Here is a 72,089-nt window from a genome sequence, read left to right on the forward strand (position 1 = left end):
TATCATGTATGTGTGTGTCTCCTCACTCTCCATAGAGGACAATGAGACGGAGGGTGAGTACCCCCATTTCAGTATTGTAGGGTGATATCATGTATTGTGTGTCCTCCTCACTCTCCATAGAGGACATTGAGATGGAGGGTGAGTACCCCCATTTCAGTATTGTAGGGGGATATCATGTATTGTGTGTCCTCCTCACTCTCCATAGAGGACAATGAGATGGAGGGTGAGTACCCCCAATTTCAGTATTGTAGGGTGATACCATGTATCGTGTGTCCACCTCACTCTCCATAGAGGACCATGAGATGGAGGGGAGTACCCCCATTTCAGTATTGTAGGGTGATATCATGTATTGTGTGTCCTCCTCACTCTCCATAGAGGACAATGAGATGGAGTGGGGAGTACCCCCATTTCAGTATTGTAGGGTGATATTGTGTATTGTGTGTCCTCCTCACTCTCCATAGAGGACAATGAGACGGAGGGTGAGTACCCCCATTTCAGTATTGTAGGGTGATGTCATGTATTGTGTGTGTCCTCCTCACTCTCCATAGAGGACAATGAGATGGAGGGTGAGTACCCCCATTTCAGTATTGTAGGGTGATATCATGTATTGTGTGTGTCCTCCTCACTCTCCATAGAGGACAATGAGATGGGGAGGGGGAGTACCCCCATTTCAGTATTGTAGGGTGATATCATGTATTGTGTGTGTTCTCCTCACTCTCCATAGAGGACAATGAGATGGAGGTGAGTACCCCCATTTCAGTATTGTAGGGTGATATCATGTATTGTGTGTGTCCTCCTCACTCTCCATAGAGGACAATGAGATGGAGGGTGAGTACCCCCATTTCAGTATTGTAGGGTGATATCATGTATGTGTTGTCCTCCTCACTCTCCATAGAGGACATTGAGATGGAGGGTGAGTACCCCCATTTCAGTATTGTAGGGGGATATCATGTATTGTGTGTCCTCCTCACTCTCCATAGAGGACAATGAGACGGAGGGTGAGTACCCCCATTTCAGTATTGTAGGGTGATATCATGTATTGTGTGTCCTCCTCACTCTCCATAGAGGACATTGAGATGGAGGGTGAGTACCCCCATTTCAGTATTGTAGGGTGATACCATGTATCGTGTGTCCACCTCACTCTCCATAGAGGACCATGAGATGGAGGGGGAGTACCCCCATTTCAGTATTGTAGGGTGATATCATGTATTGTGTGTCCTCCTCACTCTCCATAGAGGACAATGAGATGGAGTGGGAGTACCCCCATTTCAGTATTGTAGGGTGATATTGTGTATTGTGTGTCCTCCTCACTCTCCATAGAGGACAATGAGACGGAGGGTGAGTACCCCCATTTCAGTATTGTAGGGTGATGTCATGTATTGTGTGTGTCCTCCTCACTCTCCATAGAGGACAATGAGATGGAGGGTGAGTACCCCCATTTCAGTATTGTAGGGTGATATCATGTATTGTGTGTGTCCTCCTCACTCTCCATAGAGGACAATGAGATGGGGAGGGGGAGTACCCCCATTTCAGTATTGTAGGGTGATATCATGTATTGTGTGTGTCCTCCTCACTCTCCATAGAGGACAATGAGATGGGGGGTGAGTACCCCCATTTCAGTATTGTAGGGTGATATCATGTATTGTGTGTCCTCCTCACTCTCCATAGAGGACAATGAGATGGAGGGTGAGTACCCCCATTTCAGTATTGTAGGGTGATATCATGTATTGTGTGTGTCCTCCTCACTCTCCATAGAGGACAATGAGATGGAGGGTGAGTACCCCCATTTCAGTATTGTAGGGTGATATCATGTATTGTGTGTCCTCCTTACTCTCCATAGAGGACAATAAGATGGAGGGTGAGTACCTCCATTTCAGTATTGTAGGGTGATATCATGTATTGTGTGTGTCCTCCTCACTATCCATAGAGGACAATGAGATGGAGGGTGAGTACCCCCATTTCAGTATTGTAGGGTGATATCATGTATTGTGTGTGTCCTCCTCACTCTCCATAGAGGACAATGAGATGGAGGGTGAGTACCCCCATTTCAGTATTGTAGGGTGATATCATGTATTGTGTGTCCTCCTCACTCTCCATAGAGGACAATGTGATGGAGGGTGAGTACCCCCATTTCAGTATTGTAGGGTGATATCATGTATTGTGTGTCCTCCTCACCCTCCATAGAGGACAATGAGATGGAGGGGGAGTACCCCCATTTCAGTATTGTAGGGTGATATCATGTATTGTGTGTCCTCCTCACTCTCCATAGAGGACAATGAGACGGAGGGTGAGTACCCCCATTTCAGTATTGTAGGGTGATATCATGTATTGTGTGTCCTCCTCACTCTCCATAGAGGACAATGATATGGAGGGTGAGTACCCCCATTTCAGTATTGTAGGGTGATATCATGTATTGTGTGTGTCCTCCTCACTCTCCATAGAGGACAAAGAGACGGAGGGTGAGTACCCCCATTTCAGTATTGTAGGGGGATATCATGTATTGTGTGTCCTCCTCACTCTCCATAGAGGACAATGAGATGGAGGGTGAGTACCCCCATTTCAGTATTGTAGGGTGATATCATGTATTGTGTGTGTCCTCCTCACTCTCCATAGAGGACAATGAGATGGAGGGTGAGTACCCCCATTTCAGTATTGTAGGGTGATATCATGTATTGTGTGTCCTCCTCACTCTCCATAGAGGACAATGAGATGGAGGGGGAGTACCCCCATTTCAGTATTGTAGGGTGATATCGTGTATTGTGTGTGTCCTCCTCACTCTCCATAGAGGACAATGAGATGAAGGGTGAGTACCCCCATTTCAGTATTGTAGGGTGATATCATGTATTGTGTGTCCTCCTCACTCTCCATAGAGGACAATGAGATGGGGGGTGAGTACCCCCATTTCAGTATTGTAGGGTGATATCGTGTATTGTGTGTCCTCCTCACTCTCCATAGAGGACAATGAGATGGAGGGTGAGTACCCCCATTTCAGTATTGTAGGGTGATATCATGTATTGTGTGTCCTCCTCACTCTCCATAGAGGACAGTGAGATGGAGGGTGAGTACCCCCATTTCAGTATTGTAGGGTGATATCATGTATTGTGTGTCCTCCTCACTCTCCATAGAGGACAATGAGAAGGAGGGTGAGTACCCCCATTCCAGTATTGTAGGGTGATATCATGTATTGTGTGTGTCCTCCTCACTCTCCATAGAGGACAATGAGACGGAGGGTGAGTACCCCCATTTCAGTATTGTAGGGTGATATCATGTATTGTGTGTGTGTCCTCACTCTCCATAGAGGACAATGAGATGGAGGGTGAGTACCCCCATTTCAGTATTGTAGGGTGATATCATGTATTGTGTGTCCTCCTCACTCTCCATAGAGAACAATGAGATGGAGGGTGAGTACCCCCATTTCAGTATTGTAGGGTGATATCATGTATTGTGTGTCCTCCTCACTCTCCATAGAGGACAATGAGATGGAGGGTGAGTACCCCCATTTCAGTATTGTAGGGGGATATCATGTATTGTGTGTCCTCCTCACTCTCCATAGAGGACAATGAGATGGAGGGTGAGTACCCCCATTTCAGTATTGTAGGGTGATATCGTGTATTGTGTGTGTCCTCCTCACTCTCCATAGAGGACAATGAGATGGAGGGTGAGTACCCCCATTTCAGTATTGTAGGGTGATATCATGTATTGTGTGTCCTCTGCACTCTCCATAGAGGACAATGAGATGGGGGGTGAGTACCCCCATTTCAGTATTGTAGGGTGATATCGTGTATTGTGTGTCCTCCTCACTCTCCATAGAGGACAATGAGATGGGGGGTGAGTACCCCCATTTCAGTATTGTAGGGTGATATCGTGTATTGTGTGTCCTCCTCACTCTCCATAGAGGACAATGAGATGGGGGGTGAGTACCCCCATTTCAGTATTGTAGGGTGATATCATGTATTGTCTGTCCTCCTCACTCTCCATAGAGGACAATGAGATGGGGGGTGAGTACCCCCATTTCAGTATTGTAGGGTGATATCGTGTATTGTGTGTCCTCCTCACTCTCCATAGAGGACAATGAGATGGGGGGTGAGTACCCCCATTTCAGTATTGTAGGGTGATATCATGTATTGTCTGTCCTCCTCACTCTCCATAGAGGACAATGAGATGGGGGGTGAGTACCCCCATTTCAGTATTGTAGGGGGATATCATGTATTGTGTGTCCTCCTCACTCTCCATAGAGGACAATGAGATGGAGGGGGAGTACCCCCATTTCAGTATTGTAGGGTGATATCATGTATTGTGTGTCCTCCTCACTCTCCATAGAGGACAATGAGATGGAGGGTGAGTACCCCCATTTCAGTATTGTAGGGTGATATCATGTATTGTGTTTGTCCTCCTTACTCTCCATAGAGGACAATAAGATGGAGGGGGAGTACCCCCATTTCAGTATTGTAGGGTGATATCATGTATTGTGTTTGTCCTCCTTACTCTCCATAGAGGACAATGAGATGGAAGGTGAGTACCCCCATTTCAGTATTGTAGGGTGATATCATATATTGTGTGTGTCCTCCTCACTCTCCATAGAGGACAGTGAGATGGAGGGTGAGTACCCCCATTTCAGTATTGTAGGGTGATATCATGTATTGTGTGTCCTCCTCACTCTCCATAGAGGACAATGAGATGGAGGGTGAGTACCCCCATTTCAGTATTGTAGGGTGATATCATGTATTGTTTGTGTCCTCCTCATTCTCCATAGAGGACAATGAGATGGAGGATGAGTACCCCCATTTCAGTATTGTAGGGTGATATCATGTATTGTGTGTTCTCCTCACTCTCCATAGAGGACAATGAAATGGAGGGTGAGTACCCCCATTTCAGTATTGTAGGGTGATATCATGTATTGTGTGTCCTCCTCACTCTCCATAGAGGACAATGAGATGGAGGGGGAGTACCCCCATTTCAGTATTATAGGGTGATATCATGTATTGTGTGTCCTCCTCACTCTCCATAGAGGACAATGAGACGGAGGGTGAGTACCCCCATTTCAGTATTGTAGGGTGATATCATGTATTGTGTGTCCTCCTCACTCTCCATAGAGGACAATGAGATGGAGGGTGAGTACCCCCATTTCAGTATTGTAGGGTGATATCATGTATTGTGTGTCCTCCTCACTCTCCATAGAGGACAATGATATGGGGGGTGAGTACCCCCATTTCAGTATTGTAGGGTGATATCATGTATTGTGTGTCCTCCTCACTCTCCATAGAGGACAATGAGATGGAGGGGGAGTACCCCCATTTCAGTATTGTAGGGTGATATCATGTATTGTGTGTGTCCTCCTCACTCTCCATAGAGGACAGTGAGATGGAGGGTGAGTACCCCCATTTCAGTATTGTAGGGTGATATCATGTATTGTGTGTCCTCCTCACTCTCCATAGAGGACAATGAGATGGAGGGTGAGTACCCCCATTTCAGTATTGTAGGGTGATATCATGTATTGTGTGTGTCCTCCTCATTCTCCATAGAGGACAATGAGATGGAGGATGAGTACCCCCATTTCAGTATTGTAGGGTGATATCATGTATTGTGTGTCCTCCTCACTCTCCATAGAGGACAATGAGATGGGGGGTGAGTACCCCCATTTCAGTATTGTAGGGTGATATCATATATTGTGTGTGTCCTCCTCACTCTCCATAGAGGACAATGAGATGGAGGGTGAGTACCCCCATTTCAGTATTGTAGGGTGATATCATGTATTGTGTGTCCTCCTCACTCTCCATAGAGGACAATGAGATGGAGGGTGAGTACCCCCATTTCAGTATTGTAGGGTGATATCATGTATTGTGTGTGTCCTCCTCATTCTCCATAGAGGACAATGAGATGGAGGATGAGTACCCCCATTTCAGTATTGTAGGGTGATATCATGTATTGTGTGTCCTCCTCACTCTCCATAGAGGACAATGAGATGGGGGGTGAGTACCCCCATTTCAGTATTGTAGGGTGATATCATATATTGTGTGTGTCCTCCTCACTCTCCATAGAGGACAGTGAGATGGAGGGTGAGTACCCCCATTTCAGTATTGTAGGGTGATATCATGTATTGTGTGTCCTCCTCACTCTCCATAGAGGACAATGAGATGGAGGGTGAGTACCCCCATTTCAGTATTGTAGGGTGATATCATGTATTGTGAGTGTCCTCCTCATTCTCCATAGAGGACAATGAGATGGAGGATGAGTACCCCCATTTCAGTATTGTAGGGTGATATCATGTATTGTGTGTGTCCTCCTCACTCTCCATAGAGGACAATGAGATGGGGGGTGAGTACCCCCATTTCAGTATTGTAGGGTGATATCATGTATTGTGTGTCCTCCTCACTCTCCATAGAGGACAATGAGATGGAGGGTGAGTACCCCCATTTCAGTATTGTAGGGTGATATCATGTATTGTGTGTCCTCCTCACTCTCCATAGAGGACAATGAGATGGGGGGTGAGTACCCCCATTTCAGTATTGTAGGGTGATATCATGTATTGTGTGTCCTCCTCACTCTCCATAGAGGACAATGAGATGGAGGGTGAGTACCCCCATTTCAGTATTGTAGGGTGATATCATGTATTGTGTGTTCTCCTCACTCTCCATAGAGGACAATGAAATGGAGGGTGAGTACCCCCATTTCAGTATTGTAGGGTGATATCATGTATTGTGTGTCCTCCTCACTCTCCATAGAGGACAATGAGATGGAGGGGGAGTACCCCCATTTCAGTATTATAGGGTGATATCATGTATTGTGTGTCCTCCTCACTCTCCATAGAGGACAATGAGACGGAGGGTGAGTACCCCCATTTCAGTATTGTAGGGTGATATCATGTATTGTGTGTCCTCCTCACTCTCCATAGAGGACAATGATATGGAGGGTGAGTACCCCCATTTCAGTATTGTAGGGTGATATCATGTATTGTGTGTCCTCCTCACTCTCCATAGAGGACAATGATATGGGGGGTGAGTACCCCCATTTCAGTATTGTAGGGTGATATCATGTATTGTGTGTCCTCCTCACTCTCCATAGAGGACAATGAGATGGAGGGGGAGTACCCCCATTTCAGTATTGTAGGGTGATATCATGTATTGTGTGTGTCCTCCTCACTCTCCATAGAGGACAATGAGATGGGGAGGGTGAGTACCCCCATTTCAGTATTGTAGGGTGATATCATGTATTGTGTGTCCTCCTCACTCTCCATAGAGGACAATGAGATGGAGGGTGAGTACCCCCATTTCAGTATTGTAGGGTGATATCATGTATTGTGTGTCCTCCTCACTCTCCATAGAGGACAATGAGATGGAGGGTGAGTACCCCCATTTCAGTATTGTAGGGTGATATCATGTATTGTGTGTCCTCCTCACTCTCCATAGAGGACAATGAGATGGAGGGTGAGTACCCCCATTTCAGTATTGTAGGGTGATATCATGTATTGTGTGTGTCCTCCTCACTCTCCATAGAGGACAATGAGATGGAGGGTGAGTACCCCCATTTCAGTATTGTAGGGTGATATCATGTATTGTGAGTGTCCTCCTCGCTCTCCATAGAGGACAATGAGATGGAGGGTGAGTACCCCCATTTCAGTATTGTAGGGTGATATCATGTATTGTGTGTCCTCCTCACTCTCCATAGAGGACAATGAGATGGAGGGTGACTACCCCCATTTCAGTATTGTAGGGGGATATCATGTATTGTGTGTCCTCCTCACTCTCCATAGAGGACAATGAGATGGAGGGTGAGTACCCCCATTTCAGTATTGTAGGGTGATATCATGTATTGTGTGTCCTCCTCACTCTCCATAGAGGACAATGAGATGGAGGGTGAGTATCCCCATTTCAGTATTGTAGGGTGATATCATGTATTGTGTGTGTCCTCCTCACTCTCAATAGAGGACAATGAGATGGAGGGTGAGTACCCCCATTTCAGTATTGTAGGGTGATATCATGTATTGTGTGTGTCCTCCTCACTCTCCATAGAGGACAATGAGATGGAAGGTGAGTACCCCCATTTCAGTATTGTAGGGTGATGTCATGTATTGTGTGTGTCCTCCTCACTCTCCATAGAGGACAATGAGATGGAGGGTGAGTACCCCCATTTCAGTATTGTAGGGTGATATCATGTATTGTGTGTCCTCCTTACTCTCCATAGAGGACAATAAGATGGAGGGTGAGTACCCCCATTTCAGTATTGTAGGGTGATATCATGTATTGTGTGTCCTCCTCACTCTCCATAGAGGACAATGAGATGGAGGGTGAGTACCCCCATTTCAGTATTGTAGGGGGATATCATGTATTGTGTGTCCTCCTCACTCTCCATAGAGGACAATGAGATGGAGGGTGAGTACCCCCATTTCAGTATTGTAGGGTGATATCATGTATTGTGTGTTCTCCTCACTCTCCATAGAGGACAATGAGATGGAGGGTGAGTACCCCCATTTCAGTATTGTAGGGTGATATCATGTATTGTGTGTCCTCCTCACTCTCCATAGAGGACAATGAGATGGAGGGTGAGTACCCCCATTTCAGTATTGTAGGGGGATATCATGTATTGTGTGTGTCCTCCTCACTCTCCATAGAGGACAATGAGATGGAGGGTGAGTACCCCATTTCAGTATTGTAGGGTGATATCATGTATTGTGTGTCCTCCTCACTCTCCATAGAGGACAATGAGATGGAGGGTGAGTACCCCCATTTCAGTATTGTAGGGTGATATCATGTATTGTGTGTCCTCACACTCCATAGAGGACAATGAGATGGGGAGGGGAAGTACCCCCATTTCAGTATTGTAGGGTGATATCATGTATTGTGTGTGTCCTTCTCACTCTCCATAGAGGACAATGAGATGGAGGGTGAGTACCCCCATATCAGTATTGTAGGGTGATATCATGTATTGTGTGTCCTCCTCACTCTCCATAGAGGACAATGAGATGGAGGGTGAGTACCCCCATTTCAATATTGTAGGGTGATATCATGTATTGTGTGTGTCCTCCTCACTCTCCATAGAGGACAATGAGATGGAGGGTGAGTACCCCCATTTCAGTATTGTAGGGTGATATCATGTATTGTGTGTGTCCTCCTCACTCTCCATAGAGGACAATGAGATGGAGGGTGAGTACCCCCATTTCAGTATTGTAGGGTGATATCATGTATTGTGTGTCCTCCTCACTCTCCATAGAGGACAATGAGATGGAGGGTGAGTACCCCCATTTCAGTATTGTAGGGGGATATCATGTATTGTGTGTGTCCTCCTCACTCTCCATAGAGGACAATGAGATGGAGGGTGAGTACCCCATTTCAGTATTGTAGGGTGATATCATGTATTGTGTGTCCTCCTCACTCTCCATAGAGGACAATGAGATGGAGGGTGAGTACCCCCATTTCAGTATTGTAGGGTGATATCATGTATTGTGTGTGTCCTCCTCACTCTCCATAGAGGACAATGAGATGGAGGGGGAGTACCCCCATTTCAGTATTGTAGGGTGATATCATGTATTGTGTGTCCTCCTCACTCTCCATAGAGGACAATGAGATGGAGGGTGAGTACCCCCATTTCAGTATTGTAGGGTGATATCATGTATTGTGTGTCCTCCTCACTCTCCATAGAGGACAATGAGACGGAGGGTGAGTACCCCCATTTCAGTATTGTAGGGTGATATCATGTATTGTGTGTCCTCCTCACTCTCCATAGAGGACAATGAGATGGAGGGTGAGTACCCCCATTTCAGTATTGTAGGGTGATATCATGTATTGTGTGTGTCCTCCTCACTCTCCATAGAGGACAATGAGATGGAGGGTGAGTACCCCCATTTCAGTATTGTAGGGTGATATCATGTATTGTGTGTCCTCCTCACTCTCCATAGAGGACAATGAGATGGAGGGTGAGTACCCCCATTTCAGTATTGTAGGGTGATATCATGTATTGTGTGTGTCCTCCTCACTCTCCATAGAGGACAATGAGATGGAGGGTGAGTACCCCCATTTCAGTATTGTAGGGTGATATCATGTATTGTGTGTGTCCTCCTCACTCTCCATAGAGGACAATGAGATGGAGGGTGAGTACCCCCATTTCTGTATTGTAGGGTGATATCATGTATTGTGTGTGTCCTCCTCACTCTCCATAGAGGACAATGAGATGGAGGGTGAGTACCCCCATTTCAGTATTGTAGGGTGATATCATGTATTGTGTGTCCTCCTCACTCTCCATAGAGGACAATGAGATGGAGGGTGAGTACCCCCATTTCAGTATTGTAGGGTGATATCATGTATTGTGTGTCCTCCTCACTCTCCATAGAGGACAATGAGATGGAGGGTGAGTACCCCCATTTCTGTATTGTAGGGTGATATCATGTATTGTGTGTGTCCTCCTCACTCTCCATAGAGGACAATGAGATGGAGGGTGAGTACCCCCATTTCAGTATTGTAGGGTGATATCATGTATTGTGTGTCCTCACTCTCCATAGAGGACAATGAGATGGGGAGGGGAAGTACCCCCATTTCAGTATTGTAGGGTGATATCAGGTATTGTGTGTGTCCTCCTCACTCTCCATAGAGGACAATGAGATGGAGGGGGAGTACCCCCATTTCAGTATTGTAGGGTGATATCATGTATTGTGTGTCCTCCTCACTCTCCATAGAGGACAATGAGATGGAGGGTGAGTACCCCCATTTCAGTATTGTAGGGTGATATCATGTATTGTGTGTCCTCCTCACTCTCCATAGAGGACAATGAGATGTAGGGTGAGTACCCCCATTTCAGTATTGTAGGGTGATATCATGTATTGTGTGTCCTCCTCACTCTCCATAGAGGACAAAGAGATGGAGGGTGAGTACCCCCATTTCAGTATTGTAGGGTGATATCATGTATTGTGTGTCCTCCTCACTCTCCATAGAGGACAATGAGATGGAGGGTGAGTACCCCCATTTCAGTATTGTAGGGTGATATCATGTATTGTGTGTGTCCTCCTCACTCTCCATAGAGGACAATGAGATGGAGGGTGAGTACCCCCATTTCAGTATTGTAGGGTGATATCATGTATTGTGTGTCCTCCTCACTCTCCATAGAGGACAATGATATGGAGGGTGAGTACCCCCATTTCAGTATTGTAGGGTGATATCATGTATTGTGTGTCCTCCTCACTCTCCATAGAGGACAATGAGATGGAGGGTGAGTACCCCCATTTCAGTATTGTAGGGTGATATCATGTATTGTGTGTCATCCTCACTCTCCATAGAGGACAATGAGACGGAGGGTGAGTACCCCCATTTCAGTATTGTAGGGTGATATCATGTATTGTGTGTCCTCCTCACTCTCCATAGAGGACAATGAGATGGAGGGTGAGTACCCCCATTTCAGTATTGTAGGGTGATATCATGTATTGTGTGTGTCCTCCTCACTCTCCATAGAGGACAATGAGATGGAGGGTGAGTACCCCCATTTCAGTATTGTAGGGTGATATCATGTATTGTGTGTCCTCCTCACTCTCCATAGAGGACAATGAGATGGAGGGTGAGTACCCCCATTTCAGTATTGTAGGGTGATATCATGTATTGTGTGTCCTCCTCACTCTCCATAGAGGACAATGAGATGGAGGGTGAGTACCCCCATTTCTGTATTGTAGGGTGATATCATGTATTGTGTGTGTCCTCCTCACTCTCCATAGAGGACAATGAGATGGAGGGTGAGTACCCCCATTTCAGTATTGTAGGGTGATATCATGTATTGTGTGTCCTCCTCACTCTCCATAGAGGACAATGAGATGGAGGGTGAGTACCCCCATTTCTGTATTGTAGGGTGATATCATGTATTGTGTGTGTCCTCCTCACTCTCCATAGAGGACAATGAGATGGAGGGTGAGTACCCCCATTTCAGTATTGTAGGGTGATATCATGTATTGTGAGTGTCCTCCTCGCTCTCCATAGAGGACAATGAGATGGAGGGTGAGTACCCCCATTTCAGTATTGTAGGGTGATATCATGTATTGTGTGTCCTCCTCACTCTCCATAGAGGACAATGAGATGGAGGGTGACTACCCCCATTTCAGTATTGTAGGGGGATATCATGTATTGTGTGTCCTCCTCACTCTCCATAGAGGACAATGAGATGGAGGGTGAGTACCCCCATTTCAGTATTGTAGGGTGATATCATGTATTGTGTGTCCTCCTCACTCTCCATAGAGGACAATGAGATGGAGGGTGAGTACCCCCATTTCAGTATTGTAGGGTGATATCATGTATTGTGTGTCTTCCTCACTCTCCATAGAGGACAATGAGATGAAGGGTGAGTACCCCCATTTCAGTATTGTAGGGTGATATCATGTATTGTGTGTCCTCCTCACTCTCCATAGAGGACAATGAGATGGAGGGTGAGTACCCCATTTCAGTATTGTAGGGTGATATCATGTAATGTGTGTCCTCCTCACTCTCCATAGAGGACAATGAGAGGGAGGGTGAGTATCCCCATTTCAGTATTGTAGGGTGATATCATGTATTGTGTGTGTCCTCCTCACTCTCAATAGAGGACAATGAGATGGAGGGTGAGTACCCCCATTTCAGTATTGTAGGGTGATATCATGTATTGTGTGTGTCCTCCTCACTCTCCATAGAGGACAATGAGATGGAAGGTGAGTACCCCCATTTCAGTATTGTAGGGTGATGTCATGTATTGTGTGTGTCCTCCTCACTCTCCATAGAGGACAATGAGATGGAGGGTGAGTACCCCCATTTCAGTATTGTAGGGTGATGTCATGTATTGTGTGTGTCCTCCTCACTCTCCATAGAGGACAATGAGATGGAGGGTGAGTACCCCCATTTCAGTATTGTAGGGTGATATCATGTATTGTGTGTCCTCCTCACTCTCCATAGAGGACAATGAGACGGAGGGTGAGTACCCCCATTTCAGTATTGTAGGGTGATGTCATGTATTGTGTGTGTCCTCCTCACTCTCCATAGAGGACAATAAGATGGAGGGTGAGTACCCCCATTTCAGTATTGTAGGGTGATATCATGTATTGTGTGTCCTCCTCACTCTCCATAGAGGACAATGAGATGGAGGGTGAGTACCCCCATTTCAGTATTGTAGGGGGATATCATGTATTGTGTGTCCTCCTCACTCTCCATAGAGGACAATGAGATGGAGGGTGAGTACCCCCATTTCAGTATTGTAGGGTGATATCATGTATTGTGTGTCCTCCTCACTCTCCATAGAGGACAATGAGATGGAGGGGGAGTACCCCCATTTCAGTATTGTAGGGTGATATCATGTATTGTGTGTCCTCCTCACTCTCCATAGAGGACAATGAGACGTAGGGTGAGTACCCCCATTTCAGTATTGTAGGGTGATATCATGTATTGTGTGTCCTCACACTCCATAGAGGACAATGAGATGGGGAGGGGAAGTACCCCCATTTCAGTATTGTAGGGTGATATCATGTATTGTGTGTCCTCCTCACTCTCCATAGAGGACAATGAGATGGAGGGTGAGTACCCCCATTTCAATATTGTAGGGTGATATCATGTATTGTGTGTGTCCTCCTCACTCTCCATAGAGGACAATGAGATGGAGGGTGAGTACCCCCATTTCAGTATTGTAGGGTGATATCATGTATTGTGTGTGTCCTCCTCACTCTCCATAGAGGACAATGAGATGGAGGGTGAGTACCCCCATTTCAGTATTGTAGGGTGATATCATGTATTGTGTGTCATCCTCACTCTCCATAGAGGACAATGAGACGGAGGGTGAGTACCCCCATTTCAGTATTGTAGGGTGATATCATGTATTGTGTGTCCTCCTCACTCTCCATAGAGGACAATGAGATGGAGGGTGAGTACCCCCATTTCAGTATTGTAGGGTGATATCATGTATTGTGTGTGTCCTCCTCACTCTCCATAGAGGACAATGAGATGGAGGGTGAGTACCCCCATTTCAGTATTGTAGGGTGATATCATGTATTGTGTGTCCTCCTCACTCTCCATAGAGGACAATGAGATGGAGGGTGAGTACCCCCATTTCAGTATTGTAGGGTGATATCATGTATTGTGTGTGTCCTCCTCACTCTCCATAGAGGACAATGAGATGGAGGGTGAGTACCCCCATTTCAGTATTGTAGGGTGATATCATGTATTGTGTGTGTCCTCCTCACTCTCCATAGAGGACAATGAGATGGAGGGTGAGTACCCCCATTTCAGTATTGTAGGGTGATATCATGTATTGTGTGTCCTCCTCACTCTCCATAGAGGACAATGAGATGGAGGGTGAGTACCCCCATTTCAGTATTGTAGGGTGATATCATGTATTGTGTGTCCTCCTCACTCTCCATAGAGGACAATGAGATGGAGGGTGAGTACCCCCATTTCTGTATTGTAGGGTGATATCATGTATTGTGTGTGTCCTCCTCACTCTCCATAGAGGACAATGAGATGGAGGGTGAGTACCCCCATTTCAGTATTGTAGGGTGATATCATGTATTGTGTGTCCTCCTCACTCTCCATAGAGGACAATGAGATGGAGGGTGAGTACCCCCATTTCTGTATTGTAGGGTGATATCATGTATTGTGTGTGTCCTCCTCACTCTCCATAGAGGACAATGAGATGGAGGGTGAGTACCCCCATTTCAGTATTGTAGGGTGATATCATGTATTGTGAGTGTCCTCCTCGCTCTCCATAGAGGACAATGAGATGGAGGGTGAGTACCCCCATTTCAGTATTGTAGGGTGATATCATGTATTGTGTGTCCTCCTCACTCTCCATAGAGGACAATGAGATGGAGGGTGACTACCCCCATTTCAGTATTGTAGGGGGGTATCATGTATTGTGTGTCCTCCTCACTCTCCATAGAGGACAATGAGATGGAGGGTGAGTACCCCCATTTCAGTATTGTAGGGTGATATCATGTATTGTGTGTCCTCCTCACTCTCCATAGAGGACAATGAGATGGAGGGTGAGTACCCCCATTTCAGTATTGTAGGGTGATATCATGTATTGTGTGTCTTCCTCACTCTCCATAGAGGACAATGAGATGAAGGGTGAGTACCCCCATTTCAGTATTGTAGGGTGATATCATGTATTGTGTGTCCTCCTCACTCTCCATAGAGGACAATGAGATGGAGGGTGAGTACCCCATTTCAGTATTGTAGGGTGATATCATGTAATGTGTGTCCTCCTCACTCTCCATAGAGGACAATGAGAGGGAGGGTGAGTATCCCCATTTCAGTATTGTAGGGTGATATCATGTATTGTGTGTGTCCTCCTCACTCTCAATAGAGGACAATGAGATGGAGGGTGAGTACCCCCATTTCAGTATTGTAGGGTGATATCATGTATTGTGTGTGTCCTCCTCACTCTCCATAGAGGACAATGAGATGGAAGGTGAGTACCCCCATTTCAGTATTGTAGGGTGATGTCATGTATTGTGTGTGTCCTCCTCACTCTCCATAGAGGACAATGAGATGGAGGGTGAGTACCCCCATTTCAGTATTGTAGGGTGATGTCATGTATTGTGTGTGTCCTCCTCACTCTCCATAGAGGACAATGAGATGGAGGGTGAGTACCCCCATTTCAGTATTGTAGGGTGATATCATGTATTGTGTGTCCTCCTCACTCTCCATAGAGGACAATGAGACGGAGGGTGAGTACCCCCATTTCAGTATTGTAGGGTGATGTCATGTATTGTGTGTGTCCTCCTCACTCTCCATAGAGGACAATAAGATGGAGGGTGAGTACCCCCATTTCAGTATTGTAGGGTGATATCATGTATTGTGTGTCCTCCTCACTCTCCATAGAGGACAATGAGATGGAGGGTGAGTACCCCCATTTCAGTATTGTAGGGGGATATCATGTATTGTGTGTCCTCCTCACTCTCCATAGAGGACAATGAGATGGAGGGTGAGTACCCCCATTTCAGTATTGTAGGGTGATATCATGTATTGTGTGTCCTCCTCACTCTCCATAGAGGACAATGAGATGGAGGGGGAGTACCCCCATTTCAGTATTGTAGGGTGATATCATGTATTGTGTGTCCTCCTCACTCTCCATAGAGGACAATGAGACGTAGGGTGAGTACCCCCATTTCAGTATTGTAGGGTGATATCATGTATTGTGTGTCCTCACACTCCATAGAGGACAATGAGATGGGGAGGGGAAGTACCCCCATTTCAGTATTGTAGGGTGATATCATGTATTGTGTGTCCTCCTCACTCTCCATAGAGGACAATGAGATGGAGGGTGAGTACCCCCATTTCAATATTGTAGGGTGATATCATGTATTGTGTGTGTCCTCCTCACTCTCCATAGAGGACAATGAGATGGAGGGTGAGTACCCCCATTTCAGTATTGTAGGGTGATATCATGTATTGTGTGTGTCCTCCTCACTCTCCATAGAGGACAATGAGATGGAGGGTGAGTACCCCCATTTCAGTATTGTAGGGTGATATCATGTATTGTGTGTCCTCCTCACTCTCCATAGAGGACAATGAGATGGAGGGTGAGTACCCCCATTTCAGTATTGTAGGGGGATATCATGTATTGTGTGTGTCCTCCTCACTCTCCATAGAGGACAATGAGATGGAGGGTGAGTACCCCATTTCAGTATTGTAGGGTGATATCATGTATTGTGTGTCCTCCTCACTCTCCATAGAGGACAATGAGATGGAGGGTGAGTACCCCCATTTCAGTATTGTAGGGTGATATCATGTATTGTGTGTGTCCTCCTCACTCTCCATAGAGGACAATGAGATGGAGGGTGAGTACCCCCATTTCAGTATTGTAGGGGGATATCATGTATTGTGTGTGTCCTCCTCACTCTCCATAGAGGACAATGAGATGGAGGGTGAGTACCCCATTTCAGTATTGTAGGGTGATATCATGTATTGTGTGTCCTCCTCACTCTCCATAGAGGACAATGAGATGGAGGGTGAGTACCCCCATTTCAGTATTGTAGGGTGATATCATGTATTGTGTGTGTCCTCCTCACTCTCCATAGAGGACAATGAGATGGAGGATGAGTACCCCCATTTCAGTATTGTAGGGTGATATCATGTATTGTGTGTCCTCCTCACTCTCCATAGAGGACAATGAGACGGAGGGTGAGTACCCCCATTTCAGTATTGTAGGGTGATATCATGTATTGTGTGTCCTCCTCACTCTCCATAGAGGACAATGAGACGGAGGGTGAGTACCCCCATTTCAGTATTGTAGGGTGATATCATGTATTGTGTGTCCTCCTCACTCTCCATAGAGGACAATGAGATGGAGGGTGAGTACCCCCATTTCAGTATTGTAGGGTGATATCATGTATTGTGTGTGTCCTCCTCACTCTCCATAGAGGACAATGAGATGGAGGGTGAGTACCCCCATTTCAGTATTGTAGGGTGATATCATGTATTGTGTGTCCTCCTCACTCTCCATAGAGGACAATGAGATGGAGGGTGAGTACCCCCATTTCAGTATTGTAGGGTGATATCATGTATTGTGTGTGTCCTCCTCACTCTCCATAGAGGACAATGAGATGGAGGGTGAGTACCCCCATTTCAGTATTGTAGGGTGATATCATGTATTGTGTGTGTCCTCCTCACTCTCCATAGAGGACAATGAGATGGAGGGTGAGTACCCCCATTTCAGTATTGTAGGGTGATATCATGTATTGTGTGTCCTCCTCACTCTCCATAGAGGACAATGAGATGGAGGGTGAGTACCCCCATTTCTGTATTGTAGGGTGATATCATGTATTGTGTGTGTCCTCCTCACTCTCCATAGAGGACAATGAGATGGAGGGTGAGTACCCCCATTTCAGTATTGTAGGGTGATATCATGTATTGTGTGTCCTCCTCACTCTCCATAGAGGACAATGAGATGGAGGGTGAGTACCCCCATTTCAGTATTGTAGGGTGATATCATGTATTGTGTGTCCTCCTCACTCTCCATAGAGGACAATGAGATGGAGGGTGAGTACCCCCATTTCTGTATTGTAGGGTGATATCATGTATTGTGTGTGTCCTCCTCACTCTCCATAGAGGACAATGAGATGGAGGGTGAGTACCCCCATTTCAGTATTGTAGGGTGATATCATGTATTGTGTGTCCTCACTCTCCATAGAGGACAATGAGATGGGGAGGGGAAGTACCCCCATTTCAGTATTGTAGGGTGATATCAGGTATTGTGTGTGTCCTCCTCACTCTCCATAGAGGACAATGAGATGGAGGGGGAGTACCCCCATTTCAGTATTGTAGGGTGATATCATGTATTGTGTGTCCTCCTCACTCTCCATAGAGGACAATGAGATGGAGGGTGAGTACCCCCATTTCAGTATTGTAGGGTGATATCATGTATTGTGTGTCCTCCTCACTCTCCATAGAGGACAATGAGATGTAGGGTGAGTACCCCCATTTCAGTATTGTAGGGTGATATCATGTATTGTGTGTCCTCCTCACTCTCCATAGAGGACAAAGAGATGGAGGGTGAGTACCCCCATTTCAGTATTGTAGGGTGATATCATGTATTGTGTGTCCTCCTCACTCTCCATAGAGGACAATGAGATGGAGGGTGAGTACCCCCATTTCAGTATTGTAGGGTGATATCATGTATTGTGTGTGTCCTCCTCACTCTCCATAGAGGACAATGAGATGGAGGGTGAGTACCCCCATTTCAGTATTGTAGGGTGATATCATGTATTGTGTGTCCTCCTCACTCTCCATAGAGGACAATGATATGGAGGGTGAGTACCCCCATTTCAGTATTGTAGGGTGATATCATGTATTGTGTGTCCTCCTCACTCTCCATAGAGGACAATGAGATGGAGGGTGAGTACCCCCATTTCAGTATTGTAGGGTGATATCATGTATTGTGTGTCATCCTCACTCTCCATAGAGGACAATGAGACGGAGGGTGAGTACCCCCATTTCAGTATTGTAGGGTGATATCATGTATTGTGTGTCCTCCTCACTCTCCATAGAGGACAATGAGATGGAGGGTGAGTACCCCCATTTCAGTATTGTAGGGTGATATCATGTATTGTGTGTGTCCTCCTCACTCTCCATAGAGGACAATGAGATGGAGGGTGAGTACCCCCATTTCAGTATTGTAGGGTGATATCATGTATTGTGTGTCCTCCTCACTCTCCATAGAGGACAATGAGATGGAGGGTGAGTACCCCCATTTCAGTATTGTAGGGTGATATCATGTATTGTGTGTGTCCTCCTCACTCTCCATAGAGGACAATGAGATGGAGGGTGAGTACCCCCATTTCAGTATTGTAGGGTGATATCATGTATTGTGTGTGTCCTCCTCACTCTCCATAGAGGACAATGAGATGGAGGGTGAGTACCCCCATTTCAGTATTGTAGGGTGATATCATGTATTGTGTGTCCTCCTCACTCTCCATAGAGGACAATGAGATGGAGGGTGAGTACCCCCATTTCAGTATTGTAGGGTGATATCATGTATTGTGTGTCCTCCTCACTCTCCATAGAGGACAATGAGATGGAGGGTGAGTACCCCCATTTCTGTATTGTAGGGTGATATCATGTATTGTGTGTGTCCTCCTCACTCTCCATAGAGGACAATGAGATGGAGGGTGAGTACCCCCATTTCAGTATTGTAGGGTGATATCATGTATTGTGTGTCCTCCTCACTCTCCATAGAGGACAATGAGATGGAGGGTGAGTACCCCCATTTCTGTATTGTAGGGTGATATCATGTATTGTGTGTGTCCTCCTCACTCTCCATAGAGGACAATGAGATGGAGGGTGAGTACCCCCATTTCAGTATTGTAGGGTGATATCATGTATTGTGTGTCCTCACTCTCCATAGAGGACAATGAGATGGGGAGGGGAAGTACCCCCATTTCAGTATTGTAGGGTGATATCAGGTATTGTGTGTGTCCTCCTCACTCTCCATAGAGGACAATGAGATGGAGGGTGAGTACCCCCATTTCAGTATTGTAGGGTGATATCATGTATTGTGTGTCCTCCTCACTCTCCATAGAGGACAATGAGATGGAGGGTGAGTACCCCCATTTCAGTATTGTAGGGTGATATCATGTATTGTGTGTCCTCCTCACTCTCCATAGAGGACAATGAGATGTAGGGTGAGTACCCCCATTTCAGTATTGTAGGGTGATATCATGTATTGTGTGTCCTCCTCACTCTCCATAGAGGACAAAGAGATGGAGGGTGAGTACCCCCATTTCAGTATTGTAGGGTGATATCATGTATTGTGTGTCCTCCTCACTCTCCATAGAGGACAATGAGATGGAGGGTGAGTACCCCCATTTCAGTATTGTAGGGTGATATCATGTATTGTGTGTGTCCTCCTCACTCTCCATAGAGGACAATGAGATGGAGGGGGAGTACCCCCATTTCAGTATTGTAGGGTGATATCATGTATTGTGTGTGTCCTCCTCACTCTCCATAGAGGACAATGAGATGGAGGGTGAGTACCCCCATTTCAGTATTGTAGGGTGATATCATGTATTGTGTGTCCTCCTCACTCTCCATAGAGGACAATGATATGGAGGGTGAGTACCCCCATTTCAGTATTGTAGGGTGATATCATGTATTGTGTGTCCTCCTCACTCTCCATAGAGGACAATGAGATGGAGGGTGAGTACCCCCATTTCAGTATTGTAGGGTGATATCATGTATTGTGTGTCATCCTCACTCTCCATAGAGGACAATGAGATGTAGGGTGAGTACCCCCATTTCAGTATTGTAGGGTGATATCATGTATTGTGTGTCCTCCTCACTCTCCATAGAGGACAAAGAGATGGAGGGTGAGTACCCCCATTTCAGTATTGTAGGGTGATATCATGTATTGTGTGTCCTCCTCACTCTCCATAGAGGACAATGAGATGGAGGGTGAGTACCCCCATTTCAGTATTGTAGGGTGATATCATGTATTGTGTGTCCTCCTCACTCTCCATAGAGGACAATGAGATGGAGGGGGAGTACCCCCATTTCAGTATTGTAGGGTGATATCATGTATTGTGTGTGTCCTCCTCACTCTCCATAGAGGACAATGAGATGGAGGGTGAGTACCCCCATTTCAGTATTGTAGGGTGATATCATGTATTGTGTGTGTTCTCCTCACTCTCCATAGAGGACAATGAGACGGAGGGTGAGTACCCCCATTTCAGTATTGTAGGGTGATATCATGTATTGTGTGTCCTCCTCACTCTCCATAGAGGACAATGAGATGGAGGGTGAGTACCCCCATTTCAGTATTGTAGGGTGATATCATGTATTGTGTGTCATCCTCACTCTCCATAGAGGACAATGAGATGGAGGGTGAGTAACCCCATTTCAGTATTGTAGGGTGATATCATTTATTGTGTGTGTCCTCCTCACTCTCCATGATAAACTAGATAGTAACTGTTTTAACAGTAATTTGTGATTTACTGATTTCGATATTCATTTTCTGGGTTTTTGTGGATAAATAAACATTCCTTGGTGTAGTAGTGAGTAGGAAGTATAATGACTCTACTTTTAGTGAGGAGTTTTAGGTTTGTCACTTTTATATCCATTTCCAATGGCTAGAAATTTCTCAGATATCAACATCACTTGTTTTCAAGAATACAGAAATGATCTGCCCCTGGAAGGGTTTTGGGTCACCATGAATGGAGTGGTGTCAGGAGGAAGGGGTGACCTTCCATCATGGAGGTTGCAGAGGAATGATCTGCCCCTGGAAGGGTTCTGGGTCATCCTGAGTGGAGTGGTGTCAGGAGGAAGTGGTCACATTCCATCATAGAGATTTAGGATGGGCCGAACACGCCCTTGTTCTTTTCACAGCAGAACTCCCTAACAATGGAAATGTTCTAACCAGAATGAGGAACCCCATATAAAAATGGGGAAGAATCAGTGCCCATTTTGAAGGCTTATATGCAAGTAATTAGCCATAAAATGGGTATGGGTGTCTGGGTACTGCCCTGGGGGACATGTATCAATAAAAAATAAAGTTTTTTCAGGAGCAGGGATCTTAACCACTTGCTTACTGGGCACTTAAACCCCCCTCAGTCCCAGACCAATTTTCAGCTTTCAGTGCTCTCACATTTTGAATGACAATTACTCAGTCATGCAACACTGTAACGAAATGATTTTTTTGTCCTTTTCTTCATACCAATAGAGCTTTCTTTTGGTGGTATTTGATCACCTCTCGGTTTTTTATTTTCTGCGCTATAAATGAAAAAAGACCGAAAATTTTGAAAAAAAATGAATTTTTCTTCGTTTCTGTGACAAAATTTAGCAAATTAGCAATTTTTCTTCATAAATTTTGGCCACAATTTATACTACTACACATCTTTGGTAAAAATAACCCACATTTTTGCATATTATATGATCTGTGTGAAATTTATAGAGTCTACAAGCTATGGTGCAAATCATAAAGATTTGCAAAAAAAGATCACATCTGATGTACTAAGGCCTATCTCCATTCTTGAGACCCTAACAAGCCAGGAAAGTACAAATGCCCCCCAAATGACCCCTTTTTGGAAAGTAGACATTCCAATGTATTTAGTAAGAGGCATGGTTAGTTATTTTAAGTTGTCATTTTTTCCCACAATTCTTTGCAAAATTACGATTTTTTTTTTTCCACAAAATTTTCATTATAATAGCTTATTTCTCCCACACGGAATGTGCATACCACAAATAACACCCCAAAATACATTCTCCTACTCCTCCTGAGTATAACGATACCACATGTGTGAGACTTTCACACAGCCTGACCACATACAGAGGCCAAATTTTGAAGTAGCACCTTCAGGCATTCTAGGAGCATAAACTATACATTTCATTTCTCAACCACCTATTACAGTTTTGAAGGCCCTGGAACACCAGGGCAATGGAAACGTCCAGAAAATGACCCCATTTTGGAAAGCTAACACCCCAACGTATAATCTATGAGGCATAATGAGTCTTTTCAATGGTTCATTTTTTTCCAGAAGTTTTCGGAAAATGTGGAAAAAAATGAAAACGCATTTTTTTTTACACAAAGTTGTCCGTTTATAAGATATTTCCAACGCATAGCATTTACGTAGCAAAAATAACACCCCAAAATACGTTCTACTACTCCTCCTGAGTATAACGATACCACATGTGTGAGACGTTTACACAGCCTGGCCACATACAAAGGCGCAACATGCAAGAAACACCGTCGGCGTTCCAGGGACACATAGCCTGCACATACCAAGAATTACACCCCCAAATACATTATGCTGAGCAAAGGGTAAAGAAAAGATTACCTGTGGTTTTAGAAGTGCAGTTGTCCACAGGAGGATATCACTGGTCCAGGCAGCAGGCAGGGACTTGGTCAGCAACAGCGAACACAGTTTTTCAGGCAGCAGGCAGGGATACTGTCCATATTACAGTCCAGGGTTAGTGCAGAGATGTCAGCAGTGCCAAAAATATTGGTCCTGGTAGTAGGCAGGTCCTTGTGGTGTGGTCAGTGCGGCATGATGGCAGTAAGTCCTACAGGCAGCAGACAGAAGTAGAGCCTCGTTCAGGACAGAATGGGGATAGGGGTAGAGGCTTCTCCCTCCCAAATCTCTTTGAAGCCTCCGAGTCTCCAGACCCTAATCTAGGAATAAGAAAACAAAGAAAATTGTTTTCTTCTTCCAGAAAAAACTATACTGGAGCCCCTCACATATGTGAGACTCCGTGTTGAATCCCACTAGTCCAGTTGCAGAATACAAGATCAGTCCAAGAGGCAGGCAAATATCGTGGTCAAACAGTCCAAGGTCAGTTCCAGATCAGGCAGAGATATGTACAGAATCATTAGACAGAAGCATGGTCGAATAACAGTCCAAGGTCAGTTCCAGATCAGGCAGAGATATGTACAGAATCGTTAGGCAGAAGCATGGTCGAATAACAGTCCAGGGTCAGTTCCAGATCAGGCAGAGGTATGTACAGAATCGTTAGGCAGAAGCGTGGTCGAATAACAGTCCAGGGTCAGTTACAAAGCAGGCAGCGGTATGTACAGAATCGGCAGGCATAAGAGTGGTCAAATAACAAGCCAGGGTCAGTTACAGAGCAGGCAGTGGCATAGGGGGTGTGAAGGTGTATGAAGGCAGGAACTGAGGATTATGTTTACCATACTTCACTAAAAATTTATTGAAGTATGGTAACGCCGAAAACAGTCGCCTATGCAGAGGCCTGGTTGGGAAGGACATTGTGCACAATAATAAGATGTGTCTCTTCTGACTCCTGCTCTTGTACACACCTTACATCTTTTTTGGCGTCTTTGGCCTGTTGGTTTGGGGGGGATTTTATCCGGAAAGTGGCGCTCGGAGAGTCGACTAACAACGTCTGATCTGATATTTTCTGGTGGGCCGTTTGGGAAAATAAGGGCAGTGAAAACTTCCTCCTGGTAGCCAAAGAAACGTTTGGGGTTTTGGGTGGCGTTGCGGTAAATGACATATGAATTATAAATGGCCAATTGAAAAAAATAAATTGCTACTTTTTTGTACCAATGGTATGTCCGTCTTGTGACAAGATATGGTTCCATCATTTGGTCGTTGAAGTCGACTCCTCCCATGAACAATTTATACTCGGAAATGCATTTGGGTTTCTTTACGGGGCCATTCCTTCTGGGGATTTCCACGAAGGTATCGTTGTGGATAGAAGACAACATATACACATCCCTTCTGTCCCTCCACTTCACTGCCAGAACCTCCTTGTTTCTTAGACTTGTGGTTTCTCCTTTCCGCAGCTTCTTGTTCACCAGACTTTGAGGAAAGCCCTTCCGATTCTTTTTTACAGTGCCACATGCTGGCGTCTTCTTCCGGTGAAGGTTGTGGAACAGGGGCAGAGATGTGTAGAAGTTGTCTACATAGAGGTGGTAGCCTTTATCCAGTAGGGGGTATATGAGGTCCCAAACAATTTTTCCGCTGGATCCCAAGTAGTCCGGACAATTAGGGGGCTGTAGCTGGGTGTCCTTCCCTTCGTACACCTTGAAGGAATATGTGTACCCTGTGGCTCGGTCACATAATTTGTAGACCTTCACCCCATAGCGGGCCCTTTTGCTGGGCATAAATTGTTTCATTCTAAGCCTGCCACTAAATTTAATAAGGAACTCATCCACACATATGTGTTGGTCCGGGGTAAACAATTTGAGGAATATTTCTGAAAAATAATTTAGTATTGGTCGAATTTTGTAAAGGCGGTCATAATTTGGATCATTTCATGGAAGGCACTGGGAATTGTCACTGAAATGTAAGAACCTCAGGATCATCTGATATCTGCTTCTGGGCATTACCGCGGAGAAGAGCGGTGAGTGGTGGAGGGGGTGGGTTGACCAGTAGGTACATAATTGATTTTTTTTGTTGAGTCCCATATTAAATGTGAGGCCTAAAAAAAGCTTGAACTCCTCCACCGTTAGGTCTCTCCATTCGTAGGGACGGGCATAATAGGAGGTCGGATTTTGAAAAATAAATTGTTGTGCATACAGGTTGCACTGGGCCACAATTGACGATAACATGTCCTCCGTAAAAATTAAATTTAAAAAATCTATAGGCGTAAAATTCTCCGTGTCCACCTGGACTCCTGGCTGGGCGGTGAAAGTGGGAACATTGGCCTCTCCTGAATTAGGAGGAAGCCACAAGGGGTTCTGAAGGGCACAGGGAAGGCCAGCATGGCTCCTAACCCTTTGGGGCTGAGATGACACCCCACTGGTACTTGGCCTTTCTTGCTGGGACACTGCGGTGCTGGTGGACGGCATTGCGGTGCTGGTGGACGGCATTGCGGTGCTGGTGGAAGGCACTACGGTGCTGGTGGACGGCACTGCGGTGCTGGTGGACGGCACTGCGGTGCTGGTGGATGGCACTTCGGTGCCGGTGGACGGCACTGCCTCACTAGAACGCCTGCGCTTGATGGGCCGGATATCTTCCTCCTCGGATTCATCAGTCAGTGTTTCACTGCTGAGGACTGGCTCATAATTTACGTCGACTTCAGAATCCGAATCCGAAAAGGAATCTGAAGAGGAGAGCTCCCCGTTGCTCTCGTCGGCCGTGGAAATAATTTGGTACGCCTCCTCAGCGGAAAAGACACGTTTAGCCATGGTAGCACTGATGGGCACTGATGAGGTGGCACAGATGGGCGCTTTTGAGGTGGCACAGATGGGCGCTTTTGAGGTGGCACAAATGGGCACTGATGGGTCGGCACAGATGTGCACTGATTTATTGCACAGATGTGCAGATTTATTGCACGGATGTGCACTGATGAGGCGGCAGATGGGCACTGCTGAGGCGGCAGATGGGCACTGCTGAGATGGCACAGATGGGCACTGCTGAGGCGGCACAGATGGGCACTGCTGAGGCGGCAGATGGGCACTGATGGGTCAGCACAGATGTGCACTGATTTATTGCACGGATGTGCACTGATGAGGTGGCAGATGGGCACTGCTGAGGCGGCAGATGGGCACTGCTGAGGCAGCAGATGGGCACTGCTGAGGCGGCAGATGGGCACTGCTGAGTCGGCACAGATGGGCACTGCTGAGTCGGCACAGATGGGCACTGATGGGTCGGCACAGATGTGCACTGATTTATTGCAGGGATGTGCACTGATAAGGCAGCAGATGGGCACAGGTGGGCACTGCTGAGGCGGCACAGATGGGCACTGCTGAGGCACAGATGGGCACCGATTGTTACAGATGGGCACCGATTGGCACTGGCGGGCACTGGTGGTGCACAGATGGGCACTGGCGGGCACTGGTGGTGCACAGATGGAGCACTGGCGGTGCACAGGTGGGCACAGGTGGCCACAGGTGGGCACAGGTGGGGTAGATCTGGACACAGGTGGGGTAGATCTGGGCACAGGTGGGGTATATCTGGGCACTGGGCAGGGTAGATCTGGGCACTGGCAGGTTTTATATTAGGACTGGCACGTTTAGGTTACAACTGGCAGGTAGAGAACACTGACTCACAGTTAGCTGTCTCCTCGCACAGCGATACACATTCAGCAATGGGTGATGATCTCATTTGTTTACATTTGAGATCATCACCCATTGGAGGAGGCGATCGCGCTGTAAACGGCCGCTGTGATTGGCCGTTTACAGCGATCTGTGATTGGCTGTGTCCAGGGGACACGGCCAACACAGATTTTCCCTGATGCGCGCTCCCGGGAGCGCGCGGGGAACTCTTAAAGGGGACGACGTCAATAGACGTAGTCCCGGAAATTGAGATCCGCGCTGTAGCCGTCATTTTACTATAGCGCGGATCTCAAGTGGTTAATAATGCCTAAAGTGCAACAATAAAAATGAAAAATAAATATCGTGCCGGGGGAGGGGGGGGGTCCCCTTAGTCTGCCTGTAAAGTGTCATATCTGTAGCATGCAAAACACATGTAGCAAAACTGACATTTTGAAAGAAAAAAAAGGAGTCCAATCCTATTTAAAATGACTTGCAGTTACAGTTGCACCTGGCTATACGATCGCCTATTAGACAGGCAGAACGGGGATCTGCCTTTGTAAGCAAGGTGATTTCCCATTCTGACAGGTGACATGATAGACATCTTCTGTCCCCAGTGATCGGGAGCAGTGATCTCTCTCATGTCCCTGGCAGCCCATCCCCCCCACAGTTTGAGCACGCTGAGGGAACACATTTGACCCCTTTGATCGCCCCCCTAGTGTTAACTCCTTCCCTGCCAGTGTCATTTATACATTGATCAATGCATTTTTATAGCACTGATCAATGTAATAATGTAACAATGTAATAATGTCACTGGTCCCCAAAAAAGTGTCATTTGGGGTCAGATTTGTCCGCAGTCCCCCTAAAAATGGCAGATCGCCACCATTACCAGTAAAAACAATAAAAATAAATAGAAGTCCCTAAATCTAGCCCCTATTTTTGATGTGATAACTTTTGTCCAAACCAATCAATATGCAACTATTGCAATTTTTTTATTTTTTTATACCAAAATTAGAAGAATATATATCGGCCTAAACTAATGAATAAATTCGTTTTTTTATATATTTTTTGGGGATATTTATTACAATAAAAAGTAAAAAAATGTTTTTTTTTTTTTTCAAAATTGTCGTTCTTTGTTTGTTTATAGTGCAAAAAATCAAATACCATGGAGGTGATTAAATAACACCAAAAGAAATCTCTATTTGTGGGAAAAAAAGGATGTCAATTGTGTTTGTGTACAGTGTCGCACGACCGCGCAGTGGTCAGTTATAATAACGCAGTACCGTATTGCAAAAAATGGCCTGGTCACTAAGGGGGAAAATCCTTCCTGGGCTTAAGTGGGTAAAAAATTAAAAGCGCGCGTCCCTTGATGTAAATCCATTGTCAATCGTAAAAAATTAAAATGCTCGCGCCTCATGGGAGGCCTCCCGCCAAATGTCTCCTCTGTGCTTTGACATTTCTTATATAGGTAAACGGGGCGGGGCCACCTGGCTATGTCGCTCCCTTCTGACATCACAGACTGGTGCATGCTGGGCATGTGACGTCACATGGGGCGGGGCCACCAGGTGACGTGGTCAGGTGGCCCTGCCCCTTATCTATATAAGAAATCTCAAAGCGCAGAGCAAGCATTCGGCTATAGACCTCCCAGGAGGCGGAGTGTTTTCATTTTTTCTATTTTTCGGGTGTGGTGGGCGAAGTGATTGGCGGTGGATTTATATTGAGGGACACTATTTTTTTTAATAAAGGATTTGTCATAAACTGCCTCTTGTGTTTATTACTTTTTTACACTATTATGGTGAATGGATAGGGGTACTATGTACCCAATACTCATTCACATGGGGGAGGGTGCAGGGATCTGGAGGCCCCCTTGTTAAAGGGGGCTTCTAGTTTTCAAGAAGCTTCCTGTCTACAAACCCAACAACCATGGTTGTGGGGAAGAGGCCCTTGTCCCCATTAACGTGGGGACAAGGTGCTTTGAAATGGGGGGGCCAAAGCCCCCACCCCCATGTTGAGTGCATGTGGCCTGGTATCATTCAGGAGGGGGGGGGGGAGACGCTCCCTCATCCCCCCTTCCCTGACCTGCCAGGCTGCATGCCCGGATAAGGGTCTGGTGTGGATTTGGGGGGAGTGGCCCACTCCATTTTTTTTATTTATTTTTTAACCCGCACTTCATTTTATTATTGAGCTGTCAGTGGAAAACCCATTAACAGCTGATGACTTATCGGTTGTTAAGGATGCCACGGCTGGCTCCCCCCCCCCCCCCACTGCACCCTGATTGGGCAATGCTTTGCCTCATTAGGGTGCAGAATGCACTGTGTAGCGCTCAGTAGTGATGGCCGACCGGTTCGCCCGGCGGTTGTTTCGCGGCGAATTTCGGCTGTTCGCGGTCCGCCCGTTCGGTGGACTATTGGCGCCGTGCGCCCGGCGGACTTCCGTGTTTACTGTGTAAAAGAACTTTGACCTATGATGACACATCCATCATGGGGTACAGGACAGCCAATTGAGACATTACAGCACATGGACACTTGGACATTCCCCTTAACCTATAAATACACCCGATCCGGCGGCCATTTTACATTCTTTCTTCTGTCACTATAGGGAGAGGTTGCTGTGTGGAGCAGGGAGAGATTACAGTGACCCAAATCGCTAGCTATTTGGTCCACAAAAGTTATTTTCAGGACTGGTATAGGTGTTAGGTGTATATAGGTTTGCTGTGCTACTGATTGTTGCAGCAGCCTGAGCGTCTTTTGTCAGTTTAGAGAAAGGGACAGGGCGCTGTGTGCTGCTGTAGGGACAGTCAGTTTAGTCATCATCATCATCATCATTAACTGTTACTATCAGGTCCACAAAAGTGCTATTCCAGTTATTGTTCCAGCAGCCTCTGTTTTGTCAGTTTATATAGGGACAGGCAGGAAGCAGTGTGTGAGGCAGTGAGGGTCAGCTTAATCAGTAGCTGTTACTATTAGTTCCACAAAGGTTCTTTTCAGGACTGGTATCAGTGGTACGGTAATAGGCTTGTACACGTATAATATTCTTTCTTCCAAATATAGAAAGAATATTATACTTGACTGCTGCCCTTCTGCTGCAGTCTGCTAATCATTCACAACCTACTTGTTCCACAAAGGTCCTTATAAGGACTGTTAACTTGGTCTGTCTAGGGTGCTACAGTACATAGGGTTGAGTGAGGTACAGTCTGCCATTCTTTAAGGACTGGTATAGGTCCACAATACATAGGGTTGAGGTGCACTACTGCTGACCGCTGCCCTATACTGCAGCAGTCCATTCTCGGTATAGGGACTGACGTACAGTCTGCTAATCACTCGCACACAACCTACTTGGTCCACAAAAGTCCTTATAAGGACTGGTAAGGTATAGGGTACTACAGTACATAGGGTTGAGTGAGGTACAGTCTGCCATTCTATAAGGACTGGTATCGGTCCACAATACATAGGGTTGAGGTGCACTACTGCTGACCGCTGCCCTACACTGCAGCAGTCCTTCCTCGGTATAGGGACTGAGAGTTTTGTCACAGGGTCATTTAAAAAATTACAGGCAGAGGAAGAGGCAGGCCCTTCCACAGGGGTGGTAGGGGTAGGGCAGGAGCAACAGGCTTGAGCCAAAGTGGGAAGTTGCAGAAGGTGCGTTCAATTACTTTAAAGGACGCACCAGACTTGGTTGAGTGGCTCGCTCAGCCTTACTCTTCTGCACCCTCCTCATCCTCTCGATCTGCACCCTCTTCTTCACTCTCTGCTATGTGCACCCCCAAAGACACTACCACCAACAACACCACCACCACATCCGCTTGAGTCACAGGAATTATTTTCCGATCCATATCAAGAGGACATTTCTGATGCGCAGCCACTCTTGGTATTGGACCAGGAAGAGGAGTTAGCAACAACCGCTACTCAGCAGTCTGACGACAGTACCCAGATCAGCCCAAGGAGGAGGTTGGTCCCCGGTGTTGCTGCCTACTCCGAGATCTCTACTTATAGCGGTGGGGAAGGTGACGTTGATGATGACATGTCTAGTGATGTCACGTGTGTGCCCACAAGAGAGGAAGAGGAGGGGAGTACAGAGGGAGATATGGACCAGCAGATAGGGAGGAGAAGCAGGAATAACCTACATTGCACAGGAGGGACAAAGTAGACTGCAAATGTATCAGGAGCGAGTCATCGACCATGTACGGTCACATCTGGCGCTCCCAGGACACCAGCACATGGCTCCGCAGTGTGGGCTTTTTTTAACGTGTCCACTGCTGACAATAGTGTTGCCATCTGCAATCTTTGCAGTCAACGCATTAGTCGCGGTAAGCCCAACACTCACCTAGGGACGACCGCCTTAAGAAGGCACATGAGCAGCCATCACCGAGCCCAGTGGGAGCAACGGAGCACACAAAGCCACACTGCAGGCTCTCAGCGTCCAGCCTCGTCTTCTACTTCTCCTTCTCCTCTCTCCTCACAATTGTCCTCCACTCCACCTTCCATCACGCCAAGCTCACGTTTTTCTGCAAAAAGGCAGGCTTCCATGGGCCTAATGTTCGAGCGTAAAAAAATGATGACGCCGGATAACCCTCTTGCCCAACGGTTGACGGCTGGCTTGTCAGAACTCATAGCCCGCCAACTACTGCCATAGAAACTGGTGGACTCGGAGGCCTTTCGCAAATTTGTGGCAATTGGAACACCACAATGGAAGGTCCCAGGAAGGAAGTATTTCTCACAGAAGGGCATCCCAGAGCTATATGGCCATGTTCAGCGGCAAGTGAATGTATCTCTGGCACACAGTGTCGGTGCCAAGATACATCTGACCACAGACACGTGGTCTAGCAAACACGGGCAGGGAAGGTATATCACTTTTACTGCCCACTGGGTGAACCTTCTGACGGCCGTCAAGCATGTAACCCGTGGCACCCGTGTAGATTTGGTTGCAGGCCTGACTCTTCTTCTCCTCCTCCTCCTACTCCATCCTCCTCCCTCTCCTCCTCGGCTGACTCCTCCTTTTCCGCTGCTAGCGTCTCTTCCGCTGCGCCGCCCAAGCTCCCCAGAACCTATTCGACATGCCAGGTGAGACGTTGCCATGCCGTGCTGCATCTGTTGTGCCTGGAAGCCAAGAGCCACACTGGCCCGGCACTCCTTTCAGCTTTGGGTTCACAGACAGATCAGTGGCTAACACCCCTCAATTTGACAGTTGGTAAAGTGGTGTGTGATAACGGTGCCAATCTGCTTAGCGCATTGAAACAGGGCAAAATCACGCAAGTGCCTTGCATGGCACACGTCTTAAACTTGGTCGTGCAGTGATTCGTTGTCAAATACCCTGGGGTCCAGGACATCTTGCGCCAGGCAAGGAAAATCTCGGCCCATTTCAGAAGATCTTACACGGCCACGGCTCGCCTTGCTAACATTCAGTGGTGACCCAATCTGCCGGTCAGACGTCTTATTTGCGATTACCCGACGCGATGGAACTCAACCTTCTATATGCTTGATAGGCTGCTCCAGCAGAAACGTGCAGTTAACGTCTACCTGTATGAACTCTGCGGCAGAACAGGTACTGGGGAGCTGGGGTTTTTTTTCAACATGCCAGTGGCTTCTCATGTGTGACGCATGCAGACTTCTGCGGCCATTTGAGGAGATCACCAAACTGGTCAGTCGCAGCCATGGCGCCATCAGTGACATGGTACCTTATGCCTTCTTTATGGAGAGTGCATTGCGTTGTGTCATTGATCAAGCTGTGGAGGAGCAAGAGCGGGAAGATGAAGAAGTCGCAATGCTGGATGAATTCCCAGGGGGGCTACTCTATCTGAGACAAGTCAACAACAGGAGTCTGAAGAGGAGTCAGAGGAGGATGGTGCGGGGGCGGATGAGGAGGAGCAAGAAGAGCATGCTTTAAACCTTTCTGGGACCCCTGTTGTGCGTGGATGGGGAGAGGAGAATGAAGAGGACGACATTATCCTGGATGATGAGCAGGAGCCAGGCCACCACACCGCTTCCACTTTAGTGCAAATGGGGGCCTTCATGCTCCAGTGTTTTAATAGGGACCCCCGTATAAAAAGCATAAGAGTCAAGGACCAGTACTGGGTGGCAACGTACACCCGGTACAAACACAAAATGGTGGAAATGTTACCGCCGTCACAGAGGGCTGGCAGAATGGATCACTTCCAGGCCTTGCTTCGAGAAATGCTGCATTCTGCCTTTGCGTGCGCTGGCAGAGGAGCAATTCCCACTCCCAGAGAAGGAGTTGCGGATACCAATCCAACAGCGCCTGCAAGAAGAGGCCGGTTTGAAGATGTGTTGGTGACTTCGGATATGAGGTCAATCTTTCAGCCGACCCATCAACAGGTCTCAGGATCCAGCATCAGGGAACGCCTAGACCGTCAGTTGTCCGACTACATCGGGTTAACGGCCGATGTGGACGCTCTGAGGAGTGGTGAACCCCTGGACTACTGGGTGGGCAGGCTTGACCTCTGGCCAGAGCTTGCCAAATTTGCAATGGAACTGTTGGCTTGCCCCTTATCCAGTGTCCTGTCCGAAAGGACATTCAGCGCAGCAGGGGGGATTGTGACCGATAAGCGCACTCGCCTAGCTCACAACAGTGTTAACTACCTCATATTTCTAAAAATGAATGAGGCGTGGATCTCGGAGGAATTCAACTCATGTGACCAGTAGACCATGTATATGTCTATAAACAATTTTTTTAATCGAGCACAGAGACCTTCTTTCTTCATTTGGCTCACTTCCTTGTCCAAAAAAGCACACCGTACTATATGCCAGTACCCTCCTCTTTGAAGAGGTTGAGCGGTGTCATATTTCTACTGGGGCTGCTTATTATGAGGGGCTCCCACCATCCCTGTGCTGTGCTGACCTCCTCCTGGGGCTGCTTATTATGAGGGGCTCCCACCATCCCTGTGCTGTGCTGACTTCCTCCTGGGGCTGTACCTCTGCTGTGCATATTATGAAGGGCTCCCACCATTCCTGTGCTATGCTCATTATGAGGGGCTCCCACCATCCCTGTGCTTTCCTGACTTCCTCCTGGGGCTGCTTATTATGAGGGGCTCCCACCATCCCTGTGCTATGCTGACATCCTCCTGGGGCTGTACCTCTGCTGTGCATATTATGAGGGGTTCCCACCATCCCTGTGCTATGCTCATTATGAGGGGCTCCCACCATCCCTGTGCTGTCCTGACTTCCTCCTGGGGCTGCTTATTATGAGGGGCTCCCACCATCCCTGTGCTATGCTGAGTTCCTCCTGGGGCTGTACGTCTGCTGTGCATATTATGAGGGGCTCCCACCATCCCTGTGCTATGCTCATTATGAGGGGCTCCCACCATCCCTGTGCTGTGCTGACTTCCTCCTGGGGCTGCTTATTATGAGGGGCTCCCACCATCCCTGTGCTGTGCTGAGTTCCTCCTGGGGCTGCTTATTATGAGGGGCTCCCACCATCCCTGTGCTATGCTGACACCCTCCTGGGGCTGCTTATTATGAGGGGCTCCCACCATCCCTGTGCTGTGCTGACTTCCTCCTGGGGCTGCACCTCTGCTGAGCATATTATGAGGGGCTCCCACCATCCCTGTGCTATGCTCATTATGAAGGGCTCCCACCATCCCTGTGCTATGCTCATTATGAGGGGCTCCCACCATCCCTGTGCTATGCTGACTTCCTCCTGGGGCTGCTTACAGTGCAGGTGTCAGTGCTGTATATCACGGTGCTGATGTCAGTGCTGTATGTCACGGTGCTGGTGTCATTGCTGTATGTCACGCTGCTGATATCAGTGCTCTCTATCACGCTGCTGATATCAGTGCTCTCTATCACGGTGCTGCTGTCAGTGCTGAATGTCATGGTGCTGGTGTTAGTGCTTTATGTCACGCTGCTGATGTCAGTGCTCTCTATCACGGTGCTGGTGTCAGTGCTGTATTTTACGGTACTAGTGTTAGTGCTTTGTCACGCTGCTGATGTCAGTGCTCTCTATCACGGTGCTGGTGTCAGATGACTCTATCACGGTGCAGGTGTAATTGCTGTATGTGACGCTGCTGGTGATCATCTCCTGCACCCTCTTCTTTGCCTACCCTGGTCCCTGACCTTCCCTCTCCTCCATTGCCTTCATGCGCTCCACAGTCCTGAATTGTCACAACAATTTCACATATAAAAAAAGAATGCTTGTAGTTGTTGATCCCAAATTCACCTCATACATGTGTTATGTCATTGGCCATGTGGTGGGACTATGTTTGCACAGCTATTAATTATTTTGTGGCTGCAAATTTGACCTGTAGGTTTGCGAAGTTCGCCTCCCATTGCAGTCAATGGGGCCCGCCGCAAACGTTCCGATTCGCGAACTATCGGCCGCGTTTGCGGTCCGCATTCGCGAAACGTCCCGTCGGAAGTTCGTCCATCACTAGCGCTCAGTGTATTGCAGGGTGTTAGTCGAGCCAAATCTAATCTGCCTCTGGAAGGGTTCTGAATCCAGCAGGATTCGTTGTATTGCAGATTTCTGTTCAGTGTTATTGGGTGAAAGGACAGTACTTATTTGTCACTCACATTCACATTTACTTTTATCCTTTTTACAAATAGCAGCCATATAATTATAACATGGGAATTTGCTTTTATACTGTGTATTGCCGGCTCCTGAAGAGCACACGCTATGTGTTTTTGGCATTTAATATTCCTGGAACTGCAGTTTGGTTTTGGGTTTAATTACTCAAAATTTTGGTCTCAGTACCAGTCTAACTGGATTGCATTATGTTCTGCTTGACCATGGGTGGTGCTGTCATCTATGGCAGGTGCTGGAACGCAGTCCAGATTGGTGCATTGAGTGCCAGTTCTCTCTCGGAACCAGCCCAGTGGGAGTGTTATCTTGCTGTGCATTCTGGGAGAGGGTACTTAAGGTGCTGACATCACGTGTTTCGGGGGTTTTTGATCCAGAAGTCCTCTTGACCAGCCCCCAGGGCTCTCATGGCCTGGGGTGCAGATCTACCCGACTCCAAGTCTCGAGGCTGGCTAGCCTGAGGCAAAGTAACTGAAAGAAGGATTCGAAGGTGGTCCGGTGCCGTCTCGGTTTGTGGAGAGGCCAAGCAACTGAAAGCATCCAGGGGAGGACTCTTCAGGAGAAGGCCACGCAAAGGTTGGCTTCTCAGCAGGAGCCTGGAGGCTAAGTTGAAAGACCCCAAGCGAATCTAATCTCGTTTGGTATCACCAGACCGGCTGCAAGATACTGGTACCTTACGGGGGTTCTCTGAGTTGTCTACATCTTTCAGTTTATTCAAGTGTTCTACAACAAGTCTGTGGCAGAGACTTTGTTTGATTTAAACACCCTACTGGCTGCTAGGCCTGGTGAGAGAAGGACTATCCGATGGGGGTGAGGATCCAGCTGTGAATGGCTATTCTCTGGATTCCCTAATGTGAGAGACTCTCTTTTTTCTATTTGATTTAGTTCATAGAGTACCTGGACTTTCCTACCTAAACCCTCTAAACCTACGTTGAGAGGCGGTGTTCGTTTAGTCTTTTTGCAAATAAAGATCCCTTAAGCAGATCTGGCGTTAGTCTCTACAGTTCTTGGGCCGTCTACCTCAGGAAACCCCCTAGACATACACGAGGTCACGAAGGTAACGGTAAGCCCAATTGAATCAGCAGCTCCTTCGAGGGTCAGTGCTACACTGCATATTATTACATAGTTACATAGTTAGTTAGGTTGAAAAAAGACACAAGTCCATCCAGTTCAACCACAAAAAAAAAAAAAAAATATATATATATATATCTCATACCAGCCCATATACCCAATTCTATACCCACAGTTGATCCAGAGGGAGGCAAAAAACCCCAGCAGAGCATGATCCAATTTGCTAAAGCAGGGGAAAAAATTCCTTCCTGATCCCCCGAGAGGCAATCGGATTTTCCCTGGATGAACTTTACCTATAAATGTCACCCCGTTATATTCTGTACACTTAGGAAATAATCCATTGAAGGTATTGAAGGTCATTCAAATGTAAAAATTAGAAAGGAGAAATGTTTGTTTTGTATATTGTAGCACCCTTTAGTGTAGAGTGCTAGTGTAAATATTTTTTATAGTGTAGGTAAATTTAGGCTTGGCTGGTGAATCTGGGTCAGGGTGAGTGACTCAGGAAGGCAGGCTGACTCATCAGGCAGCAACTTTGGTACCTCCCCCTACTGGTGGAACCTTGGAGAAGCTTAGAGAATAGGAGGAATATTAGGAGGAACTGCCTGGAGTATTGATGAGGGCTCCAGCCAATCCCCAGCAAATGTTCTTTGCAGGGAGTAGGCCCCTCTTAACCACTTGCTGACCGCCATTGGCATATATACGTTGGCAGAATGGCACGGCTGGGCAAAGTAATGTACTCGTACGTTACTTTGAAATTCCAGCTATGCGCGTGCGTGCACGCCGCCGGCGGCGTGTTTGCCACAAGATTCATGACTGTGCCTGTGGGACCCGTGGACTCGATCGCCGCGGCAATACCCACGATCGTGTCACGGGGCTGAAGAACGGGGAGGTGCCGATGTAAACAGCATCTCCCCATTATGCCTAATAACAGAACACTGATCATCTGCTCCCTGTCATCGGGACTAGCGATCATTGTCCACGTCACATAAGCCCATCCTCCAGTCAGTTAGAATCACTCCCCTAGGACACACTTAACACGTCCCCACCCCCTAGTGTTAACCCTTTCACTGCCAGTGAAATTTTTACAGTAATCAATGCAATTTTAAAGCATTGATCACTGTATTAATGCCAATGGCCCCAAAAATGTGTCAAAAATGTCTGATGTGTTCCGCCATAATGTCGCAGTCTTGATAAAAATCGATAATCGCCACCATTGCTAGTAAAAAAAAAAAATTATTAACAAAAATGCCATAAAACTATCCCCTATTTTGTAGACGCTATAACTTTTGCACAAACCAATAAATCAATAAACGCTTATTGTAATTTTTTTTTTTTTTTTACCAAAAATATGTAGAAGAATACGTATCGGCCTAAACTGAGGGAAAAAAAACATTTTTTATATATATTTTTGGGGGATATTTATTATAGCAAAAAGTAAAAAATAATAAAAATTTTTTTCAAAATTGACACTTTTTTTGTTTATAGCGCAAAAAATAAAAACCGCAGAGGCGATCAAATACCACCAAAAGAAATCTCTATTTGTGGGATAAAAAGAACGCCAATTTTGTTTGGGAGCCACGTTGTACAACCACGCAATTGTCAGTTAAATTGATGCAGTGCCGAATCGCAAAAAGTGCTCTGGTCAGGAAGGGGGTAAATCCTTCCGGGGCTGAAGTGGTTAAAGGGGAGGTCCGGTTAAAAAAAAAGTCAGCAGCTATAAACACTGTAGCTGCTGACTTTTAATAAGGACACTTGCCTGTCCAGGGAGTCAGCAATGTCAGCCGCCCAAGGCCAATACGTCCAGCGGATCGGGTGCCAGAACTGCCATCTTAACTAAGGGAAACAGGCAGTGGAGCCTTGCGGCTTCAATGCCCGTTTCCTACAGCGCATGCGCAAGTCGCACGGCGCTTTGTGAATGGGGCGCGCTGTGTTCTGGGACATACACAGTTCCCAGAACACAGCACGCCCCATTCCCCATAACAAAACGCAAGGGGGAAAAGACTGAAGATCGCTGTGGTGTAGGAAGTGGCAGACTAGGGCAATCTGCCTAGCAACAGCCATTTCTGGTAAGTTAAAACATTTATTTATTTATTTTTATTTTTTACATTTTTTTGGAGCATTTTTATGCATTTTTTTTTTTTTTAGGCTGGACCTCCCCTTTAAATTAGGGTGACCAGATTTTTTAAATGAAATACGTGGCCTTTTTTTACTAGTAATGGCGGCAATTAGCGACTCTCTGTCCGTCGCCGCCCGCCTCACAGCCTGTCAAGTCTTAGGCCGCGTACACATGGGCGGATTGTCTGCCCAACTAAGTTCGTCAGACAATCCGACAGACAGTCCGTCCAACTTTTGAATGAACGGATTTGACCACACACGATGAACAGACAGTCCGCTGAAAGCTTGAGCGATGACGTGTACAGCACGTACGACGGGACTAGAAAAACGACGTCCAATACACTGCAATGCAACCTTCGGCCGTGTAAATCCTTTCTGAGCATGCGCCATACTTAGTCCGTCCAACTTGCCTACTCACGAGCGGACTGTCCGCTGAAACCAAAGTTGGACGGACAAAATTACGGAAATTCCGAAAGACTTAGTCCGTCAGACTGTCCGCTGAAAAAGTCCGCTGAAGCCCACACACGAGCGGATTGTCCGCTGAAACACGTTTCAGTGGACTAAGTTGGACGGACAATCCTCTCGTGTGTACGCGGCCTTACTCTCTGGGCCCCGGCTACTACTGGGTGGGGAGCGGAGGAAGATCACTCCGCCAGGGAAGGCAAAGAGATGGGCAGGTGGCTGGCCGGGACTTGAGCCAAGGCAGAAGAAAATGCGTGCAAGAGTGGAACGGGCATGCACCCAAAACTGGAGAAATATTCTCTCCGCTCCGACCAGCACATCATCATCAAAAAGGGGCACAGGTAATGAAAAAAATACACCTCACTCCCTAAGCTAGTAAGAGCGGCAGAGCGGAGGGGTATAATTCAGATTTTTTTTTAAATTCTGCACTGACTGTCTTTGAAATTGCCCCAGCCCCTGTTCAAATCCAATCCAGGGACAAAACTGGGGACAGACTTGGTTCGGGGACAGAGTCCTTAATTCGGGGACTGTCCCCAGAAACCGGGGGTGTCTGGTCATCCTACTTTAAATACTCAGGGCATGCCAGCAGGGTCAGGAGAGTTCGGGTGGAAGCTGGAGATATAGTGCTGAGGAGGCTGTCAGGGGCCCTTGAGGATAACCCCTAGTATGGGGGGGTGACCTCGAGTCTGGGGCTCGGGTGCTGGAGGAGTCCTGTCCAGAGGCACGGGAGCAAGAGTGAGTAAAGCAGGAGCCAGCGAGAACATCCAGGAGGTCTCTAGGGGGAAGTCAGGTTGGGCTGGTGAGGGTGGCAGTCTGGGGGGGACTGTGGGAAGTAGCCAGCGGGGCTAGTGAGAGAGGCAGCTGCAGCCAGGTGGCAGACATCTCAAGTCTCCCGTGACTTGTGGGAGTCTCACGCATTTAACTGTGGGCTCCCGGACACCTGTGAATGCCAGGCAATCTCCCGGCTGAGCCTGTCACTCAGAGGGCCGCTTTCAGCTGTTAGGAGCTTTGGAACAGCGAGAGAGAGAGAGAAGCGGTGGCGGGGCTGCGCTGTGAACAGCAGACGAGGGCTGAGGAAATGTCTAACAGCGGAGGGCTAGAGGAGCAAGTGTATGGTGCAGCAGACAGAGTGTAACCCTCCCCCTCTACAGCCGCTACATTTGACTACAGAGGTGGTGAATGGGGGCGCTGGGTGGGAGATACACAGTACCAGTTACCGGAGGTGAGGCATCCATGCACACACGGAGGTCTCGGCCTCCGGAGCGTTTTTCCCCCGGCTCCTCCGGTCCCTCCGCTAGGGCTCTGCGACATCCTAGGAGCCCATTCGTGGACCCGTCGGCCCCCGCCGGCGAAGCGTACACCTGCTTCGGCTGGACGGGAGGAAAAGCGCCACTTGGGCTGCAACCAAAATGCAGGCAGCGGTTCTTTGTCAAGTCGGAGCACACGGAGCGGGAGAGTGGATGTCGGACAGGTGGCCAGGCCTACGGAAGGTGCCAGAGGCGGCAGAAGGAGCAGCGGTGTGGAGGTGGATGGGCCAGGCTGGGAGCAGCGTGGAGACAGCAGGAGGGGAACCATGGCTTGCAGGCCTGCTGCGCCAAGGGAGCTGAGTGTGGATGCGATGCCAGACAGGGACGTTAGATCTGAGGGTGAGGTCTCTGGGTCAGAGGCGGAGGAGCGTAGACCGACAGGAGTCGCAGGTGGGACGGCTGCGGGAGGACCGCCCTGTCAGCTCGGTAAGTCTCCTGCGGGGGATGCTACAAATGTCTTTGATGCTTTGTGTCATTTGTTTAGGCGTTGGGGGAGGGGAGGCCTCGGGTTCTGGGGCAAATGTGCGGCGGGAGCAGGCGGGGGTCCAGGCTGGCATGGGGGGGACGGGTGGTCCGCAGGAGTTGCAGGAGTTAATGCAGGGGCTACAGGAGTTGGTACAGCACTTCTCCGCGGGGCAAGGGATTCCGTCACAGGTGGCACCGTGGGTCGGGGGTAACAGTAAAAAAGTGGGGGAGGGGTCCCCTTGGTGTTCCGGAGGTCAGTGCGGTGGCCACAACTGGGGGGGGGGCAGTGAGTGGTGAAGGGGAGAAGAGTGGGGGCATGGCATCCTCCGGTAGGGCGGATGTGGTCAGAATTGCAGAAGCGGCCAAGTGCGAGGTGTACGTTTGTTTTGAGGGCCCCTTGGGTGCACACTTGAAACAGGAGGTACGGGATAAGATTATGAAAGGTGAGTACGGGGAGATATTCTCCTTGCTTCCGTTTGAGTTTAATCTGGATAGGATTAAGCCAGATGACTCCAAGAAGGAGGACGAGGAGAAGAGGAGGTATCGCCTTATACCTCGGACATTTGCGAACTGGTTACAGGCTTTTGCGATTATGGCCAGCGTCATTGGCGAGAAGAGCGCTGAGCACTGCTCGGCATTCTTCTGTTATATGGACGCCATAGGGGAGGCTTATAGGGTGTATGGGGGGACCGTGTGGCTCAGGTACGATGAGCAGTTTAGGCAGAGGAAGGCGGTTCGGCCGTCGCTTAGATGGGATCACAAAGACATCAGTCTTTGGATTCACCTAATGTCTTCACCACGGCCTCCGAATCAGTTTCTTCCAGGGGGGGCTGGGAGTACACCTTCCTCTAGACTGCCAGCCGGAAAGAAGTGGGGTGTGTGCTGGACATTTAATGAGGGGTCCTGTAAATTTGGGGGGGTATGTAGATTCAAGCACGAGTGCTCAGGATGCGGGGGTAGTCATCCCTTGTCCCATTGCTTCAAAAAAGGAAAGCGTGCCAGGGAGGTTGCAAATAAGAGGGAGGACTGCGGTGATGGAGGTAAGGATTGCGGCCTTTCCTAAATAGATACCTGGACAGGGAGGCGGCGGGGATATCGTCATCAGGTTTTTTGGAAGGTTTTAAGATTCCATGTTCGTTAACTGTTGTGCCGCCCTTTGCGCGGAATTTGAAGTCTGACCTTCAGCATCCAGGGGTGGTGTTAGATAAACTTAACAAAGAGGTTGAGTTGGGGCATATGGGGGGCCGTACGTGGTTCAGCCATTGCCAGATTTAGTGGTCTCGCCTTTGGGGGTGGTGCCTAAAAAGGAGCCAAACAAGTTTCGGCTCATTCATCATCTCTCATTTCCAAGAGGGGGGTCAGTGAATGATGCCATTGATCCGGATGCCTGCACGGTGTCATATACTTCTTTTGACGCGACAGTAGGGTGGGTTAGGTGCTATGGGCAGAGTGCACTCATGGCAAAATCGGACATTGAGTCTGCTTTTCATTTGCTGCCGGTACACCCAGACAGTTTAAGGCTGTTGGGGTGCTGTTGGTAAGGGAAATTCTATGTGGATTAGTGTTTGCCTATGGGCTGCTCCATTTCCTGCACCCTGTTTGAGATGTTTAGTTCCTTTTTGGAGTGGGTGGTCCGAGACGTTTTGGGGCTGGATTCTCTCATACACTACATGGATGATTTTATGTGCATAGGCCCCCCGTCTTCCAGGACATGTGCGATCCTGTTGGCAATGCTGCAGCACATTGCTGGTAGGTTTGGGGTGCCATTTGTGGCCAACAAGATGGAGGGCCTGACTACAGAAATCAGTTTTCTGTGTATTGTTTTTGATTCAATGGCGATGGAGTGTCGGTTGCCGACCGAAAAGGTGGAGAATCTCAGGACTGAGATTCGGGGGATGTTGGGGCGTAGCAAGCTTCAACTACGGGAGTTAAAGTCTTTGTTAGGGAAGTTCAATTTTGCTTGTCGCATCATTCCAATGAAGGGTTTTTTGCCGACGATTGTCGGCAGCCACCGCTGGGGTGAGCGTCCCTAACAATTCCATCAGATTGAATGGTGAGTTGAAGGAAGATCTGAAAGTATGGCACATGTTTCTAGAAACCTATAACGGGCGTTTGTTGTGGATGGAAGGATCGGTGAGTAACTGGGATTTGGCCCTGGCCACGGATGTGGTGGGGTCGACGGGTTACGGGGCTTTCTTTCAGGGGCGATGGAGTGCGGAGCCCTGGCCGAGTTCCTGGGTTGAGGCAGGCTTCCTGAAGAACTTGGTGTTGCTGGAATTGTTTCTGGTGGTGCTGGCAATGGAGCTGTGGGGCGAAGCGTGTAGCAATTTGAAGATTAGGCTGATCTCCATGTCATCAACTATTCGGTTGTTACGGCACCTGGTGCTACGTTATCTGCAGTTGAACATTTTCTTGTATGCGGACCATATTCCGGGGGTTGACAACACGCTAGCTGATTCACTGTCTCGTTTTCAGTGGCCCAAGTTCAGGGAACTGGCTCCAGACGTGGAGAAGGACGGGGTCCCCTGCCCGGGATGGCTCTGGGAGATTGCCTTGGAGTCATCGCGGGATGGATTAGGAAGTCGTAAGCAAGAAAACTTGGGCCGCTTACTCCTCGGTCTGGAGCTAGTGGTTGGAGTTGGAGAGGCTGGTAGGAGCTGGAGCGGGTGAGTCCGAGTCTAGGTTACTGGTAATTTATTTAATTTCAGGGCACATGGAGGGTGGGGGTTCGGTGGCTGCCATTGCTAGGAAGATGGCGGGTTTGACCTTTTTGTTTAAGCTACAGGGCAAGCTGGACTACATGAAAGATTTTTGGGTGAAGCAAGCCAACAAAGGGTACAGAAAATGTCATCGTAAGCCAGTTTCCTTTTATATCCTTTTGGATATATGCGCACGATTGGGGCAGGTGTGTTCATTGGTTTACGAAAGGGTTTTGTTTGAAAGCATTTTCGCTTGCGTTTTTCGGGGCGTTTAGGGTGGGCAAGTTGGTGAGCCCATCTACCAAGGTAGTGGGAGGTTTTTTGTGTCAGGACGTGGGTGTACAGTCAGACAGGGTGGAGTTGTGGTTACGGAAATCGAAAACGGATCAAGGGGGTAAGGGAAAACGGGTCGAACTGTTCCCTCTTTCTGAGTCCGCGGTGTGCCCGGTAGAAGGGGTAAGGGTGTTTTGGGGAATTCGTCCTCAGAGGGGCGGGCCTTTTTTGGTGCACGAGGATGGGTCTTACCTATCCAGGTTTCAGTTTGTGGTGGTATTTAGGAAATGCTTCCGGGCGGCGGGGTTGGATTGCAAGGAATTTGCTTCACACTCCTTCTGCATCAGGGCAGCCACAGAGGCTGTCAGGTGTGGGTTGGATGAGGCTGCCGTTAAGAGAATTGGACGCTGGGAATCAAATAGATTTTGTTCCTACGTTCGTCCCCAACTGTTACCTAGGGGGTTTTGAAGGGGGATTGTGATGGGGGCATCAGTGGGGGGAGCTTTTGGTAATTACATTATGTTGTGTCGGGGTGTCATCTGTTGTTTGTCATTTCTGTCATTTCAGATGGAGGTAGAGCACGCCTTGTTTGGATTTTAGGACACTCATATGTCTTTTGGGGGGTGAGGAGAGCGGAGGTTAGACCTCATGGGAGGCAATTGAGCATATCGAGGGAGGCACGTATTTGGTGGCTGGGCATCCCGGGGATGGTATGGAGTCGGGTGGTGCCGGAGGTTCAGCGATATGCACGGTTAGACCGGCCTCCTGATGTTTTTGTCCTCCATGTGGGGGGGAAATGATCTGGGGGTTATATCCAGCCAGGAATTAATTGCAGCCATTAAGTCGGATTTTCTGACCCTCCACTTGGCTTTTCCTGATATGGTGATGGTGTGGTCCGACATAGTGGCTCGGACCACTTGGAGGATGACAAGATCGGTCCGAAGCCTAAACAAGACACGGATCAAGATAAACAAAGTGATTAGCAGGTTTGTGGCACGTAATGGGGGGTTAATTGTCAGGCACATGGATTTGGAGCTTAATGTGGGATTATATCTGCGGGGTGAGGGAGTCCATTTGTCGGCCATTGGTACTGATCTTTGGGCGCTGGGTCTGCAGGATGGGATTCAGCGTGCCCTGCGGTTGTGGAGGGACCCTTAAGGGTAAGGGGGTTACCCTTGCAGACTGTGGCCATTTCTTGGTCTTTGATGGTGGCAGATAACAGATGTGATCGAAGTGGTGGGGGGCTCATTGGTGGAATGGGCCTCTCTGGGGTATTCCAGTGGAATGGGAGACTGGAATATGGTTATGTTTTGCACTGCGGGAAAGGGGTTGTCACAGAGCTGGCAAAATGGCTGGAGGCCTGGTATGGAAAGGTCCTGCAGTGTATTGGTGGTTAATGGTTAAGTGGGAGTACCGTCAAAGACTAACAAGCTGTATGTTTAATAAAGTTGCCGTTACAAATGTTATTTGGAAATATTTAAATTTTGGTTAATAAAATAAGGCTGCTATGGCCTTTTAAAACTCCAAATCCATGTGTGGTCTGGTCATTTGAGGGTGATAAAAGGTGGGCATGGGTAAGTTTGGTGGAAAAGGGTATGGGGTGGAAGTTGGTGATATCTGAACTACACTGGTCATGGAAAGAAGATGGTGGGGAGCGCTGCACAGTCACATGTAATGCTGGCATGACAGTGTCTTCCAGAAATCTATGTCTTCAGGCAGTGCAATGTTACTGATCAGCCTCCCCCTCCCTCTGTAATCTTTTATTTTTTTTTCTTTATAGCTGCACGGTGCACTGATAAGATCTCTGGAAGACCCTGCAGCCCACCTGCATTCTGTGTCCAGTGAGGGGTCACACATGGTTGCTTGTTAACCATTTCAGCTCAGCTATTTAGCCAGAGCTCTGTGTGCGCTACAGAGTTTGACGTTTTTGTGAAGGATTTCCTGCAGATTCAGGCTGGAAGTTTCACAGACCCATTTACTGTCCTCCACTAATCCTGACCAGATCACTGTTTGTAAAGCCGCGTACACACGATCAAACAATCCGGTGGAAAAGTCCATTGATGCGCAAATCATTATCAAATGACTTGTCCCCACACCAAATCATACTGGCAGAAAATCTTCCGCTCTATCAGCCTCTTGACCAATACTACAGTCACTCCCAACCCTAATGTAGCCCTCCTTAACCACCACATCCCCAACATGACCAAACATCAACAGAAACTTTCTTTCTTTATCCTCCTGTGCGGCCACGGGTGGCACAGTGGTGTAGTGGTTAGCACTCTCACCTAGTTTGCATGTTCTCCCTGTGCCTACGTGGGTTTCCTCCGGGTACTCCGGTTTCCTCCTACACTCCAAAGACATGCAGGTAGGTTAATTGGCTTCTGAACAAAATTGGCCCTAGTATATGAATGGGGACCTTGGATTGTGGGCTCCTAGAGGGTAGGGACTGATGTGAGTGTGCAATGTACAGGCATAGGGACAATTGTAGACACTCACTCAGGTTGAATTGGATGGACTGGTGTCTTTATTCAACCTTACTAACTATGAGACTATGAGACTATGAGACCTTTACTACCTAGAATGGGGAATTGATCTAAGAACTCCACTTCATCCCCTCTCTGACACTATCCTGCTCTTCACCTCTTTCCTTTCACATGTTTCCTTCTTTCTTCTCTTGAGATGACCTAGTTCCTTCTTCCCTGCACATTCAGCAAGACCTGTAGCTGCCCTCACATTAATGGTCGTGGGTCGGAATGTCAGGGGGTTCCAGTTCTACCTATTGTTTAGAAATTCCCTCATAATTCTAATTTCGCTTTTGGTGAATGGGAACATTGCTGATATGGCATGATCTTTCAGCATGGAGCAACCCCGGTTGGGGGTCGGGGAGTGGTCCGTGGGAGCTCTGAGCTTGTCCACAGACAGTTCCCAATGGGGTGGGGCGCTTGGGACCTCTCGGGTCACTCATTGGCCACATACTGGGTCACCTTTTATGCGCCAATTTGTTCTATTCTATGGGGTTCCCCCATGACAATACGGACCCTAATGTTGGAGTTTATTAAGGAATGTTTATCCACAGGGCCTCTCTTGATCACTGTGATGCTTGAGCATAACTTCCATTATCTGAATATACCTGGATGTATCTATGTACTGGTTGACTTTCTGTTATATGATACATCATTTTGTTCGATTAATTGTTATTTTGTATACGTTTCGAAAATACAATAAAATCCTTAAAATGAAAAAAATAAATAAAAAATGGCTATCCGATTCCGTTGATTACAGAGTTATTTGACTGCCAAGGGAGCAACGGTTTTCACAAAGTTTGATTTGAAAGGAGCATACAAACTCGTGAGGATTGAGGGCAACGAGGGGAAAACTGCGTTTAATACCAGAACAGGCCATTATGAGTACCTCATAATGCCTTTTGGCCTTTATAACACCCCGACAGTTTTCCATGAATTCATTAACAATGTCCTCCGAGATTTGTTGCAGTTATGTGTGGGTGGTTTATCTCGATGATATACTCATATTTTCCAAGGCCTGGAGAGCCACCACACAGATGTCTGTCGTGTGCTTCAGAAACTAAGAGAGAACAATCGCTAATAGTGTAGTGCCAATTGCATCGTGAACAGGTTACATTCCTGGGTTATGTCATTTCCACTGCTGGTTTTTCGATTAGACCAAGAGAAACTTTCAGCAGTCCTACAGTGGCTCCGACCCGTGGCTTTATGTCCTCTGCAGCGTTTCCTGGGCTTTGCCAACTATTATGGTAAGTTTATTCTTAACTTCTCATCTCTGGTAAAGCCCCTGACTGATATGAACAGAAAGTCTGTTAAGGCCTTTGAGAGTCTGTGTGATGTCTAGAACAGTGCCACAGCAAAATTAAATTTCTAAAGGAAAAAAATGTCATTTAAAAAACTGCTTGTGACTTGTTGGATCCCGGCAATATACATAAAAAAATTATTGAAAAAAATGGTGTGGGTGCCCCTTTGGGTCTGGTATGGATATTAAGGGGAACTCCATGCCAAAAATTATTAAAAGTGTCATAGGGGTCCCTCCCAAAATCCATACAGACCCTTCAGGTCTGGTATGGATTTTAAAGCGAACCCTGTGCCAAATAAAAAAAAAATGGCGTGGGGGTCCCCCCAAAATCCATACCAGACCCTTATCCAAATATGCAACCCTGCAGGCTGCAGGAAAAGGGGGGGGGGGGTGACGAGAGAGCACCTCCCCCTCCTAAACAGTACCAGTTCACATTGATGTATAAAATACCTCTGCGCCAACCAACCAAACAAGGAAATGGAAAACTGCTGCAAACACTAGAGAAGAGCTTAACCTACTCCGTAAGAGATATAAATTGTGGATATTAGTGTTGCGCAATATAAAAGAGGATAGAGGGGGAATGGAAGAAGAAAGGGTGGGGGGGGAAGGGGAAGGGGGGAGGGGGGAAGAAAAAAATGGGGAATGGAAGGAAAATGAGCAAGGAGGCACAGGGGCTACAGGTGAAAGGATACTAGAAAGAAAATAGAAATATGGATAGTGTCTAGATGTAAACAGTGCCTTTAAACTGATATAGTGCGTAATAACCTAAATGGTAGTATCAATCATAAGTAAATACTTAAACACACGAATAATGAAATAATATTCAAAAAAACTGTGCAAAACTGCAATATAGCATGCCAAGTGAGTGTTTAAATAAAGTGACAATCCAAGGTCTATGTCCAAATACCAGAAATCTATATGCAATCACCTAAATGAAAATAAGCACAATGCCATATAGCATGCCTGGTGAAATGTGTGAAAAAAAGAGCAATTCTCAGTAGATCCAGTAAAACATATAAAAAAATATAAAAAACTTGAGCTGATATTCCATGCAGTGCATTAAATTGTGCAAATGATGCTAGCAGCACTAAAAAACGTGAGCATTGCAGGTGAAAGATAAATAAAAATCAAAAAAATAAAGTGCTAATAGTCAATATGAAATGTTCAAAAAGTAATATAAACGTGCAATATTCCGGAAAAAAATAAAATAAAAAGTTCTTTGCTTCAAACTCCAGTGACACGTGCAAACATATAAGTGCAGTGGCTTTTCCTTCTTTCATCCAATGAGTGAAAGGATGTGCCCTTACCTCACGGCTGTGAGGTTACAGCCTTATTGAAATAATGATGTGTAAGTCGCTCCAGTTCTATGACCTTAGGGTGGGTTTACCTCACAAAATACAGAGATGGTAATCCATAGTGTAGTATTTAGAAAAAAACTGTTCCCGCTTGTTGCTTTATATACCGCTGTTTATGCTTACTGCTCAATGTGAGTACCCTGACATTTTAAACTTAATAAACAGTTTTTTTCTAAATACTACACTATGGATTAACATCTCTGTATTTTGTGTGGTAAACCCACCCTAAGGTCATAGAACTGGAGCGACTTACACATCATTATTTCAATAAGGCTTTAACCTCACAGCCGTGAGGTAAGGGCACATCCTTTCACTCATTGGATGAAAGAAGGAAAAGCCACTGCACTTATATGTTTGCACGTGTCACTGGAGTTTGAAGCAAAGAACTTTTTATTTTATTTTTTTCCGGAATATTGCACGTTTATATTACTTTTTGAACATTTCATATTGACTATTAGCACTTTATTTTTTTGATTTTTATTTATCTTTCACCTGCAATGGTCACGTTTTTTAGTGCTGCTAGCATCATTTGCACAATTTAATGCACTGCATGGAATATCAGCTCAAATTTTTTATATTTTTTTATATTTTTTATATGTTTTACTGGATCTACTGAGAATTGCTCTTTTTTCACACATTTCACCAGGCATGCTATATGGCATTGTGCTTATTTTCATTTAGGTGATTGCATATAGATTTCTGGTATTTGGACATAGACCTTGGATTGTCACTTTATTTAAACACTCACTTGGCATGCTATATTGCAGTTTTGCACAGTTTTTTTGAATATTATTTCATTATTCGTGTGTTTAAGTATTTACTTATGATTGATACTACCATTTAGGTTATTACGCACTATATCAGTTTAAAGGCACTGTTTACATCTAGTCACTATCCATATTTCTATTTAGTACCAGTTCACATGCCCTCAACATGGAGAGGGTGCTTTGGGGACCCCCCCAAGTACCTTGTCCCCATGTTGATGGGGACAAGGGACTCATCCCTACAACCCTTTCCTGGTGGCTGTGAGGGTCTGTGGGCGGGGGGCTTATCAGATCCCGCCCCCCTTCCTATGTGAATGGGTATGGGGTACATTGTACCCCTACTCATTCACCAAAAAGTGTAAAAAAAGTAAAAATGACAGCAGACAATTTTTGACAATTCCTTTATTTAAAAAAAAAAAGAAAAAAAGTGCCCCGCAATGTAAATCCATCATCAATCACGGCGCAGATGGACCAGAGAAAAAAAATTACGGAAAAACTCCACCTCCATGGGGGGCATCCTGCCGTCTTTTTGCTTTGACATCTGTTATATAGCCATGGGCGGGGCCACCCGGTGATGTAAAAGGGTGACCCCGCCCCCCTCTGAGGTCAGATGGAAGTGACATGTAAAATGTTCTTAGTAGGAAGGGAAGATCAGTGAACAGAAGTTTAATGATCTCCCTCCCCTCTAGCCAGCAGCACCCACTATGGTGGTCCGGAGGTCAGTCAATGGGAGGGGAGAGCCCTGGAAACATGGCGGGGGATTGACTGTTGTCAGGGGGTGGGGAAGGAGAGCCACCCAACTGCTTCCACCTAACAGTTTGTTTGCATAAATGTCATTTATCTGTGGCAGTGAAAGTGTTCAAGATATAAATGTAGCAAATGAAGAGCAGAAATGGTCCTTTTGTGTGAAAATATAAATCCTGAGAAAGGACTTTTCTCTTTTCAGGTCACCCCATACCTGTCCTCTCTGAAGATTATGGAAGCGCACTTTATTTTGACGGTTGGTAATGTATTGTACAATGTCCTGTTATGTGTTCACAGATGAAGGAACATCCATGGGGAAATCTCTATAGCAGGGATGTAAAACTCAATTTCATGGAGGGCCACATCACCATTATAGTTGCCCTCAAAGGGCCGGTTGTATCTGTAAGACGAAGTATCCAGATCACCCCACCCCCTCTTACATCAGATGTCAAGTGCCGACCCCCACCCACCATCAATAGCCAAGAGTCCCCCCACCAATCCCTACTTCACAGTGCAGCCCCCTTACCTTGTGCTGCCACTGGAAAGAATCTGGGGCAAGGGTTTAGTACTTTGAGTGAAGCATGCAGCTGGAGAGCAAGGAGGCACTAAAGGTTCTCAAAATTCATTTTATTCCATAAATACAACATACAATACAATACATTACTGGAACAGAGATACATTGAGACCCGCAAGCCATCTAAAGTTGAGTTGCATAATTTATAATATGAGATATAAATACGTAAACATAAAATACAATTGTATATGACGTCCCATACATTAGTGATAAAATAGTCACTGACTGTAAACATAAGGTAGCAGCATTGTTGGTTCAAACAACTGGATGTATAACCATGATTGTAGCATCCATAGCTCGACGCGTTTCATGACTAACTGTCACTCATCAGGAGCAGACGCTGTAGGGATGTCTAAAAAATTGAAAGGTGAACAGTGAGTAAACTGAACACACATAAGATGGGGAATGATAGAACATTCACCCATACTTACAAGTCAACAATGAACGTGGAGTGCGGCGGTGGATGCCAAGGCGAAGCGTGGCAAAAACAATGGAAAAGCAACGGGGAATCCTGAAGGGTGAAGTGTGACTGGGGGAGTGGACCCCACCAAAATCCATGTGTGTGCATGGTTTGTGAATGAAAACATCTGTAAATGAATATAAAGGTGTGTATGAATATATGAGCAGCATGTGAGATATTATTATATTACTGGTGAAGCAATAATCCAAATCTATTGTAAGAAAGTGGTAAAAGATGTGGGAAGTAAATGTAAATGTGGAATAGAATGTGAAAAAAAACATGAAAAAAAAACAAAAAAACAAACACACTATAAAGGAAAGACCAATATTGTTTATGTGCTTGAACTTAAATCAGATGGGTGAAAAGATGAATGGAGATAAAAAACGAAAAAAGCAGGGATGAAAGATGGAAATTGCCTCTTAAGTGGATGTGCATGTATGTGAGATAGCCGTGCATGATACCCAAGAGAGCACCAGCCCAAAGAGAGAGTGCCCGTTCAAACAGTGGAAGTATGAATACTCCACTGCAGCCATTGTTTGCCACCAACGTAACGCCGGCAGATATGGGAGAGAGGGGAGGCGTCAACTAGAGTGACAACCGCCCTACGAATGTCGCCAAACACACACACTCATCCAAAACGCCGGATGTAAAGCCCAGGAAGCCAGCGCACCGATGTCTGATCGACGTCATGCACCCCGTGCCTGGGGGCGTGTCGTCAACGCGTAGCGGAACGCCCATCTGACCCCTCCGCTAATGAAGTGGGAAGGAGGGACTCCCGGTGCACGTTGCAGCTCCCAGGGCATGACCAACCACAGCCGCACCAAGCAATCCACTCAGACCACACGCCAAGAAACACTGTGCCATGAATGTATGAGTGCATGCTGCATATCTGTATATGACATGTAAATGAGTGCCTGTCCTATTTATCTTGACCCATGAGTATGCAAGGGAAAAGAGTAGGGGTGTCCAAAAATTGCTGTCCCTGCATACATGCTTCCATCCTTGATAATTAAGACTCATGGGTCAAGATAAATAGGACAGGCAATCATTAACATGTCATATACAGATATTCAGCATGCACTCATACATTCATGGCACAGTGTTTCTTGGCGTGTGACCGGCCCCCCAGCCCCCTCCCCCCATTTTACTCACCTGAGCCCTGGAATTTCCCACGGTGGAGGAGAAGCGCTCTTCCTCTGCCTGGGGTTCTCGGCTCTTGATTGGATAGATTGATAGCAGTGCAGCAATTGGCTCTCACTGCTGTCAATCAAATCCAATGACTCAGTGTCGGGGGCGGGCCTGAGTCCGGCATTCTATGAACGCAAATGCTGGACTCTGGAGCGCGTATGCAAGGTAACCCGACGGGAGATCACTTCTCCTAAGGGGTTATACGCTGCGGGGTGGAGCTACCAGCGCCGCCGGGGGAACCCCAGAAGAGGATGATCGGGGGCCACTCTGTGCAAAACTAACTGCACGGTGGAGATATGACATGTTTGTTATTTTTTTCTTATTTTTTTTTTTTAACACAAAGCTTTACAATCACTTTAAGACTGTGTTACTTGAAAGAAATATATATACTAAATATATAAACTTGTGCTATTGGTGTGACAAAAAAAAAATCGGTGACGTGAAAAAATTGCAGCTGCTATACACAAAGTGCTAATTACTTGGAAACCATGAAAAATATAAATATAGCACTCACAAACATAATAAATAAATGTGAAGAAATATAATAAACCAACACAAAATCCGAACCAAGTAACACAAATTGCTCCAAACAGAAGAAAGGTGCTTGAGAAGCTTCAGATGCACAACACCCCCTTGTGTGTCCCCACCCACCAGATCCACGTGACCCCCAGCTTTTCAGTCTGGTGGGTCAGTTTAGGCTTGGTAAGAGAGCCCGCAGCAAGACAAAAATAGGCGGAGGGCGGGCATGACAGAGTTAACTGGGAGACTCAGGGATCCTGTGGGGGCGTTGCCGTGCAGAGGCTGGGAGGGGAGGAGCAGTGTTAATGTGTTAGAGTGGACGGCTCCTCCCCTCCTCAGTCTGCGGGGAAACGAGCTTCAGCAGGGAGCTCCAACATGGCGGCAGTGGAGGACCTATTCGCGCGGCTGAAGGCCGCATCGGCGTCCCGCGGACCGGGATGGCTCGAGGAGAGGCTGGCAGCGGCGCTGGGTGAGGTACCCCCGGTGGCCGAGCGGGAGGGTGGCGGGCGGGCGCGAGCGCGGCGCTCCCGGCCGCCGGCTCGCTTTGCACCTGACCCCCCTTCCCCCCCCCGACCTGGGACACGTGGAGGCAGCAGCAGGGATGGCAGGGGACACTCGGGCCCGCCCGCGAAACGCGCGGCGCGGCCTGCGGAGCGGCCTGGGGGGACTGTTGGGCTTGGTGACCTTGGGGCTGGGGTGAGCCAGGTGGGGGGGGGGGCTGGACGTTCAGGGCCGGTGGCGGACGGGAGCAGGAGGCCCAGGACTGTGCGGAGGGCCCTACCTCATGGCCTGGAGGCGGCGGGGGCGGGGCCTGCATCGGGATCGCCCGGGAGGATGGCTGCCGGGCGCAGGGGACTGTCGGCAGGTGGCGCTCCTGGGATCGGTGGTCGGCAGCCGTCCCCTGCTTTGGGACGGCGGGCTGTGGCGGACGGTGGAGAGACGGCGGCTGCCTGCAGTGGTCTGGGGCGGCACTGCGATCAACGGCAAGCTGGCCCGGGCAAGTCCTCGCGGAAGTCGGCAGGCGGATCTGGCGGGTTACAGAAGGCCAGGGAGCTCCGCGGATCCCCGGCACCCAGTGACGTTTCCGATGGATGGCGACCAGAAGGCGAGGCGGAGTTGGCGGACGTCCGCTCGGAGGGAGAATTGTCGCAGTCGGAGGACGAGGGACGGCACGGCATTCCGACAGAAGTGGACCCGGGACCCTCGGCTGGTGGGACTCCATCCAGGCAACACGGTGAGTCCGCTTATGTTTGTTATCCTGTGTCTGGCGATGTGGGGGGGGCGGCGGGTGGGGGCCGGGTATGTGCGGGGCGGCCGGCGGGGGCCGTGCCCATTGCGCCGACCGCAGCGGTCACGGACCGCGCGGCGGCGGATGAGGGGTTGCGGGGTTTTCTGGCGGGTTTGAAGGAGCTGGTCCATCGGTTTGAACCGGGAGTGGGCGGGGCTGGGGCCCCGGTGTCGGCTTGGGTGGCCCCGGGAACGGGGGACATTGGGGGGCGGGGGGAGGCGACGATAGGGGCGGCGGAGCCGGCGGCGCCTGCTGCCGTAGTGGCTGCGGTGGCTGACCTGGGGGCGGGTCTGGCACCCGCTGGGGGTGGGACGGCTTCGGAGGCCTCCAAGAAGCAGGACTTGGTCCGTTTAGCGGATGCGGCAAAATGTGAGGTGTATGTTTGCTTCGAGGGCCCCCTCGGGGCTCATCTGAAGCCCGAGGTCCGCGAGAAGATCTGGAAGGGTGAGTATGTGGAGATCTTCGCCCTGCTGCCGCTGGAGAAGTTCAATCTGGATAGGGTGAAGCCGGAGGATCACAAGAAGGAGGATGAGGAGAAGCGGCGGTACAGGCTCATTCCCAGGACGTTTGCCAATTGGCTGCAGGCGTTCGCGATTTTGGCTAGTGTGATAGGCGAGAGGAACCCGGAGCACTGCTCTGCGCTTTTTTGCTACTTGGACGCCGTGGGAGAAGCCTATCGGGTCTACGGGGGAACGGCATGGTTGCGTTACGACGAACAGTTTCGTCAGCGGAGGGCGATTCGCCCGTCTTTACGTTGGGATCATAAGGACATCAGTCTTTGGATGCGCCTTATGACTTCAGCGCGGTCGACTGGCCAGTTTTTTCCAGGCGGGGCCGGTGGGTCCACTAACCCCGGACAACCGGCCACAAGGAAAAAAGGGGTGTGTTGGCAGTTCAACGAGGGGTCCTGTAGGTTCGGAGGGTCGTGCAAGTACAGGCACGAATGCACTGGCTGCGGTGGGGGTCACCCTTCGTCCCGCTGTTTCAAGCAAGGAAAGGGCAAGTCTGGTGATGCGGCTGGAAAAGGGGAAAACCCCGGTGAGAGTGGGAAAGATGCTGCCTTTTCTCGATAGGTATCCGGATCGGGAAGCGGCGCAGTTGCTGGCCCGGGGGTTTGCGGAAGGTTTTCATATTCCGGCACAACTGGGGGTGACACCCCCTTTGGCTCGTAATCTGCGTTCGGCGTTGGCTCACGCCGAGGTGGTGTCTGCGAAACTGGAAAAGGAGGTGGCTTTGGGGCGCATGAGCGGCCCCTTCCCAACGGCGCCCATTCCGGATTTGGTGGTGTCTCCCTTGGGGGTGGTGCCCAAAAAGGAGCCTAATAAATTTCGGCTCATTCATCATCTTTCGTATCCAAAAGGGGGATCAGTGAATGATGCCATTGATCCTGAGATTTGCGCGGTGTCTTATACGTCCTTTGACGCGGCGGTCTTTTGGGTCCGAAAGTATGGGAAGGGGGCATTGATGGCTAAGACCGACATTGAGGCGGCCTTCCGGCTGCTCCCGGTCCACCCGGACAGCTTCCGATTGCTGGGGTGTCATTGGCAGGAGGGGTTCTACGTCGATAGGTGCCTGCCCATGGGATGTTCCATATCGTGTGCTCTGTTCGAGAGGTTCAGCTCTTTCTTGGAGTGGGTGGTGCGGGACGTCGCGGGATTGAACTCAGTGATACACTATTTGGACGACTTCCTCTGCGTGGGCCCGCCTGCTTCGGAGTTGTGCGCGATACTCTTGGCTACGTTGGAACACGTTGCGGACAAGTTTGGCGTTCCCTTGGCTCCGGACAAGACAGAGGGCCCGCGGACGGTGTTGAGCTTCTTGGGCATCGTGCTGGACTCGGAGAGGATGGAGTGTAGGTTGCCGGAGGAGAAACTACGGGCGCTCCAAGCGGAGATTCGCGGGATGTTGGGTTTGCGCAAGGTTCAACTTAGGCCGCTGCAATCGCTGCTGGGTAAGCTGAACTTTGCGTGTCGCATACTGCCAATGGGGAGGGTGTTCTGCCGACGGCTGTCGGCCAGTACTGCGGGGGCCACCTCGCCCAGGCACTATGTGCGCTTGGTCAAGGCACATAGGGATGACCTTGCGACATGGCACACGTTCCTGGCTGAGTTCAACGGCAGGGCACTTTGGATGTCGGGCCCGGTCAGCAATTTTGATCTGGAACTGTACACGGATGCGGCGGGGTCGGCGGGCTTCGGTGCCTTTTTTCAGGGCAAGTGGAGCGCGGGGCCTTGGCCGGCTGCGTGGAAGGAGGCGGGCCTGGTTAAAAACATGTTGCTGCTGGAGCTTTTTCCGGTGGTTTTGGCGGTCGAACTGTGGGGGGAGGCTTTCCGGAATCTGAAGGTGCGCTTTCATGGGGACAATTTGGGGGTGGTGCAGGTGATCAACAAGGTGTCGGCTGCCTCACCGCCGGTGGTCCGGTTGCTCAGGCACCTTGTATTGCGCTGCTTACAGTTGAATGTGTTTATTTATGCTGTGCACCTTCCAGGCGTTGAGAACGTCATCGCTGATGCTTTGTCTCGCTTTCAGTGGGACAGGTTTCGGGAATTGGCGCCGGGGGCGGAACTGCAGGGGGTCCCTTGTCCGGAATGGCTGTGGAGGATTGTCTTGGACGAGTAGCGGGCTGGATACGGCGGTCGGTGAGCGAAGCGACATGGTCCGCATACAGCAGGGTGTGGAGTGAATGGGCTGCATTCATGCAGCAGGCCACGGGGGGTATGGGGGAACAGGATCTGCGCTTGCTGGTTGTTTATTTTGTGGCCAGGAACTTTGAGGCTGGGGTGTCGGCGTCCGGGCTTACTAAGAAATTAGCGGGGTTGGCGTTTTGGTTCAAGCTCAGGGGTTTGCCGGACGCGACAAAGGATTTCTTGGTCGGTCAGGCCATGAAGGGTTATCGGCGTTCTCAGGTCCGGAGGGATTCTAGGCGCCCGGTTTCGTTCGAACTTTTGGGCCGGTTGTTGGAGCAGGTGGTGTGGGTCTGTTCGTCGCCCTACGAGGTGGTTCTGTTCAGAGCGGCTTTTGCTTTGGCATTTTTTGGGGCTTTGCGGGTTAGCGAGCTGGTCAGCCCATCGCGGAGCCGGCCGGGTGGTCTGGGCTGGGACGCGGTGGTGTGTGAGGTGGACAGACTGTCCATCAGGGTATGCCGCTCAAAAACGGATCAGCTGGGCAAGGGCAAGTCGGTGCAGGTGTTTGCCTTGCCGGGTTCGCCTTTGTGTCCGATTGGGTTGGTGCGCAAATTTTTGTCGGTTCGCCCCGCGATCCAGGGGCCATTTTTGGTGCATCAGGATGGGCAATTTCTTTCGCGTTTCCAGTTTTCGGCAATTTTTCAGCGATGCTTGCAGGCTTTGGGTTTGGGGGGGCAAAAGTTTTCCTCTCATTCCTTCCGCATTGGGGCGGCCACGGAGGCGGTCCGGTGGGGTCTGGATGAGGCGGCGGTTAAGCGTATTGGGAGGTGGGAATCCAGGAGGTTTCGGTCGTACGTTCGCCCTCATTTGTTGGTTGCGTAGAGTGTTGGGTGGGGGATATGTGAATGCTTATTGTTGCTTGTTGCTTTTCTTTGTGTTTTTGGTTTGTGTTTATATTGATGTTGGGGGTATGTTTTTGTTTTTCTTTCTTCTCTTCCTTTTCTTCCAGGTGGCCGGCCGGGCAGGGTGTGGATAGTGGGCCACTCATATGTTTGTTGGGGGGCCAGACGGGGAGATGCCCGCCCGGATGGGCGCCAGCTTGGGTTTTCTAGGCAAGAGGCCTTGATACGCTGGCTGGGGTTGCCGGGCATGCTGTGGGGCAGGGCGGTGTCGGAAGTACACCGTTTTGCTCGCTGGGACGGGCCTCCGGATGTGCTGGTGCTGCACGTCGGGGGCAATGACCTGGGGGTCAAGACCATGCTGGACCTCGTCAAGGAGATCAAGTTTGATTTTTGGCAGTTGCGCCTTGTTTTTCCACACATGGTTATGGTGTGGTCTGACATGGTGGCCAGGACGGCATGGCGGTTCGCACGGTCGGTCGACCGGCTGAACAGGGCCCGTAAAAAGGTTAACAGGGAAGTTAGTGGGTTTTTCGTTAGGAATGGGGGTTTGGCCATCCGGCATCTTGAACTGGAAGTGGACACCTGGCGATGCCTGAAGCGGGATGGGGTTCACCTGAACGATGTGGGTACCGATATTTGGTCCCTGGGGATCCAGGACGGGATCCAGCGAGCTGTGAGGGTGTGGCGGGGCATGCAAGGGTAAGGTGTTCCCCTTGCTTGCTGTGGCATGTGGTTGGTCTGTGCAGATGAAGGATTTTACCCCAGGGATGGAAGAGTTCGGGGCCTATCGGTGTTATAGTACCCGTCGGTTGGTGATATAGCTAACAGTTTTAGCTACAGTGGGTGATTAGGTGCACTGCGGGCAGTGTTTGGCCTCTGAGCCAGTTCGTCAGCTGGAGGTCCGTTATAGTTTGGGTACCGCAGTGCCGTTAATGGTTTATGGTGATTGGTGGGTTATCCGAGCACAGACCAACGGGGAGGAGTTGCAATGTAGGAAGTGCCTTAATATCTGATTTAGTTGCGTTCATTTATGTTATTTATGTTATTTATGTTATTTATGTTAATTGTTTTAATATTTTGATAATAAAATAATTGGCTGCTACGGCCATGTTTTACTCCAGATGGGTGTGGTCTCAATTTCTGGGGTAATAGAGGGGGAGGGGCGTAGCAGTTTTTTAAGAAGAAAAATGTTGGGTCAGTAGGTCACATCAGTTATACAATAGTCAAGAGAGCCCGCAGCAAGACAAAAATAGGCGGAGGGCGGGCATGACAGAGTTAACTGGGAGACTCAGGGATCCTGTGGGGGCGTTGCCGTGCAGAGGCTGGGAGGGGAGGAGCAGTGTTAATGTGTTAGAGTGGACGGCTCCTCCCCTCCTCAGTCTGCGGGGAAACGAGCTTCCCACCCTCCCTCCCTTAGCTTTTGGGGGGGGGGGGGGGGTTTGGGGTGGAATAATGTTGTTCTTTTGTCTTTACAGGTTGGAATTGTCGTGGCAGTGGCATGTGGTTGGTCTGTGCAGATGAAGGATTTTACCCCAGGGATGGAAGAGTTCGGGGCCTATCGGTGTTATAGTACCCGTCGGTTGGTGATATAGCTAACAGTTTTAGCTACAGTGGGTGATTAGGTGCACTGCGGGCAGTGTTTGGCCTCTGAGCCAGTTCGTCAGCTGGAGGTCCGTTATAGTTTGGGTACCGCAGTGCCGTTAATGGTTTATGGTGATTGGTGGGTTATCCGAGCACAGACCAACGGGGAGGAGTTGCAATGTAGGAAGTGCCTTAATATCTGATTTAGTTGCGTTCATTTATGTTATTTATGTTATTTATGTTATTTATGTTAATTGTTTTAATATTTTGATAATAAAATAATTGGCTGCTACGGCCATGTTTTACTCCAGATGGGTGTGGTCTCAATTTCTGGGGTAATAGAGGGGGAGGGGCGTAGCAGTTTTTAAGAAGAAAAATGTTGGGTCAGTAGGTCACATCAGTTATACAATAGTCATGGATGTCTATGAGATGGTGTGTAGGAAGACAGGTCAGCAGATCCAGGGTTCCTTGGTGAAGATTTTGAGATAGATAGACACGTACCTAGAAGTAAAAAAATGAAACTAATAGTAAAGTACCATCAAAAATGGGTTTATTTAAACAAAAGATGGGTACTTACAAAAAAATGGATTAAAACAAGCATTAAGCGTGGAGAGGATCGTATAAAACTGTGGTTTGTGGTGTGCGTTCCAAATGACCAGAACTGACGTCAGTATTTCCGGAAACAGCGTCAACGTTTCGCCCTCCCACAGGGCATCATCAAGGGCCTCGTTTCCGGTAAGCTGAGCCAGCTTAAATAGAGGGAGAAGGAGTAAACGCCTCTCCATACGCCCAATCAACATGAGCACAGCGGCCATATTGTTGGTTGGATGAATATGTCGCACCTAAGGATGAAAAAACATCCATAGGAGAGACAAAACGCCATATTTCTGATTTGAATTAAATCAAACAATTTCCAAGGAAACCATGGACGTCAGTTCCGGTTAACTATTGGAACTAGTAATAAACAACATGGAAAAAATACAATAAAATTATAATAAAAACAGTAAAAAAAATAGAAAAAAATATATAAAAAGTAATATTGTTGGACTTAACTAAAAATTGTTTTGATTTATTATATTTCTTCACATTTATTTATTATGTTTGCGAGCGCTATATTTAAATTTTTCATATTTGTGCTACTTTACATGCCTGGTCTGAAGTCTCTAAAAGGTGTGCATTGCTGGGTACATCTAAAGAACAGAGCCCGTAACAATGGGACTGCAGGTTAGAGAAGACACAGTACATTTAGTCCAGTCTGTAGTTTTCTGTCTAGTGTGGGCTATATTGCCATTTCTATGTACAACTCTACATGTATCATTATCTAAAGGCAGCCAAGCAGCCAGGGAACGGGTGACTTGTCATAGGGTGATGGTTACTCTGGTAGTGAAGAGGTGTTATACTTGCTCCTCACATACTGGGACCAGATCCGTGGCACAGCATACCTAGGTACCTAGCCTGGGAGTCACTGGAGAGATGTCAAGACAACAAGCATGTAGTTGTAGTGAAGTGTATTTCCTGTATCCAGTAGCAACAGGTGGATATGTCATTGGGAGTGAGGTGACAGGAATTGATTGGTTGGTTGACACCGGTACAGGCTCTGCAGTACCAGTCCCTAAATGCTGCACACCTGGTGGTTGGTTTTCTCTAACAGTAGAGGTGTCTAGATGTGCTTAGTGTTAAGAGTACAAGTTAGCCATGGGTTAATAGAGAGTTAACTGTGTTACTTGCTGCTCACTTCTAAGCCTGGAGTTATGCCTTAATGTTGATTTCACATGAGTGCAAACTCCTGTCTGGGGGGATGGATGACTTAAGTTTTGGGGATGGAGGAGCTCAGATATGGGGGTTGGAAGATTTCAGTTATGGGGGATAAAAAAGCCCAGTTATGAGGGTGGAGGAACTCAGTTATGGGGGGTGAAGGAGTTTAGTTATAGGGGATGGAGGAGCTTATTTATGAGGAATGGAGGAGCTCAGATATAGTGAATCGACAAGCTCTGTTATGTGGGGTGGAGCAGTTCAGTTATGGGGTGGACAAGCTAAGTTATAAGGGATGGAGGAGCTCAGTTATGGGGGGTGGACCTCAGTTAAGGGGGATGGAGGACCTCAATTATAGGGGGTGGAAGAGCTCAGTTATGGGAGATGGAGGAGTTCAGTTATGGGGGAGGGAGGAGTTCAGTTATAGTGGGTGAAGGACCTTAATATGGGGTGGCGGTGGAGAACTTCAGTTATGGGGGTGGAGAAGTTCTGCTATAGGGTGGGAGGAGCTCAGTTATGAGGAATGAAAATGAGGAATAGGGAGACATAACTGAAACCTACAAATACATGAAGAGGTGCAGTGGCGGAACTACCACCATAGCGACCCACGAAGGTGCTATGGGGCCCGCAGCCAAGTGGGGCCTGGTGATCAGGGCCGATCCCAGGCGGGTGCGCACCCCGGCACTATAAGCTGACGCAGAGAAGAGGCGCAGAGCCGCCAAAGCTGTGGCACGCCACTTCACTGCACTGGTTGCTAGATTCAGGTCTGGTGCAAGGATTTTTGGCACCCTAGGCAAAACCAAATTTTTCCGCCCCCTTGGCTTCACCCCTGACTCCATCCCCTTTACCCTGCCCATGTATACCCCACTCTTTTAAAGAAGCACTCATAAAATGCAGCCTACCAGCACCCATCAAAGGCAGCCTCACCAGTGCCCATCAATAAATGTTTGCTTGCTTACATTCATTCGGGAGTCAGGACACAGACACAGTCCTCTGCCGCCATTGCTCCTCTGACACTATGTGCGAATGGAGCGGTGTCTGCCTGGTGATGCTGAGACTTAGTTGCTTGCTCAAGAGAGAAGAGAGTAGGAACACCAGTGGCCCGGCGCCCTAGGCAGAAGTGCGCCCTAGGCAGAAGTGCGCCCTAGGCAGCTGGCTAGTTTGCCTAGTGATAGCACCGGCCCTGGCTAGAATTGCCGGCTGCCTGGTGCCTAGCAACCAGTGACGTCAGTGGCCGCAGCCACCCCAGCATTCATAGCACCCGGCAGCCACCCCAGCATTCATAGAATGCCACCTCTGCAGATGGAAAATGAGCTCGGCTCCACCCACCTCTGTCATCTTCAGACAGCGTGGTTTAGAGGGAGGGGAGCGAGCAGAGCGAGAGGAGCGTTTCTGAAAAGAGCTGCCTGATGGTGCCTGCCTGCCTTGCTGTGAGATTGTGAGTGACTGCACTGCACCTGACATGAACCTCGACCTTACCCGGTAAGTCATTTGCTGTGCCATCAAACGCAACCACAGTGCCCATCAGACGCAACCAGAGTGCCCATTAAATGCAGCCTCAGTGCCTATTAAACGCAGCCATGGTGCCCATCAAACACAGCCACTGTGCCATAAAAGGCAGCCACAGTGCCCATCAAACATAGCCACTGTGCCCATCAAACGCAGCCACAGTGCCCATCAAATGCAACCACAGTGCCCATCAAACGCAGCCACAGTGCCCATCAAACGTAGCCACGGTGCCCCCAAATGCAGTCACGGTGCCCATAAAACGCAGCCACAGTGCCCATCAAATGTAGCCACTGTGCCCATTAAACGCATGGGGGGCTGTTTGCAGGGGGGCCCCATACAACATTTTGCTAAGGGGCCCTGTGATTTCCAGTTGCGCCCCTGAGGGGGTGAATGTAGTTCAGGAGGGCAGGATTTTCAATATGAAGCCAAGATGAAGAACACGAGGACATGATGAGGAACTGTCAGGAGGGAAGTTCAAAACTAATCTCAGCAAGTATTATTTTACCAAAAGAGTAGTTGATGGGTGTAATAGACTTCCAGCAGAGGTAGAGAGTCAGTCAACAATAAGTGGATCCAAACATGCTCAATACAACCATAGATCTATACTCAGACAAGAAAAGTGAACAAAAATATTCAGTTTATAAATGAAGGAAATAAATTGGGGAGACTCAGCGCCCCTCTTGGTATTTCTTTTGCTGTCACTTCTCTATGTTACGATGTGACGGAGGAATGTTGTGTTTGTGTGTAAAGATGAATCCTGAGAATCAACTGAATTCTAAATGATTTTCTCCTTGCAGATCCTCCCGTATCTTGGATACCTGCAGGTAAACAATTAATACCAATATATATTGCTGGTGATGGCGAGTATCATATTGTAGACTCTCCTGTTCTATTTCTACACATTCAAGGTTTAGGTGGAAATATCTCCATGTAAATTAGGTGGGGCTCCCTCCATAACTGTCATGGCCTCTGTAATTCTATTGGTGTTCCTCATCATTCCATCCAATAGGATTCTCAGATCCCCAATAGTGATGGACGAACTTCCGACGGGACATTTCGCGAACGCGGCCGATAGTTCGCGAACCGGAACGTTAGCGGCGGGCCCCATTGACTTCAATGGGAGGCGAACTTCGCAAACCTATAGGTCAAATTTGCAGCCACAAAATAATTAATAGCTGTGCAAACATAGTCCCACCACATGGCCAATGACATAACACATGTATGAGGTGAATTTGGGATCGACAACTACAAGCATTCTTTTTTTATATGGGAAATTGTTGTGACAATTCAGGACTGTGGAGCGCATGAAGGCAATGGAGGAGAGGGAAGGTCAGGGACCAGGGTAGGCAAAGAAGAGGGTGCAGGAGATGATCACCAGCAACGTGACATACAGCAATGACACCTGCACCATGATAGAGTCATCTGACAACAGCACCGTGATAGAGAGCACTGACATCAGCAGCGTGACATAAAGCACTCACACCAGCACCGTGATATACAGCACTGACAGCAGCACCGTGATAGAGAGCACTGACATCAGCACCATGATATACATCACTGACACCTGCACCGTAAGCAGCCCCAGGAGGAAGTCTGCATAGCACATGGATGGTGGGAGCCCCTCATAATAAGCAGCCCCAGGAGGAAGTCAGCATAGCACAGGGATGGTGGGAGCCCCTCATAATAAGCAGTCCCAGGAGGAAGTCAGCACAGCACAGGGATGGTGGGAGCCCCTCATAATGAGCATAGCACAGGGATGGTGGGAGCCCCTCATAATATGCACAGCAGAGGTACAGCCCCAGGAGGATGTCAGCACAGCACAGGGATGGTGGGAGCCCCTCATAATAAGCAGCCCCAGTAGAAATATGACACCGCTCAACCTCTTCAAAGAGGAGGGTACGGGCATATAGTACGGTGTGCTTTTTTTGGACAAGGAAGTGAGCCAAATGAAAAAAGAAGGTCTGTGTGCTCGATTAAAAAAAATGTTTATAGACATATACATGGTCTACTGGTCACATGTGTTGAATTCCTCCGAGATCCATGCCTCATTCATTTTTAGTAATGTGAGGTAGTTAACACTGTCAGGAGCTAGGCGAGTACGCTTATCGGTCACGATCCCCCCTGCTGCACTGAACGTCCTTTCGGACAGGACACTGGATGAGGGGCAAGCCAACAGTTCGATTGCAAATTGGGCAAGCTCTGGCCAGAGGTCAAGCCTGCCCACCCAGTAGTCCAGGGGTTCATCACTCCTCAGAGCATCCACATCGGCCATTAATTCGATGTAGTCCGACACCTGGCGGTTTAGGCGTTCCCTGATGCTGGATCTGGATGACACCTGTCGATGGGTCGGCTGAAAGAATGACCTCATATCCGAAGTCACCAACACATCTTCTACTCCAGAAAGGTTTAAAGCATGCTCTTCTTGCTCCTCCTCATCCGCCCCGGCACCATCCTCCTCTGACTCCTCTTCAGACTCCTGTTGTTCACTTGTCTCAGATAGAGTAGCCCCCCCTGGGAATTCATCCAGCATTGCGACTTCCTCATCTTCCCGCTCCTGCTCCTCCACAGCCTGATCAATGACACGATGCAATGCACGCTCCATAAAGAAGGAATAAGGTACCATGTCACTGATGGCGCCATGGCTGCGACTGACCAGTTTGGTGATCTCCTCAAATGGCCGCAGAAGTCTGCATGCGTCGCGCATGACCAGCCACTGGCGCGGTGAAAAAAAACCCAGCTCCCCAGAACCTGTTCTGCCACAGAGTTCATACAGGTAGACGTTAACTGCACGTTTCTGCTGGAGCAGCCTATCAAGCATATAGAAGGTTGAGTTCCATCGCGTCGGGCAATCGCAAATAAGACATCTGACCGGCAGATTGTGTCGCCGCTGAATGTCAGCAAGGCGAGCCATGGCCGTATAAGATCTTCTGAAATGGGCCGAGATTTTCCTTGCCTGCCGCAAGATGTCCTGGACCCCAGGGTATTTGACAACGAATCGCTGCACGACCAAGTTTAAGACGTGTGCCATGCATGGCACGTGCGTGATTTTGCCCTGTTTCAATGTGCTAAGCAGATTGGCACCGTTGTCACACACCACTTTACCAACTGTCAAATTGAGCGGTGTTAGCCACTGATCTGCCTGTGAACGCAAAGCGGAAAGGACTGCCAGGCCAGTGTGGCTCTTGGCTTCCAGGCACAACAGACGCAGCACGGCATGGCAACGTCTCACCTGGCATGTCGAATAGGTTCTGGGGAGCTTGGGCGGCGCAGCGGAAGAGACGCTAGCAGCGGAAAAGGAGGAGGCAGCCGAGGAGGAGAGGGAGGAGGATGGAGTAGGAGGAGGAGGATAAGAAGGGCCAGGCCTGCATGCAATCCGTGGCGGTAAAACCAAATCTACACAGGTGCCACGGGTTACATGCTTGACGGCCGTCAGAAGGTTTACCCAGTGGGCAGTAAAAGTGATATACCTTCCCTGCCTGTGTTTGCTAGACCACGTGTCTGTGGTCAGATGTATCTTGGCACCGACACTGTGTGCCAGAGATATATTCACTTGCCGCTGAACATGGCCATATAGCTCTGGGATGCCCTTCTCTGAGAAATACTTCCTTCCTGGGACCTTCCATTGTGGTGTTCCAATGGCCACAAATTTGTGAAAGGCCTCCGAGTCCACCAGTTTATCCCATGAATGTATGAGTGCATGCTGCATATCTGTATATGACATGTTAATGAGTGCCTGTCCTATTTATCTTGACCCATGAGTATGCAAGGGAAAAGAGTAGGGGTGTCCAAAAATTGCTGTCCCTGCATACATGCTTCCATCCTTGATAATTAATACTCATGGGTCAAGATAAATAGGACAGGCAATCATTAACATGTCATATACAGATATGCAGCATGCACTCATACATTCATGGCACAGTGTTTCTTGGCGTGTGACCGCCCCCCCCACCCCCCCCTCCCCCCCCGTTTTACTCACCTGAGCCCTGGAATTTCCCACAGTGGAGGAGAGGCACTCTTCCTCTGCCTGGGGTTCTCGGCTCTTGATTGGATAGATTGATAGCAGTGCAGCAATTGGCTCCCACTGCTGTCAATCAAATCCAATGACGCGGTGTCGGGGGCGGGTCTGAGTCCGGCATTATATGAACGCAAATGCTGGACTCTGGAGCGCATATGCAAGGTAACCCGATGGGAGAGCTCTTCTCCCAGGGGGTTATACGATGCGGGGTGGAGCTACCAGCACTGCCGGGGGGACCCCAGAAGAGGATGATCGGGGCCACTCTGTGCAAAACTAACTGCACGGTGGAGATATGACATGTTTGTTATTTTTTTATTTTTTTTTTTTTTAACACAAAGCTTTACAATCACTTTAAGACTACTTGTGTTACTTGTGCTATTGGTGTGACAAAAAATAAATCAGTGAAGTGAAAAAACTGCAGCTGCTATACACAAAGTGCTAATTACTTGGAAACCATGAAAAATATAAATATAGCACTCGCAAACATAATAAATAAATGTGAAGAAATATAATAAACCAACACAAAATCCGAACCAAGTAACACAAATTGCTCCAAACAGAAGAAAGGTGCTTGAGAAGCTTCAGGTGCACAACACCCCCTTGTGTGTCCCCACCCACCAGATCCACGTGACCCCCAGCTTTTCAGTCTGGTGGGTCAGTTTAGGCTTGATATGCATGTCTATGAGATGGTGTGTAGGAAGACAGGTCAGCAGATCCAGGGTTCCTTGGTGAAGATTTTGAGATAGATAGACACGTACCTAGAAGTAAAAAAATGAAACTAATAATAAAGTACCATCAAAAATGGGTTTATTTAAACAAAAGATGGGTACTTACAAAAAAATGGATTAAAACAAGCATTAAGTATGGAGCAGATCGTATAAAACTGCGGTTTGTGGTGTGCGTTTCAAATGACCAGAACTGACGTCAGTATTTCCGGAAACAGCGTCAACGTTTCGCCCTCCCACAGGGCATCATCAAGGGCCTCGTTTCCGGTAAGCTGAGCCAGCTTAAATAGAGGGAGGAGGAGTAAACGCCTCTCCATACGCCCAATCAACATGAGCACAGCGGCCATATTGTTGGTTGGATGAAGATGTCGCACCTAAGAATGAAAAAACATCCATAGGAGAGACAAAACGCCATATTTCTGATTTGAATTAAATCAAACAATTTCCAAGGAAACCATGGACTTCAATTCCGGTTAACTATTGGAACTAGTAATAAACAACATGGAGAAAATACAATAAAATTATAATAAAAACAGTAAAAAAAATAGAAAAAATATATAAAAAGTAATATTGTTGGACTTAACTAAAAATTGTTTTGATTTATTATATTTCTTCACATTTATTTATTATGTTTGCGAGCGCTATATTTAAATTTTTCATGTTTGTGCTACTTTACATGCCTGGTCTGAAGTCTCTAAAAGGTGTGCATTGCTGGGTACATCTAAAGAACAGAGCCCGTAACAATGGGACTGCAGGTTAGAGAAGACACAGTACATTTAGTCCAGTCTGTAGTTTTCTGTCTAGTGTGGGCTATATTGCCATTTCTATGTACAACTCTACATGTATCATTATCTAAAGGCAGCCAAGCAGCCAGGGAACGGGTGACTTGTCATAGGATGATGGTTACTCTGGTAGTGAAGAGGTGTTATACTTGCTCCTGTTAACCTTCAAAATCTATATTTCTGATTTATTAATCAGAAGATATGATATGGGTTGAAAAGAGAATCCTATTGACCAGGAAAAGAAAGGTTTAACATAACACCCTTTATTAGAGTAAGTTACAGGTCTATATACACAGAAAATATCTATAGTCTAAGGTCTTACATCAAGGAAGAAAATACTAGGTTGAAATATACTAGTTACATGCAGTAATACAAAGTATATTCTCTAAGACAGTATATTTAGTCACAAGCATACAAGCATATTTAGTTACAAGCATCACCTTACCCATAATTACCCATCCTTACAGAGTTCCACCCTTGACCACTGGTTTCCGAAAAAGGGCTGTCCCTCACCTTGGCTTTGGGTAATATGCCTTCATGCTGATTCCCCATTGGCTGCCTTAGCTTGGATCATGATTGGAGGGCTCACTACATAAGTCTGCCCCCTTTCATGCAAATCCTTGTGACTAGTCTTAAAGAGAAGACTTAATTGGATTTTCCCAGGAACTTAAGCAAGGTTTATGGTTGGACTCTCCTCATTGTCTACCCCAGCATGGGGTCCTTTGAAGTGAGTAGGTGTAGAACAATGGGAGTGGCTCTCCATATGGTGTATACAAATCTCGGCCCCGCATTGTCTGCTCTTATCAAGCCCCTGGGGGGGGGAGGCATGTTACCTGACATTCCTAGATGCCGGCCAAATGAGATCTATTTCTAATTACAATATTTTACCGATATTAATGAAGATTTCACATAAACTCATAAGGCAACACTCCTCACATACTGGGACCAGATCCGTGGCACAGAATACCTAGATACCTAGCCTGGGAGTCACTGGAGAGATGTCAAGACAACAAGCATGTAGTTGTAGTGAAGTGTATTTCCTGTATCCAGTAGCAACAGGTGGATATGTCATTGGGAGTGAGGTGACAAGAATTGATGGGTTGGTTGACACCGGTACAGGCTCTGCAGTACCAGTCCCTAAATGCTGCACACCTGGTGGTTGGTTTTCTCTAACAGTAGAGGTGTCTAGATGTGCTTAGTGTTAAGAGTACAAGTTAGCCATGGGTTAATAGAGAGTTAACTGTGTTACTTGCTGCTCACTTCTAAGCCTGGAGTTATGCCTTAATGTTGATTTCACATGAGTGCAAACTCCTGTCTGGGGGGATGGATGACTTAAGTTTTGGGGATGGAGGAGCTCAGATATGGGGGTTGGAAGATTTTAGTTATGGGGGATAAAAAAGCCCAGTTATGAGGGTGGAGAAACACAGTTATGGGGGGTGAAGGAGTTTAGTTATAGGGGATGGAGGAGCTTATTTATGAGGAATGGAGGAGCTCAGATATAGTGAATCGACAAGCTCTGTTATGTGGGGTGGAGCAGTTCAGATATGGGGTGGACAAGCTAAGTTATAAGGGATGGAGGAGCTCAGTTATGGGGGGTGGACCTCAGTTAAGGGGGATGGAGGACCTCAATTATAGGGGGTGGAAGAGCTCAGTTATGGGAGATGGAGGAGTTCAGTTATGGGGGATGGAGGAGTTCAGTTATGGGGGAGGGAGTAGTTCAGTTATAGTGGGTGAAGGACCTCAATATGGGGTGGCGGTGGAGGACTTCAGTTATGGGGGTGGAGAAGTTCTGCTATAGGGTGGGAGGAGCTCAGTTATGAGGAAGTGAAAATGAGGAATAGGGAGACATAACTGAAATCTACAAATACATGAAGAGGTGCAGTGGCGGAACTACCACCATAGCGACCCACGAAGGTGCTATGGGGCCCGCAGCCAAGTGGGGCCTGGTGATCAGGGCCGATCCCAGGCGGGTGCGCACCCCGGCGCTGTAAGCTGATGCAGAGAAGAGGCGCAGAGCCGCCAAAGCTGTGGCACGCCACTTCACTGCACTGGTTGCTAGATTCAGGTCTGGTGCAAGGATTTTTGGCACCCTAGGCAAAACCAAATTTTTCCGCCTCCTTGGCTTCACCCCTGACTCCATCCCCTTTACCCTGCCCATGTATACCCCACTCTTTTAAAGAAGCACTCATAAAATGCAGCCTACCAGCACCCATCAAAGGCAGCCTCACCTGTGCCCATCAATAAATGTTTGCTTGCTTACATTCATTCGGGAGTCAGGACACAGACACAGTCCTCTGCCGCCATTGCTCCTCTGACACTATGTGAAAACGGAGCGGTGTCTGCCTGGTGATGCTGAGACTTAGTTTCTTGCTCAAGAGAGAAGAGAGTAGGAACACCAGTGGCTCGGCGCCCTAGGCAGAAGTGCGCCCTAGGCAGCTGGCTAGTTTGCCTAGTGATAGCACCGGCCCTGGCTAGAATTGCCGGCTGCCTGGTGCCTAGCAACCAGTGACGTCAGTGGCCGCAGCCACCCCAGCATTCATAGCACCCGGCAGCCGCCCCAGCATTCATAGAATGCCACCTCTGCAGATGGAAAATGAGCTCGGCTCCACCCACCTCTGTCATCTTCAGACAGCGTGGTTTAGAGGGAGGGGAGCGAGCAGAGCGAGAGGAGCGTTTCTGAAAAGAGCTGCCTGATGGATCCTGCCTGCCTTGCTGTGAGATTGTGAGTGACTGCACTGCACCTGACATGAACCTCGACCTTACCCGGTAAGTCATTTGCTGTGCCATCAAACGCAGCCACAGTGCCCATCAAACGCAACCACAGTGCCCATCAGACGCAACCACAGTGCCCATTAAATGCAGCCTCAGTGCCTATTAAATGCAGCCATGGTGCCCATTAAACACAGCCATGGTGCCCATCAAACACAGCCACTGTGCCATAAAAGGCAGCCACAGTGCCCATCAAACATAGCCACTGTGCCCATCAAACGCAGACACAGTGCCCATCAAATGCAACCACAGTGCCCATTAAACGCAGCCACAGTGCCCATCAAACGCAGTCACTGTGCCCATCAAATGCAGTCACGGTGCCCATCAAATGCAGCCACAGTGCCCATCAAACGTAGCCATGGTGCCCACCAAACGCAGTCACGGTGCCCATAAAACGCAGCCACAGTGCCCATCAAATGTAGCCACTGTGCCCATTAAACGCATGGGGGGCTGTTTGCAGGGGGGCCCCATACAACATTTTGCTAAGGGGCCCTGTAATTTTCAGTTACGCCCCTGAGGGGGTGAATGTAGTTCAGGAGGGCAGGATTTTCAATATGAAGCCAAGATGAAGAACACGAGGACATGATGAGGAACTGTCAGGAGGGAAGTTCAAAACTAATCTCAGCAAGTATTATTTTACCAAAAGAGTAGTTGATGGGTGTAATAGACTTCCAGCAGAGGTAGAGAGTCAGTCAACAATAAGTGGATCCAAACATGCTTGATACAACCATAGATCTATACTCAGACAAGAAAAGTGAACAATAATATTCAGTTTATAAATGAAGGAAATAAATTGGGGAGACTCAGCGCCCCTCTTGGTATTTCTTTTGCTGTCACTTCTCTATGTTACGATGTGACGGAGGAATGTTGTGTTTG

This window comes from Lithobates pipiens, unplaced genomic scaffold, assembly GCF_037356315.1.
Source record: "Lithobates pipiens isolate NorthernLeopardFrog02 unplaced genomic scaffold, aLitPip1_a1.2 Scaffold_13, whole genome shotgun sequence".
Classification (NCBI taxonomy): Eukaryota; Metazoa; Chordata; class Amphibia; order Anura; family Ranidae; genus Lithobates; species Lithobates pipiens.